This window comes from Bufo bufo, chromosome 1 (genome assembly GCF_905171765.1).
Source record: "Bufo bufo chromosome 1, aBufBuf1.1, whole genome shotgun sequence".
Lineage (NCBI taxonomy): Eukaryota > Metazoa > Chordata > Amphibia > Anura > Bufonidae > Bufo > Bufo bufo.
The window spans coordinates 199,466,488-199,538,576 of NC_053389.1; the positions used below are offsets into that span (position 1 = coordinate 199,466,488).

The window sequence follows — 72,089 nt, forward strand, 5'->3', positions numbered from 1 at the left end:
CATCATTGCGTTGCATAAAAATGGCTTCACAGGCAAGGATATCGTGGCTACTAAGATTGCACCTCAATCAACAATTTATAGGATCATCAAGAACTTCAAGGAAAGAGGTTCAATTCTTGTTAAGAAGGCTTCAGGGCGTCCAAGAAAGTCCAGCAAGCGCCAGGATCGTCTCCTAAAGAGGATTCAGCTGCGGGATCGGAGTGCCACCAGTGCAGAGCTTGCTCAGGAATGGCAGCAGGCAGGTGTGAGCGCATCTGCATGCACAGTGAGGCGAAGACTTTTGGAAGATGGCCTGGTGTCAAGAAGGGCATCAAAGAAGCCACTTCTCTCCAAAAAAAAACATCAGGGACAGATTGATCTTCTGCAAAAAGTATGGTGAATGGACTGCTGAGGACTGGGGCAAAGTCATATTCTCTGATAAAGCCACTTTCCTAATGTTTGGGGCATCTGGAAAAAGACTTGTCCGGAGAAGAAAAGGTGAGCGCTACCATCAGTCCTGTGGCATGCCAACAGTAAAGCATCCTGAGACCATTCATGTGTGGGGTTGCTTCTCATCCAAGGGAGTGGGCTCACTCACAATTTTGCCCAAAAACACAGCCATGAATAAAGAATGGTACCAAAACCCCCTCGAACAACAACTTCTTCCAACAATCCAACAACAGATTGGTGAAGAACAATGCATGTTCCAGCACGATGGAGCACCGTGCCATAAGGCAAAAGTGATAACTAAGTGGCTCGGGGACCAAAACATTGACATTTTGGGTCCATGGCCTGGAAACTCCCCAGATCTTAATCCCATTGAGAACTTGTGGTCAATCCTCAAGAGGCGGGTGGACAAACAAAAACCCACTAATTCTGACAAACTCCAAGAAGTGATTATAAAAGAATGGGTTGCTATCAGTCAGGAATTGGCCCAGAAGTTGATTGAGAGCATGCCCAGTCGAATTGCAGCGGTCCTAAAAAAGAAGGGCCAACACTGCAAATACTAACTTTGCATAAATGTCATGTAATTGTCGATAAAAGCCTTTGAAACGTATGAAGTGCGTGTAATTATATTTCACTACATCACAGAAACAACTGAAACAAAGATCTAAAAGCAGTTTAGCAGCAGACTTTGTGAAAACTAATATTTGTGTCATTCTCAAAACTTTTGGCCACGACTGTAGACAACAAAATCAGTATAATTATTAAAACACATACAGACCAGACTGCAGTCCAGGGTTGACATCCAATTTTTGTCTGGACAATTGAATCAAATTTCATGGATGGCCCAAAATGTTTACAGACTACACCCTGGCTTATTTTAGACCAAAACCCCACATCATACCCTCAACATTAAGTCCTTTAATCACAAAGACCCCAACATAAAGGGCTCATGCACACAAATGTCTTTTTTTCCACGTCCATATCGTTTTTTTTGCGGTCTGTATGCGGAACTATTCACTTCAATGGGTCCGCAAAAACAATGGAAATTACTCCATGTGCATTCTGTGTCCGCATGGCCGTGCTGCAAAAAATAGAACATGTTCTATTATTATCCGCATTACGGACAAGGATAGGACTGTTCTATTATGGGCCAGACGTTCCGTTCTGCAAAATGCAGAACGCACGTGGCCAGTATCCTTGTTTTGGAATCCACAATTTGCAGACCGTAAAAAAGGCAATCCTAAAAAGGCTGCTCAGTAGAAAAAAAAACTGGCAGCACCATCTGAAAAACTCGTGTTCAGTGCATTTAATTCAGAGCCTTTGTTGCAGATTAGGCTGAGCATCTGGTTTGCACTCTACACGTCATGTATTGGCACATGCATAGTGGAAATTGAAAAATAAATCAAGGACAGGGTGTTTTTTTCTTTTGTCAAATACTTCGGAGGATAGGAAAAAAACATCTGATTATGGACTGTAAATTTGCAAATGTTTTGCAACCACTCTGTGCCATGTCCATAAGTACAGAATAAGAGCAAATACTGAGAATTACACCCAGTATACAGGACAAGAGAAGTGGTACTGTGCAGTGTCCATATACAGTATACAGAATAAGAGCAGATACTGAGAATTACCCCCCAGTATACAGGACAAGAGAAGTGGTACTGTGCTGTGTCTATATATACAGAATAAGAGCAGATACTGAGAATTACACCCAGTATACAGGACAAGAGAAGTGGTACTGTGCAGTGTCCATATACAGTATACAGAATAAGAGCAGATACTGAGAATTACCCCCCAGTATACAGGACAAGAGAAGTGGTACTGTGCTGTGTCTATATATACAGAATAAGAGCAGATACTGAGAATTACACCCAGTATACAGGACAGGAGAAGTGGTGGGAGGAGTTGCTGTTCCTTCCTGTTCCTGTTTCCTGTTTCCTGTTGTTTGTGGGTGTGTGAGGTCCGGGAGGCTTACCAGCGCTTTGTTTGCTGGGGGAATTGCTACCCTTTCCCCAGGGGGTGGCAGTTTCTCCCGGTATGGATCCCCGGGCCTCCGGCTGCCGGCGTTCATCACCACGTGTCGGCAGCCGTGGCGGAGATGCGCGAGTGGAGAGGAGGGCCTCCAGGACTGGAGACCTGGGCTTAGATACCTCGACGCTACTGGAGGTGGACGACGACGCGGATGTGAAGATTCCGCAGCAAGCGGCCGCAAGGTCGCAGGTAATGGAGGGCAGCCCCGCAAGTGCCGCGGGCAGGAGGGGCCCTGCTACTAGGAGCGGCTGCGATCCCTGCAGTGAGCCCAATGGAGTGCCAGGTGAGGTCCGGAGGGGTCCCAGGAGAGCAGCCAGCTTGGGATCCTCTCTGGACATTTTGAGTCAGCACCCAAGAAAACAGGATGCTGTGGAAAGGCCCGCTGCTGCACAAGCAGCGGGTGGAAACATGAAAAGTGCAGTGGCTGGACAAGCTGCCGGACGGACCGTTGGACGGGATACAGGGAAGGCTGTGGAGAAGGTGACGAGGCCAGAGGCTGAGGTAGGTGATTCAGCATGTGGTGTGTCTGTGTCGGTGCCTCAGCCCGGCAACAAAGTTACTGTAAAGAAGCATGGTGTCGGGGGTTCTTCCTGCCCAGCGGTTGAGAGACTGCATAATTGGGGTACTTTGGGCCCTAAGGAGTCTCCAAAAACCTTTTCCTCCCGGGTAGCATATTTCCTGAACATGCATGAGGATGTCAAGAGGGAATTAAAAAGACTGAATGTGGAATTTAAAAATGTACAAATGCAACTTAAAATGGCGCCTAAGACAAAGAAGGCAATCCTCTCCTCCAGACTGGTGAGGTTGGAGGAGATAATCGCGGTTTTTGAGGAGAAGAGGGCCGCCATTGTGGAAAATGGCGGCCCATTCTTGGAGAAATTCAGGAATGACTGCAGGTTTCAGGGTATGTCTGGACTGTCTGGTACGCCTGGCCCCAGTTTGTCAGGGCAGCAGGCTGGAAGCCAGGGGAAGGTGGTACCAGGAACACAGGATTCGGAGGCGGACTCTCTGCCTTGTGGCCAGGGGGACCCCTCAGACCTGATTGCGGCCGCCTCCGGGGATGAAAGCGGGTCTGGGGGAAGGCTAATGCTGGAAGTCAGGCAGCTGGAGTCCCCGGTGGGCAGACTGTATTTTGGGGATGAGGAGGTCCCTGAGGATGAGCTGGTGAAAATCAGAAAGAAGAAAAATAAAACTGTAACGGAAGAAGTGCTTCGATTTGTGCCTTTTGAATCCGCTGCTGTGCCCAGCCCGGTTCCTGTAGTGGAATCGGGTCAAACAGTGCGGGAGATTAATTCTAAGATGGTGACGGGAGGTGCCCCCCCTTCCTGTAGTGGTAGGGTGGTCACAGGAAGCGCAGGGGGTAAAACCCCAAACAGTGTGGCGGACAAGGATGTGGTGATTGTGGACAAGGTTCAAGGTGGTGGTGCTGAGAAAGAGGATGTAAAGACTTTGGAACCTGGAGAGAACACTATGGTCGATTATCCCAGGACTGTGCGGGCCGTGGGGGGTGCGGGAGATGGGGAGTCCCCTGCGGGTTTTGCGGGGGGCTCCTCAGGGCCCGCCCCCAGTGATTCTCCGGTCTCTTTAGGGAACCCGACCAGTCCAGGGGGAGTGAAAGGTGATGCAAATGTGGTTGTTAATGGGATTGTGGGTAATAATGTGCAGGTGGCTGTGGGGGTGAATGAGAACGTAGACGAGGTTATAAATGAGGATACAAATGAATTGGTGAATGGGATTGTGGATGAGGAAGAAATTGAGATGGTGGATGAGGAAGCTTTGATTGAGGAGTATATTGCGGATACGGAAGTGGATGAAGAGGAGGAAGTTATGCGGAAGGAAGCAATGAGGAAGGATGTGAGAGAGAGGATGGCAAAAACAAAGACGTATGCGGGTGTTGTTTCGGGTGACTTTTTGCCCAAGGTTTCGGGCGGGGGTGACTTGCAACGGCGCCTCCTGGAGGCCCTAAAAAAAGGACCGGGGACTTCCATACAGGTAGAGGGAGGGTCGGTTGACCTGGCTTTCTGGACAGAAAGGCATGGTTTTAGGGCCTTCCGAGAACAAAGGAGGGGTGAGATCGTATGGACTCACCCCACACCGGGGAGGGACCGTAGGAATGTGGCCCGTCTCTATTGGAGGAGTAAGGAAGCAGCAGTTCCTTCTAGGAAGACTGTTGTGGAACTTCTCCTGGGGGCGGGGTTTGTCGCGAATGACATCTTTGCGCTCATACATCCCTACGGCACCGCTATGTTCGACGTCAGCTTTGTTAGGCCGGAGGGTTTGGAGCTTTTCTGGTCTAAATATGAGCTGATGAAGAACACCCCGGAGTGGCGGGGTTTTGCCGTCGAGGCCATCACCCGCCAATCGACTGTGAAGACAGTGACCGTTTTGACCTGTAATGAATCACTGTCTAGTGTAGACATCATGACTTGGCTCAGTCGATATGGTAGGGTGGGGCAGTTCCCCGCCAAGGTGCTCGATGAGCATGGCATCTGGTCAGGTGCCTGGACCTTCAGCGTGGAGCTGTTTGATCGGGGCAATTCTGTTGCTCATATTCCCTCCTCTGCCTTCATAGGAAGGGATAGGATTATGGTGTTCTATAGGGGCCAGCCAAAGGTCTGTCACAAGTGCGGCAGTCCCACCCACTTCAGCGCACAATGCGATGTTCGCATGTGTGCGAAGTGTGGGGACACTGGTCATCTTGCCGCATCTTGTAGGCGGATCCGGTGCAACCTCTGTGGGGACCTAGGTCACCCGTTTAGTCGCTGTCCGCTTGCCTTCGCCAACAGGGTTCAGGGCCGGGCTCAAGATCAGGCAGGCACTAGCCGCGAGGCTGGGTCTGTGGTTGGGGAGGAGCCTGCTGCCGGGACTGAATCAGTTGGTGAGGGGACAAGCGCTGGAACTACTAGCGCTGGAAGAAGCAGGCAGGATCCGAAGAAGCAAAGGCCGTCCAAGATCAGGCGGCTAGAACAACGCCGTAAGGATAGGGAACAGGTAGCAGCTGATCCTTCAGCTGGTCTTTTGGCTGGTCTGGCTGAGGATCCCGGTTGTAGTGACCCGGGGTACAGCGACGATGGGGAACCAGAGGCCCAACCTGTGGAGGCTAACCCATCCGCCAACCCTGTCTCCTCGTACGGCGAAAGCTTGGACGAGGGTGGCAGAGCGTGGTTGGAGGGTAGGAGGAACAAGCGGAGTAAGAAGAAGAAGAAAGGAGAGGGTCGTAAGCCCTCTCTGGAGTGGGACCCATCTGTCCCACTCATCCTTGACCAGAGGCCTAAGGAAGGATCAACTGGGTCCCCTCTGGTGGAAGTCTCTAATCGGTACCAGGCCCTTGACGAGGATCCCCCAACTGCTTCAGCTGGGGGGGAGGAGGGTGTGGTGCCAGAACGCGTGGGGGCCTCCTCGCAGGCTGCCGGGCCCTGTCCTTCGGGGGGTAAATTACCTTCTGGAGGGGGGGCCAAGCCTGGAACCTTGGGCAAAAAGGATGGTATGGATGTCTCTGTATGTTTGAAAAGACAGAAGGAGTGTGATGGTTCAGATGAAAATGCTGATGGTGGTGGGGTGGGGAAAAAGAAGGCTATCTAACTCGATCATCAATGATGGCGGAACTCACCCCGTTGACACTGGCAAGCATTAACGTTGCCAGTATTAAGTCAGACGCAGCTCGTTTCCTGGCCTTTGATTTTTTCAGCCGTATTGAAGCTGATATTTTGTTTTTGCAAGAGACCTGGTTAACAAGTACAACTCTGCTGGCAAAAGCCAAGCGAGAATGGCGGCTAGGTCCGTCTTTCTGGTCTCTTGCGGCCGAGCCACGTAGCGGGGTGGCGGTACTTTTTAAGACCGCCGAAAGAGTGGAATGCAGGAGGATAATCGAGTTAGAAATGGGAAGGTGCCTGATTTTAGATGTCCTCATGGGGAGACAAGAATTGAGACTAATAAACATCTACGGCCCACAGAGTAAGTGGGACCGCAAGTGTCTCCTCATGAGGATTAAGCCTTTTCTTTTTACCAGCCGGCAAGTGATCTTTGGAGGGGACTTCAACAATGTGACGAGGGCCTGTGATAGGGGAGGCTCCAAAGGTGGGCTGGATGCTGATAGCATTGTGTTGTCTAGGATAGTTGAGGATACTCGTCTGGTGGACGCCCATTTACGGCATAAGCCAGACCACGTGGATTTCACCTTTCATCAGGGAAATCGTAGGTCTAGAATAGATAGGTTTTATTTAAAGGAGGAGGCTGTTTTCTCGGCTTTAGAAGCCGTGGAAGTGGAATTCTCCGACCACTGTTTGATTATTTTTTCTTTGAATGTTGCAGAGACTCCCTGTATGGGCAGAGGTATGTGGAAGCTAAATTCATCTCTCCTGGAAGAAGTGACAATAAGACAGTCCTTTGAGGATTTCCTTCAGAGCCAGGAACCCTTGGTGGACCTCTGCAACAGTAAGTCGGAGTGGTGGGAGATATTCAAAAAAAGGACGGCAAGGTTTTTCCGTGAGCTTTCTAACCTCAGGAGCTGGGACAGATACTGTCTGTACCAGGAACTGAGGAAGAAACTTGAAAGACTGGTTTCGACGGGGGGTAGCCGTGAGGATATCTCTCGTGTGAAATCCTTGCTCAAGAGGTGTCAGTACGATAGATACGCCTCTTTGGTAGCTGAAAGGGATTTCGGGAAGTACCGCTCACCCGACCCCTTTGGAAACTGTAAGATGGCAGTAAAAAGTAAATTTGTGGTAGGCCTGGTCGACAGTACGGGTTCCCTGAATAGGTCCAAATCAGGGATCCTGGAGGTCGTCAGGTCTTTCTACTCTCACCTCTTGGGTAGGAAAGAACTAAATCGGGACAGTTTTTCAGCTTTCTTGGCTGAAGCTATTCCCAAGGCAGGAATAGACCCCTCTCTTGATGTTTTGGCAGAACCTATCAGGCAAGAGGAAGTGGGACTGGCCATTGATGGGCTTAGGCCCAAGAAATCGCCAGGTCCGGATGGCTTAACATCCGAGTGGTACAAGGCTTTCAAGGAACAATTAGTTCCTCTCTTGACCGAGGTGTTTAACGAGTGTCTTTCCTCGGGCACTCTGCCAAAGTCAATGGGTAAGTCAGCCCTGATTATTCTGTCAAAGGGTAAAGATCCATCCCGCATTGAGAACTGGAGACCCATATCGCTTCTCAATGTGGACAGGAAGATTCTGGCAAAAATACTTTTCTGCAGATTGGTGAAGTTTGCACCGAGACTTCTTTCTGGGGCTCAGCACTGCTCTGTTCCCGGTCGGAGCGCTTTTAGCGCCGTTCTCAGTGTCCGAGAAGCCGTGGTGCGGGGCAGGGCGGGTGTTTGGAAAGGGTTTCTGTTATCTTTGGACCAGGCAAAGGCTTTTGACCGGGTGAACCATGAGTACCTGTGGTCTGTTCTCTTGTGGTATGGTCTACCAGGGAGGTTTGTAGACTGGTTAAAAACTTTGTACAAAGGGGCGGAGAGTTTCCCGTTGATTAACGGTTGGTCGGGTCGACCTTTTGAGGTGGCTTCTGGTGTCCGCCAGGGATGTCCTTTAAGCCCTTTGCTGTATGTGTTTGCGATTGATCCCTTCATTAGAAGGGTAGATCGTGGACCGTTGGCGGGGGTGGGGATGGAACTGGTGGTGCGGGGGCCATCTCTGAAGGTGGTGGCATACGCCGATGATGTCTCCATTCTTGCCTCCTCGGAGGATGAGGTGAGCTGGGTGATGTCGGAGGTGGACTGCTATTCAGAGGTTTCTGGGTCTCAGATCAACTGGGACAAATGTGAGACTCTCTGGCTGGGGGAAGGGGATCCTGTTTTCGATCTCCAGGGCACTCTTCCAGAACCTCAGAAGTCCGTAAAGATCTTAGGCATCAATTTCGGCCAGGATGGAGATTATCATCAGCAAAATTGGGAGAGTAGACTAAAAGATGTCGCCCAAAAGGTGGACCGTTGGAAGGGATGGTCTTTATCCCTCAGGGAAAGGGTTCACCTGTGCAAAGCCTACCTGATTCCCGTGCTTTTGTATCTAAGCAGTGTTTGTGTTTTGCCAGGGTCTCTCTGGGGTACGGTCTACAGCCTCTTTTTCCAGATGTTGTGGGGAAACAGGCTGAACCTAATCAGGAGAGAGGTTACTTACCGCACAAGGAGACTAGGCGGGTTGGATATGGTCAACCCTGTGGTATTCTTAACAAATACCTTTTTGAAAATTAATATTGCAAACCTCTGGAAAGAGAGGGCTCCTTTGTGGGTAATTTCCTGTAGGGAGTGGTTTCGGCCTTTCTTCCAGGAATGGGAGACAGGAGGGCGAGTGAAAGACCTACGTGCGTCACATGGATATCTTCCGGCTTACGTTGCCCCGGTTCTGAGAATCCTGAGACGGTGGGGTCTGGGGAAGGGAGAGGTGGAGACCATGTCGAGGTTTTCCCTTGACAGGAAGGTTCTATCTTACCTTTTTCAGGCCCCACTGGCCTTGAGGGACTGCCCAAGTCAGGATCTGGAGGGTGGGCTGTCTTTGTTGAATTCAGAAAGGATCCCTAAGAAAGTTTGGGATGTGACTTGGCGCTGCTTCCACGGTAAGCTATATGTAAGGGACAATGTGAAGTGTAGAAACTCTGAGGAAAGGGGTTGTCCCCGGGAGGAGTGTGGTAACCTGCTGGAAACCATGGACCACTTCTTACTTCATTGTCTCTTTAATATAGAGGTATACAAAAGGGTGGGGGCTTCCATCGGTTGGCCTAGGCTGGCCGCCCTGTCCTATGCGGAGTGGGCCTATGGGGCTTTCAAAGACCTTGGTGGGAGGGACCGTCGCACTTTATTCGTAGTTAGTGCAGTGGTTAGGCACCACATCTGGTGTGCACGGTGTCTAGTGTCAACAAAGAGTCACAAAATCCTCCCGGTGGAGACGGTATATAGGAACATCATGGGTGACCTGGTGAAGGTACGCTCTCTTGAGTACGAAAGGTGGGGGGACCCCAAGGCCTCTCGTCTGTGGAGGGGCTTCTGTTTTGGGGTTCCTTAGCTGAGTAGTGCTCTTTTCCTGGTGGTGGGCTGATATAGCACACACATAGGTTTTTGTTTTGTTTTGTAGTAATGCAAGTATGGAAAGGCTTACGGGTACCGAACCATAGCTGGTTTAGGTGTAATAGTATTGGTTTATGGTGTCTATATTGTATTATATAGGTATGTTTTGTATTATGTTAGTGTATGATAATATTATATTATTATATTAGTATTGTTAAGTTTATAGTGGGGTTTAGTTAGGTTGGGAGGGGGCTGGGAGGGAGGAGGGAGTGTATATATTTTTGTTTTCTATTATATATTATATACATATATAAAAAAAAAAAAAAAATTATAAAAAGAAAAAAATAAAGGAAAAAATATATATATATAAAAAAAAAAAAAAAAAAGGTGTTTTTTTTGTTTGTTGCAAACTGACTGACCCCAGTCCGACTGGGGAAAGACTAGGACTTCTCAAAGCTCGGGGTTTATCCCCTTGGAACTTTGGGGGTTATCAGTTTGCATATTTGCTGTGGACTGGTGGTGGGTTAGTTAGATTTAGTTCTATAAGTTGTATATAATTTGTATATCATTTGTATATAGTTTGTGTATATAGTCGGTATATAGTTTGTATATAGTTTATGTATATTGTGTATATATTTTATTTTATGGATTTTATGTATACGTGTAAGATGTAAATATGTATAGTATGGGGTTACGAAAGTGTTTTAAGTGTGAATAGTATTGTAGGTTCTAGTGGGGTGGTGGACTGGTCGGGATGGGTTTAGTCATGTGTTTCGTTTCTGTGTATAGATATTGTTATGGCCTTTTGTTATTTATTTACAAATTAAAAGAGTCCATATACAGTATACAGAATAAGAGCAGATACTGAGAATTACCCCCCAGTATACAGGACAAGAGAAGTGGTACTGTGCTGTGTCTATATATACAGAATAAGAGCAGATACTGAGAATTACACCCAGTATACAGGACAAGAGAAGTGGTACTGTGCAATGTACATATATACAGAATAAGAGAAGATACTGAGAATTACACCCAGTATACATGACAAGAGAAGTGGTACTGTGCAGTGTCCATATACAGTATACAGAATAAGAGCAGATACTGAGAATTACCCCCCCCCCCCCCCCAGTATACAGGACAGGAGAAGTGGTACTGTGCTGTTTCTATATATGCAGAATAAGAGCAGATACTGAGAATTACACCCAGTATACAGGACAAGAGAAGTGGTACTGTACAGTGTCCATATATACAGAATAAGAGCAGATACTGAGAATTACACCCAGTATACAGGACAATAGAAGGAGTGCTGTGCTGTGTCCATATATACAGAATAAGAGCAGATACTGAGAATTACACCCAGTATACAGGACAAGAGAAGTGGTACTGTGCCGTGTCCATATATACAGAATAAGAGCAGATACTGAGAATCACACCCAGTGTACAGGACAAGAGAAGTGGTACTGTGCAGTGTCCATATATACAGAATAAGAGCAGATACTGAGAATTACACCCAGTATACAGGACAAGAGAAGTGGTACTGTGCAGTGTCCATATATACAGAATAAGAGCAGATACTGAGAATTACCCCCCCCCCCCCCCAGTATACAGGACAGGAGAAGTGGTACTGTGCTGTGTCCATATATGCAGAATAAGAGCAGATACTGAGAATTACACCCAGTATACAGGACAGGACATGGTACTATGCAGTGCAGTGTCCATATATACAGAATAAGAGCAGATACTGAAAATTACCCCCAGTATACAGGATAAGAGAAGTGGTACTGTGCAGTGTCCATATTTACAGAATAAGAGCAGATCCTGAGAATTACATCCAGTATACAGGACAAGAGAAGTAATACTGTGCAGTATTCATGTATACAGAATAACAGCAGATACTGAGAATTACACCCAGTACACAGGACAGGAGAAGTGGTACTATGCAATGTTCATATATACAGAATAAGAGCAGATACTGAGAATCACCCCCAGTATACAGGGCAAGAGACGTGATACTGTGCTGTGTTCATATATACAGAATAAGAGCAGATACTGAGAATCACCCCCAGTATACAGGGCAGGAGAAGTGATACTGTGCAGTGTCCATAAATACAGAATAAGAACAGATACTGAGAATTGCACCCAGTATACAGGACAGGGGAAGTGGTACTGTGCAGTGTCCATATATACAGAATAAGAACAGATATTGAGAATTACACCCAGTATACAGGACAAGAGAAGTGATACTGTGCAGTGTCCATGTGTTCAGAATAAGAGCAGATACTGAGAATTACACCCAGTATACAGTATAATAGAAGTGGTACTGTGCTGTGTCCATATATACAGAATAAGAACAGATACTGAGAATTGCACCCAGTATACAGGGCAGGAGAAGTGATACTGTGCAGTGTCCATATATACAGAATAAGAACAGATATTGAGAATTACACCTAGTACACAGGTCAAGAGAAGTGGTACTGTGGAGTATGGGGGTGCTCATTGTATGAGGGTGCAGTCGTCAGGCGGGGTACGGTAAGGGGTCCCTTAAAGTAATTGTTTTTGTGACGCCTGCTACAAAGCAACAATGGGACAGAGTCCCTTAAAGAAATGGTGTTGGTGGTACCCAGGTGTAGGAATGCCAGAGTGGTGTAGGGTGGCCTACAATGTCCCTTTAAGTGTACTTGTGCACGTGTTACGGTGCTCCTACCTTGATACGCTGGACCCCAGGTGTTGCCTTCCGAAAACAGAAAAAGGGGTAGTAGTAGGTAACAGCTTTACTTTCAAAAAACATTTCTCCCACAGTTTCAGGCTTTGTCTTGGTTCCCAGCAGGCTTTAGCATTAATTTTGGCAGTCAAACAAGCTCAACCCTGCTACATCAGTTGCTCTCTGGCTCTGCTGTACTGACAAGCTTTCTGTATAACTTTGCTTTTGCTGTATGCTGCAACTTCTCTCTGTAGTCTGATTCTAGATTTGTCCAGGGAACTTTTCATCTTGGCTTCAGAGGCTCCAAGATGTGGCCTCCACATCCAGCAGAGCTGAGGGTGCTCTGTCTGGCTTATGCAAGGCATGTCCAACAGGGATGTGCACCTGCTGCACATCGTCCCTTGGCAGGGGGTAAACTAGAACTAACCTCTAACTAACTAGTCCCTTCCCTCCTTAGAGGGAGAGTTAGAATGGAAAGAAGGGTTACATTCTCTATAAATGTAGCTCTGGTGAACCAGGTAAATTACATGAACAAGAACAGTTACAATAAATAAATATGCACTGTGTACAGGACCTGAAATAAATGCATAAGATTATACTATATTAGCCCATAGGAGACAGTAGCGGGGTGCCGAAGTCGTAATGCCACTATGGGGCGTTACAAGGAGAGATACTGTGGAAGATGGGGGTGTTTATTGTATGAGGGGAGATGCTGTGGAGGATGGGAGTGATCAATGTATGAGGGGAGATACTGTGGAGGATGGGGGTGCTCATTGTATGAGGGGAGATAGTGTGGAGGATAGGAGTGATCAATGTATGAGGGGAAATACTGTGGAGGATGGGGGTGCTCATTGTATGAGGGGGGATACTATGTAGGATGGGAGTGATATCTTCTATATCTTCTTTTAGGGCATGTGGACTATGTGGATATCCGGATAGGAATACCTTTTTTAACTGAATCCCTGCTCTCCATTAGTGGCAAAACTCCAAATGGTTCACCAATTGCTGTATACAGGCAGGAGCATCTTTGGCATTTATTTCTTTATCAAACATTTGTCTTCCCATCTCATCCACGTTTCATTCATGTTACTGTCCCTGCATGTATAATATAGCATTTACACAGTTATAGCAACTTTACCCCAAACACCAGAACTTTGCAATAGAAGAAATCTGTTTTCTCAGAGAATCATAACCATAGAAGACAGAGAAATGAACGGTTTGTGGACTTTGAGAAATATCAGGATTCCCTGATCACATAACTTTCTGTGGTCTATTAATGAAAGTATGAAAGTTTTTCTCAACATACTGTATAAATAATTCATGTCATTTTGACTGTGAGAATCTAGAACTGAACTCATGTACAGCATATAATGTATGGAAAGAGGGGAATTCTATAAAAGTGTTAAATAACTGAAAAGAGTGAGGGGATGTATGTGATATTCAGGTACGTGTCTTATTATGATTTATTTACTGCATGTGATGAGTGGTGTTTTTTAAAGTTTACTTGGGCTCATGCACACAACCATGTGCAATACTGTGCCCAATAGGGCATTTAGTATAGAAGCACATTCCATATTACATGATTGTTATGTGTGGTCCATATAGTTTGCCATATATCAAACATGGCATTCATTTAAGGTAAAGACTAGAGATGAGCGAGGTTTACAAAACTTCGATTCGGCTGCTTCGCCGAATTTCCCAAAGAAATTTACTTTGTGGTGAATACTTTGTCACGAATCACATTTCTTTGTAAGTAGCATGCGCAATGCAAACGGTGATAGCCCACCCTTTGTCATTGAACCCCTCAGATGGCGCATTCATCACTGATTGCTGCATCTGAGATAAAAAATTAGGGCTTTCAGGGGTTAATTGGTAAAAAAAGAAATAATACTCACCTTATCCATTTGAGCGCAATAAAGGCCGCTGTGGCCATCATAAATTAAGGTCCCCTGCATGATGATGTCATCACACAGGCTGGCGTGGTGACGTCATATGTCACTGCACACGAGATTTCGTGCGGGATCTTCAGTGAAGACGCTTGCGGCGGCCTCTTTGCGCACAAATGGATGAGGTGAGCATGATTTTTTTTACTGCCATTTCAGGCAAATTGATTCGTTACCATGAAGCACGAGGAAATTTGGCTCCGTGGCAAATCAAATTTTCCCTGAAATTCAGAACAAAGTCCACTTCGGATACTCCAATTCGCTCAACACTAGTAAAGACTGCATGAAATGATTGCCATATGAATATGAACATACTACACTACATAACAGAGCAACATGTGCACAAAGTTCAAAATATGCTTGTAAGGGGGTCAGGCCTTACAGAAAAGGATCTTTCTGGTCCTGAGTGGTACCCACACAGTTGTAATTTAAACAAGATGACTCCGATGTGGGTAACAAGTTTTACAGTTGCAGTGCCCTGGAGCAGGGATTACTTTGACATTTGGACATTTGTGGACATTTGCCTATATCCCCTATGCAAAGTTAAAGCTTCTTACTTTATTTCTCTTGAAAGGGTTAACTTATGCTGTTTATAACTGTGTTACTGCATTTTATATATATGTTGTGATATATATCCTGTTCATTATCACTGTATTTACATGGTTCTGTGGAAAGGGTTAATGAGTGCTGAGAGACTGTTGGGACTTTGATTAAGAAACTGGTAATCTTCCACAGCTGCCATCAGGTTTTTCAGACTTGTTTACCACCAAAAGCAGACAGTCTGACCTTTTGCATTTTTTTTAGCTATGTTGTTATGTTTGGAAACTTGTTTTTGTCTGGAAAAACTGATCTGTCATTGCCATTGAGTATCATTGAAACTCTAATGTAAGTCTATACCAGATAGAAGTATAAACAATGTATTTGTTTGTGCTGAGTTTCTCCACTCCACCCCTCCCACTAGAAGATTCTAGTCTAGCTAGAAACTGTATTTAAGGGTGCCAGCCTTCTGAGAGAGAGGGACAGCTAGCTCAGGCCTTTCCTCAGCATCAAACCCTTCTTCTGCCAGGGAGGAGACTGGAGAAGCCAGCACAATGTGTCGCCTGTATTGTTTTGTACCTGAATTCCTCCAGTAAAGAAGCACCCTGGTTTACTGCAGACCCTGACTCTCTGGACTTATTTCCCATTGGGGTGCCTTACCATCCCTTCCGGAGAGCAGAAACACGTGGTGACACCTCGACAGTGTCCGGGGGACCCAGCGTAGCGTCAGGGGCTACCCCAAACCCGGACACTTCACAGTTACAACAGTTTTTGCCAGGCAGCAGGCTTAGTGATTATAGTCTGTCAACGAGGACAAAGGTTTAGTTAGAGGTAATAGGATAATTCAGTACACTGTGTCATCCAAAAATTACCTATCGTTTAAATCAAGTTGTTATGTTAAGCATATTTTATTAGACATTTTGGTGTTTTTTTTTTTTTTTTTTCATGTCACTATATTGAAAAAAATCCTACAATCATGCAGTTTTTGCACCGGCCACTAGGCCTAAAATATGTCAAGACTTCCTGTTCTTTGAGAGTAGCTACCATGGCCATAGACACAGTGGACAGGAGGTGACCTTACTGATCATCCTGTGTTACCATCCTGTGTTATCTATATACAGTGTTGTCTGTCATTGTAATTCGGAAAGTGATAATAATGAGATGTCTAGTATAAAGTTACCTCTAGTGAACAGGAAGTCTTGACATATTTTAGGTCTAGTGGTTAGTGAATAAACTGCACAATTTTAGAATTTTTTTAAAATATAGTGATTAAAAATCTCTAAAAATAAAAAATTAAATGTGTAACAAAAAATAAGATTTAAAGAGGACCTTTCATGTTTTTTTTCTTTATTGAGATTTTTACTTTACTTTACTTGCAGGGTATCGCCCCGCTGATGCTGCCACCCTGCCTGATTTTTTAACCTCCTCAGGACCGCCGTACGCAGGATTGCGTCTTTGCGGCGGTCCTGTTTCTCTGGGTGGAACCGCCGGTGCGTCCTCTCGCGAGACGCGAGATTTCGTGCATTGCCGGCCCGCGCATGCGCATCGCGGGCCGGCAAAAGTTTAAGAAGTATTTCGTCACCAGCCTGCCAGCAACGATCATTGGCTGGCAGGCTGGCGATTTTCAAAAAATCAAATCAGAAGCCAGATAACAGATCATATTAGTAAATATGATCTGTTATATGGCTTCTCTGCTCCTCTGCTGGTCCTTTTCGTCGGTTGGATCCAGCAGAGGAGCAGAGATCACTGTGAGTACCCACCAACACTACACCTTAGCCCCAGATCACCCTCCATCACCCCCATCATCCAAATTAACCCCTTGATCGCCCCCTGTCAATCACTTAGTGAAAGACAAAAAGTGATCAGTGTAAACTGTCACTTTTTTTTTTTCACTAGTATTGGCTGTTAGGTTTTAGGGATAGTTTAGGCCCCTTGGTTAGGTAGTTAGCGTCAGTTAGCGCCCAGCCCACCGCACCGCAGTCACTTTTATTCGCTGATTAGCGTATCGCTAATCAGCATTTGTACTTTTATAGTATCTGTAAGTGATCAAAACTGATCACGGTCAGATCTATAATAGTATTAGTGTCACTTTAGTTCGCCCTCCACCCAAAACGCAGTGTTTGCCCGATCAGGCCTGATCGGTCGCCCACACGTGCGTTCACCCACGCCCGCCCCAACGCAGTGACAAAAAAAATTTTGTTTTTTGATCACTGCACATTCACTTTACACGCACTGCGGCGATAAAAAAATCAGTTTTGATATTTTTTATCAACCGCAGCGGCCTCCGGTACTTCGCTAGCCTCCCCTTTGTAAGACAGGTTTGCTTTTTTTCTTGGGTAGTCTCAGGGAATACCCCTAAATTTAGTAGTCCAAATGGCAAACAGGGGGTATTCTTCCGAAGAGGCCTACAGGATTCTGACCCAGTCGGATGAGGAATGGGAACCCTCATCTGACGAATCTAGCGGGTCATAATATGAACCTGTGGAAAGCAGTGGCTCTCTGACCCAAAGTTCGGACGAGGAGGTGGAGGTCCCTGATAGAACCAGGCGTACCCGGCCCCGTGTCGCTAGACCACAGGTTACGCAGGATCCGTTTCAAGAGCAGCAGAGTGGGGCTGTCGCTGCCGGATCACGTGGTGAGGCATACACCAGCAGCACAGCCCTTCCTGGACCTAGTACCAGCACTGCCGTACAACATGGTGACGTGGCGAGCACCAGAAGGGCAGTTGAAGCTGGTACGGTGGCACGTGCAGTAGTTACCCCGTCGCAGCCACCGCGCAGACAGGCCCGTAGAGCCCCTAGAGTCCCTGAGGTGCTGGCAAACCCTGATTGGCAGTCACCAACTTCAGCCGCACCAGTAGTTCCCCCTTTCACCGCCCAGTCTGGAGTTCGGGTTGAGACGGCTCATATCGGTTCGGCCCTGGGATTTTTTGAGCTGTTCTTGACTGCGGAACTCTTGGACTTAGTCGTGGCAGAAACAAATCGGTATGCCACACAATTTATATCCGCCAACCCGGGAAGCTCTTATGCCCAGTCTTTCCGGTGGAAACCAGTCCAAGTTTCCGAACTTAAAATTTTTCTGGGCCTTCTCCTCAACATGGGTCTAACTAAAAAGCATGAATTGCGGTCATATTGGTCCACAAACCCAATTCATCACATGCCCATGTTCTCTGCTGCTATGTCCAGGACACGATTTGAGACCATCCTGCGTTTTCTGCATTTTAGCGACAACACCACCTCCCGTCCCAGAGGCCACCCAGCTTTTGACCGGCTCCACAAAATTCGGCCCCTCATAGACCATTTCAACCAGAAATTTGCAGATTTGTATACCCCCGAGCAAAACATCTGCGTAGACGAGTCCCTAATACATTTTACCGGGCGCCTTGGCTTCAAACAATACATCCCAAGCAAGCGTGCCCAGTATGGGGTCAAATTGTATAAGCTCTGTGAAAGGGCCACAGGCTATACCCACAAATTTCGGATCTATGAGGGAAAAGATCAGACCCTGGAGCCGGTCGGTTGCCCTGACTACCTGGGGAGCAGTGTGAAGACAGTCTGGGACTTGGTGTCACCCTTATTCGGCAAGGGGTACCATCTTTATGTAGACAATTTTTACACAAGTGTGGCCCTCTTTAGGCATTTGTTTCTAGAACGGATTTCCGCCTGTGGCACCGCGCAAACTAGTCGCGTGGGCTTCCCCCAACGGCTCGTTACCACCCGTCTTGCAAGGGGGGAGAGGGCTGCCTTGTGTAATGAAGAACTGCTCGCGGTGAAATGGAGAGACAAGCGTGACGTTTACATGCTCTCCTCCATTCACGCAGACACGACAATCCAAATTGAGCGAGCAACCCGTGTCATTGAAAAGCCCCTCTCAGTCCACGACTATAATGCGCTCATGGGAGGGGTGGACTTCAATGACCAGATGTTGGCTCCCTATTTAGTTTCCCGCAGAACCAGACGCTGGTATAAGAAGATGTCTGTATATTTAATTCAATTGGCTGCATATAATAGTTTTGTTCTCTACAGTAAGGCTGGGAGAACAGGATCCTTCCTCAAATTCCAGGAAGAGATCATCGAGAACCTCCTGTATCCAGGAGGTTCCGTGGCCCCATCCACCAGTGTAGTTAGCCGTCTACACGAGCGACATTTCGCCAGTGTCGTTGCTGGTACCTCAACCCAACCGCCACCCCGAAAAAAATGTTGTGTCTGTAGCAGGAGTGGAATAAGGCGTGACACCCGCTATTTCTGTCCTGACTGTCCTGACCACCCTGCCCTATGCTTTGGTGAGTGTTTCCGGAAGTACCACACACAGGTACACCTAGCATAGGTATTGCATCTCACAGGACAGGCACACAGGGCTATTAGGGCCCTTTTACTTACAGCTGCTGCAAACCTCTCCTTTCACCTGGGATAAAGTGCATAACGTACTTCGCCACATCTTTGGGCGATTTGCGCTTTGCACATTGTCCCATGGGGAAGGAGAGGTTTGTTCTATAAAGGTAAAAAAAACTAAACAAAAAAAAAATTACCGGTAAGGGCTCTTTCACACTTGCGTTATTGTCTTCCGGCATAGAGTTCCGTCGTCGGGACTCTATGCCGGAAGAATACTGATCAGGATTATCCTAATGCATTCTGAATGGAGAGTAATCCGTTCAGGATGCATCAGGATGTCTTCAGTTCCGGTACGGAACGTTTTTTGGCCGGAGAAAATACCGCAGCATGCTGCGCTTTTTGCTCCGGCCAAAAATCCTGAAGACTTGCCGCAAGGCCGGATCCGGGATCAATGCCCATTGAAAGGCATTGATCCGGATCCGGCCTTAAGCTAAACGTCGTTTCGGCGCATTGCCGGACCCGACGTTTAGCTTTTTCTGAATAGTTACCATGGCTACCGGGACGCTAAAGTCCTGACAGCCATGGTAAGTGTAGCGGGGAGCAGGGGAGCGGTATACTTACCGTCCGTGCGGCTCCCCGGGCGCTCCAGAGTGACGTCAGGGCGCCCCAAGCGCATGGATCACGTGATCACATGGATCACGTCATCCATGCGCATGGGGCGCTCTGACGTCATTCTGGAGCGCCCGGGGAGCCGCACGGACTGTAAGTATACCGCTCCCCCGCTCCCCGCTCCTACTATGGCAACCAGGACTTTAATAGCGTCCTGGGTGCCATAGTAACACTGAAAGCATTTGGAAGACGGTTCCGTCTTCAAATGCTTTCAGTACACTTGCGTTGTTACGGATCCGGCAGGCACCTCCGGCAACGGAAGTGCATGCCGGATCCCAACAACGCAAGTGTGAAAGAGGCCTAAGTAAAAAAGTTAAACGTTCAGTTAAAAAAGTTTAAAAAAAGTTTCTATGTTCTGTTCAACAGTTAATAAATTTATTGCGTTGCGGCCTGGTTTTTTCTTTTTTGTTTTGTTTTTTTTACCTTCCAGGTGGACCAACCGATCGACTAGCTGCAGCACTGATGTGCATTCTGACAGAAGCATTGCGCTGCTGTCAGATTACACGCAAGTCGGTGTATGCGGCGCTGCAAGACGAGATTTCTCCTCTGCACTAAAAGATACGTTTGCCGAGGCATATGAGCTGAGGAGGTGGCGGTGTTCATATACTTTGGCAAACACTTTGTATATATAAAAAAAAAAAAATCCCGGCAATGATTTATTCATCCACATCGATTGATGTGAATGGAGAAATCGGGTTTGCCAGGGCATACGAGCTAAGTGGGTATGGATGTTGGGCGGAGCTCCTATGTCCTGGCAGACGCCTTTCCCCTCCTTTTTTTTTTTTTTTGGCAGAGATTTTTTCATCCACATTGATCGATGCGAATGAAGAAATCTGTGCCATTCATTTTTTTTCTTTCAGCCCAGAGGCTGAACGAAAAAAAAAATCTCATTACCCGTATGCTCAATATAAGGAGAATAGCAGAAACTCCTAATGCTGGCCATACATGTAATGATTGCGGAGACCCTCAAATGCCAGGGCAGTACAAACACCCCACAAATGACCCCATTTTGGAAAGAAGACACCCCAAGGTATTTGCTGAGGGGCTTATTGAGTCCATGAAAGATTGAAATTTTTGTCCCAAGTTAGCGGAAAGGGAGACTTTATGAGAAAAAAATCCAAAAAATAAATTTCCGCTAACTTGTGCCAAATTTTTTTTGTTTCTATGAACTCGCCATGCCCCTCATTGAATACCTTGGGGTGTCTTCTTTCCAAAATGGGGTCACATGTTGGGTATTTATACTGCCCTGGCATTTTAGGGGCCCCAAAGTGTGAGAAGAAGTCTGGTATCCAAATGTCTAAAAATGCCCTCCTAAAAGGAATTTGGGCCCCTTTGCCCACCTAGGCTGCAAAAAAGTGTCACACATGTGGTATCTCCGTATTCAGGAGAAGTTGGGGAATGTGTTTTGCGGTGTCATTTTACATATACCCATGCTGGGTGAGATAAATATCTTGGTCAAATGCCAACTTTGTATAAAAAAATGGGAAAAGTTGTCTTTTGCCAAGATATTTCTCTCACCCAGCATGGGTATATGTAAAATGACACCCCAAAACACATTCCCCAACTTTTCCTGAATACGGAGATACCAGATGTGTGACACTTTTTTGCAGCCTAGGTGGGCAAAGGGGCCCACATTCCAAAGAGCACCTTTTGGATTTCACAGGTCATTTACCTACTTACCACACATTTGGGCCCCTAGAATGCCAGGGCAGTATAACTACCCCACAAGTGACCCCATTTTGGAAAGAAGACACCCCAAGGTATTCCGTGAGGGGCATGGCGAGTTCCTAGAATTTTTTATTTTTTGTCACAAGTTAGTGGAAAATGATGTTTTTTTTCTTTTTGTTTTTTTTTCTTACAAAGTCTCATATTCCACTAACTTGTGACAAAAAATAAAAACTTCCATGAACTCACTATGCCCATCAGCGAATACCTTGGGGTGTCTTCTTTACAAAATTGGGTCACTTGTGGGGTAGTTATACTGCCCTGGCATTCTAGGGGCCCAAATGTGTGGTAAGGAGTTTGAAATCAAATTCTGTAAAAAATGACCAGTGAAATCCGAAAGGTGCTCTTTGGAATATGGGCCCCTTTGCCCACCTAGGCTGCAAAAAAGTGTCACACATCTGGTATCTCCGTATTCAGGAGAAGTTGGGGAATGTGTTTTGGGGTGTCATTTTACATATACCCATGCTGGGTGAGATAAATATCTTGGTCAAATGCCAACTTTGTAGAAAAAAATTGTAAAAGTTGTCTTTTGCCAAGATATTTCTCTCACCCAGCATGGGTATATGTAAAATGACACCCCAAAACACATTCCCCAACTTCTCCTGAATACGGAGATACCAGATGTGTGACACTTTTTTGCAGCATAGGTGGGCAAAGGGGCCCACATTCCAAAGAGCACCTTTCGGATTTCACTGTTCATTTTTTACAGAATTTGATTTCAAACTCCTTACCACACATTTGGGCCCCTAGAATGCCAGGGCAGTATAACTACCCCACAAGTGACCCCATTTTGGAAGGAAGACACCCCAAGGTATTCCGTGAGGGGCATGGCAAGTTCCTAGAATTTTTTATTTTTTGTCACAAGTTAGTGAAAAATGATGATTTTTTATTTTAATTTTTTTCATACAAAGTCTCATATTCCACTAACTTGTGACAAAAAATAAAAACTTCCATGAACTTACTATGCCCATCAGCGAATACCTTGGGGTGTCCTCTTTCCAAAATGGGGTCACTTGTGGGGTAGTTAGACTGCCCTGGCATTCTAGGGGCCCAAATGTGTGGTAAGGAGTTTGAAATCAAATTCTGTAAAAAATGACCAGTGAAATCCGAAAGGTGCTCTTTGGAATATGGGCACCTTTGCCCACCTAGGCTGCAAATAAGTGTCACACATCTGGTATCTCCGTATTCAGGAGAAGTTGGGGAATGTGTTTTGGGGTGTCATTTTACATATACCCATGCTGGGTGAGAGAAATATCTTGGCAAAAGACAACTTTTACCATTTTTTTATACAAAGTTGGCATTTGACCAAGATATTTATCTTAATTAATAAAAGAACATGAAAGGTCCTTTTTAAACACTAGGGGGAGATTTATCAAACTGGTGTGAAGTAGAACTGGCATAGTTGCCCATAACAACCAATCAGATTCCACCTTTCATTTTTGACAGCTTCTTTGGAAAATGAAAGGTGGAATCTGATTGGTTGCTATGTGCAACTAAGCCAGTTTGATAAATCTCCTCCTAGGTCATTTACTTATGACACGTGCCCCTTAAGTTGCAACAGACAAATGTAACAATGTGGATTTAAGAAGAACAATAACAAAGCATTCTTCCTCTGGCTTCTGTTGCACCCAGCTCCCTGGGCATTAACACTGTGTTTTTTTAGACTGGCAGCAAAGAGGATGGTTGTAAAGGCATCCATCACCACTGATACCTCTCCTCAATGCTCAGTAGTGCACAGTCTGCATAGTCTCCAATGTTGTGGTATTTCTGACTTTACAACCACCATGCACACTCTTATCAGTCATGGTGTGCCCTTCCACATAATGCGGAGTATTGCTCATGGGCAGCAGGTCTTTTTTACACGCCTCTTTCTTTTAAATCGCAGTGCGCCCAGGAGGGGCTCAGAAGTGAAAGAAGGGTTCACCCTGTCATCCGTGGGTGCACGTCCAGGGCCTCTTGGTGGTAGTTGGGGTGTCCTTGATGGTGACCAGTTGGCATGGTGCAAGGCAGAAGGACAGGTGCAGGACCAGTGGAAAGATGATTGAGTCAATGACCAAGCCCATTTGGTTACAATAAATAAAGACTTTCTTTCCTGAATGGATGATAGTAGTTGTAATACATATAGTAGCAATTGGCACAGTTCTGAGGTATTTTACAGGGTACAACTCATGCCAGCCTCCATAGCAGTGTAAAACCTCATTTGCACAGGACTCCACTCCAATTGCGCGTGAACAGTTCAACTGGAGTGGATTCCCCCCACAGTGCCCCAACCCTTAAAATTGGACCTCCATGGCAGCCCACCCCCTAAACTTTGACCCCGTCCCCTTTAAAAGTAACTTTCACAGCACACCACCCCCTTGACAGTGACCTCCACAGGGGCCCGCCCCCTTAACAGTGGCCTTTACAGCACCCCGCCCCTTATCACTGACCTCCAAAGCGGAACATCACCTTAACTGTGACCTCCACAGCAGCCTGCCCCTAGGGTAGTCAGAGGTCCAGTTTTAGGCCGGACAGTCCGGCTTTCAGACTCCCTGTCCTCCATCTGGCGTAGGGCCTGGATGGACATAAGGATGTCCTTTTGAACAGCTCACTCTCAGACAGAAGCAATGTGCTGTCTGAGTGTGAGCTGCAGGAAGAAAGTTACCGTCCCTCCCACCCCTGCAGCTGACAGAAATTAATTTTTAACCTCATTTTTTTAATCCCTGTCGGCTGAGTGGCATGGGGCGTCGCCTAACTGGATTGGGGGCATGTCCTTTTGAACAGCTCAGTCTAAGACAGCAGCACTGCGCTGTCTGAATGTGACCTGCAGGGAGAAAGTCACCGTCCCTCCCACCTCTGCAGCTGACAGAAGTTGATTTTTACCTTCATTTTTTCAATCTGTCAGCTCAGGAGTGGGATGTGACGTGGCCTAACCAGATCAGGGGCGTGGCTTAGCATGGCCTGGGGGAGGGGTTTTAAGTTAGTCTTTTGAGGGTGGACACATTGTGGCAGGGGGCGTGTCTGGGCTCCTTCCTGCAAGAGTGACGCCCCTCTTGACACCTTACTGGATCATTTGGATACCAAATAAACTGGATTTTTTAGAGGATAAAAACATCTATTGCTGGAACAAAGGCACATCTTGAAATAAGGTATTAAGTGCTATTAGGCCATGGCTTTACTTCAATCGCGATTATCCTGGTGACAGATTTCCTTTAAAGCTGACCTACAGCAGTGAAAATAAATGGCTGGGTTGTAATGGAAACCTGGAGTAAAACTGTGTATGTGGAGACTGGATGACCTGCGACCTTCTATTGGCTGATAAGTGTCATGTGACCAAGCTTCTATTGGCTAATGCATTTTTTGGGAATATCTCAGGAACGGTACGTCCTAGAGAGCTGAGACCTGGTCTAAAACCTTCCCAGACACCTGATGTACCTGTGTGCCAAATTTCGTGATTGTAAATGCGACGGTGCGGATTCCTTTAGCGGACATACACACACATATACACTCAGCTTTATATATTAGACATATTAAAAACATTCCAGGTCATACTGCTTTGCCATAATCCGTGAATGCTTTTCAACCTTAATTTCTCGCTTTAAATTGATGCCATGGGGTACGCAGGAGTGGCAGTGGAAGAAACCACCACCTGTCACCACTTCTGTTTTTTTTTTAAACCCTCTCTATGCCCATGACATTTAAATGTTCGAGAATGTGGGTTTTTAATTTTCTGGAGCTGGACCCTATGTAGCATTTCTGACAGTCCACATACATTTATTTATTTTATGCACTTATATAGCGCAGACATATTCAGCAGCGCTTTAGGCTGGGTTCACACGGGCGTCACGTTTTGGCTCAGGATGCGTCCCGGGTGCAATGCGGCAAACCCGCGCGAGTAGGTACGCAATTTCAGTCAGTTTGGACTGTAATTGCGTTCCGTTGTTCAGTTTTTTATCTCGCAGGTGCAATGCGTTTTACACGCACGTGATAAAAAACTGAATGTGGTACCCAGACCCGAACTTCTTCACTGAAGTTCAGGTGTGGGTTCAAAGTTGTGTAGATGTAATTATTTTCCCTTATAACATGGTTATTAGGGAAAATAATAGCATTCTTTAATACAGAATGCTTAGTAGAAGGTCAATTAAGGGTTAAAAAAAATATAATTAACTCACCTCCTCCAATTGATCGCGTAGCTGCCGATCTCCTGTTCTTTCTTCAGGACCTGTCAAAGGACCTGTGGTGACGTCACTGAGCTCATCACATGGTCCATCACATGTATCATGTGATGAGCACAGTGATGTCACCACAGGTCCTTTGACAGGTCCTGAAGAAAGAACAGGAGACCGGCAGCTACGCGATCAATTGGAGGAGGTGAGTTAATTTTTTATTTTTTTTAACCCTCAATTGACCTTCTACTAAGCATTCTGTATTAAAGAATGATATTATTTTCCCTTATAACCATGTTATAAGGGAAAATAATTACATCTACACAACCTTGAACGCACACCTGAACTTCAGTGAAGAAGTTTGGGTCTGGGTACCACATTCAGTTTTTTATCACGTGCGTGTAAAACGCATTGCACCTGCGCGATAAAACCCGAACAACGGAACGCAATTACAGTCTAAACTGTATGCAGATGTTGTCCTTGGTCAGATTCAAATATACATGATCATATATATTACATATTCAGAATTACACTTGATGTATGACTTTATAGGAACGGTAAATTTTCTTTCTGAATCATGAAAATCGCGACTGATGTGTATGAACTGACAGACTCTACATGGGTGTGGACCTCACCTAAAAAGACTTTCTGTTTCAACAAACAAGAAAGATCTGTTGCAAATTTTATTAGGAGGAATTAGGCTGGGTGAGAGAATATTACCAAGAGATGGTGGGCGTCTGTAGACCACCTGGCAGCACAAGATCATCATCCATTAATATGGAAAGGTATCTGTTCATATTGATTACTATATTGTAAAACTACCCTGGGTCTCATATCACTGATCTTCTTTGTTTTTTTCTTGTAATAATTCAGATCGTGGCTTGTTTTGTTCTCTGACAATTTTTTAGTCTCAGGAATAATTGGGGTCATTTATTAAACTGGTGTAAAGTAGAACTGGCTTAGTTTACCACATCAACCAATGAGATTCCACCTTTCATTTTCCAAAGGAGCTGTCAAAAATGAAAGGTGGAATCTCATTGGTTGCTATGGGCAACTAAGCCAGTTCTTCTTTACACCAGTTTGATAAATGACCCCAAATGTTTCCTGGATGAGGCTTCTCTCCTACTTGTCAGGAGATTACACATGGTATTGTCTATACACACACAAAGAGAAAAAGGGATGCTCAATATGTAGAGTCAGTGTCTCTTCACATTAGTGCAGTTTCAATATGTCTCTTCTTCTCTTAATGAAATATCTTAAGAAATATCATACACAAATACCTTTCCATATTAATGGATAATGATCTTGTGTTGCCAGGTGGTCTACAGACGCCCACCATCTCTTGGTAATATTCTGTCACCCAGCCTATTCCCTCCTAATAAAACTTGCAACAGATCTTTCTTGAGGTTGAAACAGAAAGTTTTTTTTTTAGATGAGGTCCACACCCATGTAGAGTCTGTCAGTTCATACACATCAGTCCCTATTTTCATGATTCAGAAGGAAAATTTACCGTTCCTATAAAGTCATACATCAATTGTAATTCTGAATATGTAATATATATGATCATGTAGGTTCGAATCTGACCAAGGACAACATCTTAATGATAAATGTCTGTAAGATGTAAGGTGCATATAAATCAATATGCAACTCTAATTTCACTGAAAAGTGCCACTATTTGATCATTCATTAGGTACAGAGCGGGAAATTAATTGTGATTGTGCACAAGCTCTTCTTACCCCTCTTAGGCCCCTTAGATAAGCTAGGACTTGCGGTGCTTCAGTGACGGGAGTTCAGTAGGAGATTGAGCGCTGATGTGCAGCAATTAGATCACGCATCTCCCCGCTCCACATTCGCTTCCTCGGTCGGCTGTGCCTCACCGTTCTCCTGTGTGGCAGCTCGGTTGTCTTGACGCATGCGCTTTTGAGTTCTGGAGACGCCGGACTTGTTTTAATGTGGCAGGTTCTGTATCTTTGGGATTGGGTGAAACCAAAAGACTCTGCACTAGCTGCAGCAGGGGATGCCTGCTCTGACTTCATAGGTATTGACTCTAGCTCTGCTATCCAGAGGAGGCTGGACCAGCCAGTCTACACAGCAACCGAACCAAAACTGCCAGTGTTAAAGCGGTTGTCCCATGAAAAATCTTCTACAGCTTTGAAACCAGCACCTGCATCTGAATACTTTTGTAATTGCGTGAAATATAGATAGACAAAAAACTTGCGTCACTCACCCTTTTTTCTTGCAGCATTTATTCAGAAACGTTAAAACATGGTTGCGGGTGTGGGCACTCACTCAGTCACAGGCGGCGACGGCCGTTTCGCGAGAGGTCTGCGCTTCGTCTGGCCACTCACATGGCCGCCAGTTTTTTGTCTATCTATATTTCACAAGATTGGATTACCCTTTACAAGTGCTGAGCACCGTCCACGATATCACACAATAATGCAAACAAACTCCAGTCTGCCCTAGAAGAGGTGCAGCGTCCCACTACATGTGTGTGGGCTCTGCTTAAAAGCACTTTTCACCCTAAAAATTGTATTATGCTGTATTATGTGACTTTGTACTAATTTATCTGCAAAATCCCTGTTACCAGGCAGATTAGGTGTAATATATACATCCCTCCACTAGATGGGGATAAAACTTAGGTTCTATATATACCCAGGTCAGGCCTAGTGGGAGGAGATAAGAGCAGATCAGAGTAGATCAGATTAGATTAGTGGGAGAGAATGCAGAGTGAAGACTCCACACCACAGATTAGTGAGTGGAGCCAACTTCGCTATGTGGTAGTACCAAGGTGTGAGGCGCAGAAGAGCGTTTTCCTTCTGTGGCCGGACTATACACTTGCATCCCTGACCAGTAGGAGAGAGTTTGCCTCCCTGGAATAGAAACAAGCATCAGAAAGAATCATCGGTGATAATAGCCATTATTTAGGGCCACAGACACCTTTGCGCATGGTGGAGGACTTATAGCTTCTGGCAGCCACACCATAATTCTGGGAAACAGAGTAGCTACCTGTCCCAATGTCCAGCTTGTAGGGAAAGGACAAGGTATAGGACTGAGCACATCAACAGAAACAAGGTACACATTAACCACAGCTCAAATCAAGCCTAAGAAAGCCTAGGAACAGTGGACTTGCAGATTAACTCTAATACCATCAAGAGACTGTATTCTGTACTGCTGCAACCAAAGTCAACATCAGTAAAAGTTGTGAGTTGCATCTTACCACTGTCTACCTCATTATTACTACTAATGGTTGTACCACCATTAACGGTACTGGCGTCACGACAAAAAACATCAAGGGACTCAGCCGCAACAAGCACCCTAAGCACCCCTAACATCAAGGGCACCTCAACCACCATCTTGGCTGATGCTTCCCTACCACAGAGCGTGCCCAGGAGGATTTCGTGCTGTCCACCTCAACACTGTGCTGCCAGCCCAGGGAGGCTTTCTGCTAACCGTGAGTAAACTGATGAACCGTGTGTTATTCTTTGGCCCCTCATCGGTCCACCGTGCACCTCACGTGTTGCCCCTGCGCTACTGGCTGGCTGCAGAGGCAGCAGTGCAGACATCGGGACTTGTTTTTTTCTTTTTGCTATATACTTTTGTAATTGCATATAATAAATAAATTTGCGGAGCCCCTGAGTTATTCAATAAAATCTATCTGTATAGCGCCACCTGCATTTTTTTTCTTATTTTTGACCTGCTCACTGAGATGGCCGCACATGCTCAGTTTCATCCTTTCTCTGCCTCCTGAGCTGTGATAGGGAGAGCATGGACACGCCCCCTGAGCTGCAGCAGAAAAGACACTCCCCTTTAGCTGACAGTTTGATATAAATCTAGCAGAGCAATGAATGGGGAGATCTCTGGATCCATCTGAGGTACAGTTCTGGTTCTAGCTTTGTTAGAAAGCGATTGTCAAGTACTATATGATGTCTGATTTTCTTTTTTTACATCGGATAACACTTTAACTATTTTTCGTCCATACACCACCATTTAGGATACATAGGGGACATTTATCAAATTAGATCCGTCTGGATTTAGGTGTAAAAATGTTGCATAACATGCCAATTGAGACCTTTTTTTTTTTTTGGGTGACATTTAGGAGCCACGCCACTTTTCAAAGTGCTCTATGTTTAAGGCCTCTTGCACACGAACATGTGCTGCCCGTTGCCGTATTGCGGACCGCATTTGCGGATCCGCAATACACGGGTGCCGTTCCATGGGCATTCCACATCACGGATGCGGACCCATTCACTTGAATGGGTCCGCAAATCCGGAGATGCGGAATGGTGCGGAACGGAAGCACGGAACCCTACGGGAGCAGTACTTCCGTTCCACAAAAAGATAGAACATGTCCTATCTTTTTGCGGAACGGCCGATCATGGACCCATTAAAGTAAATAAGCCCGCGACCCGCTGCGGCTGCCCCACGGACAGTGTTCGTGCATTGCGGCCTACATTTTGCGGGCCGCAGCACGACCACAGGGCGCAAATGTTCGTGTGCAAGAGGCCTAAGGCTGAAAAGTTAGATTAAACCTGGATGATGGCACATTTATTATCTGTGACACTTGGAAAATTGCATCCTATGCCAGGCATACATTTGGTGCAACTACACAATGCAAAACAAGACCTAAAAGTGATTTGAAAATGATCTCAAATGATAAATGTCCCCCATAGTGCATAGAGAAATAAATGCTTTTAGAATTATATCACAACATTTAACTCTTTACAAACAATTAACTTTTAGCAGTGATCCTCTAGTTCGTTGCAGATGGTCTTGGCTGCTTCTAGGATGCACTGACTAGGTGGCTTTTTTATATCCCTTAGCCCCGGCCTCAATGCCTCTGCAGTATTTGGCTTCAGTTTCCCTATCTAGTCCCTGAGGTGTTGTACCAATCATTTTATTATGAAGCTAGTTCTTGCAGTAAAAAAAATGTTGGCCTAATCTTCAGCAGCAGCCTCAGCTCTCACTTCAGTCTTCTGCCCCCTACTAACCATGAGGTCTGCAGAGCACTGCTATGTATGCTCTCTCTGCATGGGCTTCTCTTTACATACTTAAGGGCCTTTTGCTTTTACATGTTACACTTCGGTGCTGGGAGGTATAACAGCATGCATAAACAGAACATTATAGCAATGCATTAATCTGTCCCTCGACATCTGCCACTAGGTGGCACCCATTCATATTATATTATACAATCTTGACCATACTATTGTTGTAATATTTCCGGGATTCGCATTGATATTGATTAAGTTACTATATTTATGCATATATACAATTATATGCCCATATAGAATCAGAAATGTATACATTTATAAACATCTGGACCTCTAATAACAAGAACAAGACTGATCTGTATATAAAAAAACTTTATTTAATCATGATTAACTAGAAGGTATAATTTTATAACCAGATACACGATAAAAATGTTGCATTGAATGTTATAGAAGTTATCATTTTTGCTGGTCCATGCATCAAAGTTATATTTTAGAATATATTCACCAAAATCTACGGTCATAGGTAGCTCAGTTTCCATGCCACCAGTGGTAGGCCTGGTCAGATAGGATGTTGACATAGGTTGAGATTGCACTTGTACCCTTTTCATAATATTCCCTAGGGAAAATAAGGTATTCAATAAATATAAAGTATGAATAGTACAAATACTTTATGGTCAACAGTGCATAGCCACATCCATTTCAAATATTAAAGATAACTAGAGATATGCAAATTCCTTAAACCCTTAGTTACCACCAGTACACCTTTTTACAGAGGTCACTAAGGGGCCTTAGGCTGGGCCACTTAGATGCCATGGTCAATAGTAACTGCGGCATCTAAGCATCAACAGAGGGAGCAGGTTTCCTCAGTCTCCTATCGGCACCCCACAAATGACATTGTGGGTGCCACTGTCTGTGTATGGACCTAATAAAGGCCCAGGCCTGCCTTCAGTGTTTTGCTAGCAGGCTGCACCTCTCTGGTCCCATGTTCACATGTGCCCACATTGCAAAGTGCACTAGGATGCAGCAGTTTCAGAGAGACCTGAGCTTCTTGGTGTAACGGTGAGGCCCCAGTTGCTCCTAAAAGCTTGTTTGCATATATTTGATCATTCATTAGGTACAGAGCAGGAAATCAATTGATGTGATTGTGCACCAGCGCTTCTTACCCCTCTTAGGCCCCTTAGATAAGCTAGGACTTGCGGTGCTTCAGTGACGGGAGTTCAGTAGGAGATTGAGCGCTGATGTGCAGCAATTAGATCACGCATCTCCCCGCTCCACATTCGCTTCCTCGGTCGGCTGTGCCTCACCGTTCTCCTGTGTGGCAGCTCGGTTGTTTTGACGCATGCGCTTTTGAGTTTTGGAGACGCCGGACTTGTTTTAATGTGGCAGGTTCTGTATCTTTGGGATTGGGTGAAACCAAAAGACTCTGCACTAGCTGCAGCAGGGGATGCCTGCTCTGACCTCATAGGTATTGACTTTAGCTCTGCTATCTCAGAGGAGGTTGGACCAGCCGGTCTACACAGCAGCCGAACCAAAACTGCCAGTGTTAAAGCGGTTGTCCCATGAAAAATCTTCTACAGCTTTGAAACCAGCACCTGCATCTGAATACTTTTGTAATTGCGTGAAATATAGATAGACAAAAAACTTGCGTCACTCACCCTTTTTTCTTGCAGCATTTATTCAGAAACTTTAAAACATGGTTGCGGGTGTGGGCACTCACTCAGTCACAGGCGGCGACGGCCGTTTCGCGAGAGGTCTGCGCTTCGTTTGGCCACTCACATGGCCGCCAGTTTTTTGTCTATCTATATTTTACAAGATTGGATTACCCTTTATAAGTGCTGAGCACCGTCCACGATATCACACGATAATGCAAACAAACTCCAGTCTGCCCTAGAAGAGGTGCAGCGTCCCACTACATGTGTGTGGGCTCTGCTTAAAAGCACTTTTCACCCTAAAAATTGTATTATGCTGTATTATGTGACTTTGTACTAATTTATCTGCAAAATCCCTGTTACCAGGCAGATTAGGTGTAATATATACATCCCTCCACTAGATGGGGATAAAACTTAGGTTCTATATATACCCAGGTCAGGCCTAGTGGGAGGAGATAAGAGCAGATCAGAGTAGATCAGATTAGATTAGTGGGAGAGAATGCAGAGTGAAGACTCTACAACACAGATTAGTGAGTGGAGCCAACTTCGCTATGTGGTAGTACCAAGGTGTGAGGCGCAGAAGAGCGTTTTCCTTCTGTGGCCGGACTATACACTTGCATCCCTGACCAGTAGGAGAGAGTTTGCCTCCCTGGAATAGAAACAAGCATCAGAAAGATTCATCAGTGATAATAGCCATTATTTAGGGCCACAGACACCTTTGCGCATGGTGGAGGACTTATAGCTTCTGGCAGCCACACCATAATTCTGGGAAACAGAGTAGCTACCTGTCCCAATATTCAGCTTGGAGGGAAAGGACAAGGTATAGGACTGAGCACATCAACAGAAACAAGGTACACCTTAACCACAGCTCAAATCAAGCCTAAGAAAGCCTAGGAACAGTGGACTTGCAGATTAACTCTAATACCAACAAGAGACTGTATTCTGTACTGCTGCAACCAAAGTCAACATCAGTAAAAGTTGTGAGTTGTACCTTACCACTGTCTACCTCATTATTACTACTATTGGTTGTACCACCATTAACGGTACTGGCGTCACGACAAAAACCATCAAGGGACTCAGCCGCAACAAGCACCCTAAGCACCCCTAACATCAAGGGCACCTCAACCACCATCTTGGCTGATGCTTCCTACCACAGAGCGTGCCCCAGAGGATTTCGTGCTGTTCACCTCAACACTGTGCTGCCAGCCCAGGGAGGCTTTCTGCTAACCGTGAGTAAACTGATGAACCGTGTGTTATTCTTTGGCCCCTCATCGGTCCACCGTGCACCTCACGTGTTGCCCCTGCGCTACTGGCTGGCTGCAGAGGCAGCAGTGCAGACATCGGGACTTGTTTTTTTCTTTTTGTTATATACTTTTGTAATTGCATATAATTAAAAATTTTGCGGAGCCCCTGAGTTATTCAATAAAATGTATCTGTATAGCGCCACCTGCAGTTTTTTTTCTTATTTTTGACCTGCTCACTGAGAAGGCCGCACATGCTCAGTTTCATCCTTTCTCTGCCTCCTGAGCTGTGATAGGGAGAGCATGGACACGCCCCCTGAGCTGCAACAGAAAAGACACTCCCCTTTAGCTGTCAGTTTGATATAAATCTAGAAGAGCAATGAATGGGATGATTTCTGGATCCATGTGAGGTACAGGGCTGGTTCTAGCTTTGTTAGAAAGAGATTGTCAAGTACTATATGATGTCTGATTTTCATTTTTTACATCGGATAACCCTTTAACTATTTTTCGTCCATACACCACCATTTAGGATACATAGGGGACATTTATCTAATTAGATCCGTCTGGATTTAGGTGTAAAAATGTTGCATAAAATGCCAATTGAGACCTTTTTTTTTTTTCACTTGAATGGGTCCGCAAATCCGGAGATGCGGAATGGTGCGGAACGGAAGCACGGAACGGAACCCTACGGGAGCAGTACTTCCGTTCCGCAAAAACATAGAACATGTCCTATCTTTTTGCGGAACGGCCGATCATGGACCCATTAAAGTGAATAAGCCCGCGACCCGCTGCGGCTGCCCCACGGACAGTGTTCGTGCATTGCGGCCTGCATTTTGCGGGCCGCAGCACGACCACGGGGCGCAAATGTTCGTGTGCAAGAGGCCTAAGGCTGAAAAGTTAGATTAAACCTGGATGATGGCACATTTATTATCTGTGACACTTGGAAAATTGCATCCTATGCCTTTTTACAGAGGTCACTAAGGGGCCTTAGGCTGGGCCACTTAGATGCCATGGTCAATAGTAACTGCGGCATCTAAGCATCAACAGAGGGAGCAGGTTTCCTCAGTCTCCTATCGGCACCCCACAAATGACCTTGTCGGTGCCACTGTCTGTGTATGGACCTAATAAAGGCCCAGGCCTGCCTTCAGTGTTTTGCTAGCAGGCTGCACCTCTCTGGTCCCATGTTCACATGTGCCCACATTGCTAAGTGCACTAGGATGCAGCAGTTTCAGAGAGACCTGAGCTTCTTGGTGTAACGGTGAGGGCCCAGTTGCTCCTAAAAGCTTGTTTGCATATATTAAAACATATTTCTTAGCAATGTGGGCATATATGAACATGGGACCAACACAGATGCCTTCAGCTGCCAAGCGCACATGTAACAGGTCAGCCAGTTTCATGAGTACAAATCTGCTGACAGATGCCCTTTAAAGACTTGATGATCATGTTCTTGATTAATATACTTACTTCACTTTATCATCTACTCCTGTGGATCTTGCCTTCTCAATCAATTCTTGAGCTTTTCCACTGACTTGTTCCCATGCTGAACTCAACACGTTCTGTGCTTGAGCCAAAATTGTGGGGGCCTCCCGTTTCTGTATCCTGTAACTCTCAATTCCTGGTGAGACAACATTGAAGGATGTGATGTACACTTTCAAAATAGGAAAAATAAGTATTTCAGCTAAATAGTATATATAGATCCAGAAAAGTATAACATTGTCAGACTTTGTATTTTAGTACTTGATGTCTTCTGTAGCTAGGTAGTGGACCCAGGCACAGCTTGCACAGTGGACCATTAGATGTTCAAATTACTGCTCTATAACTTCTAACATGAATAAATGAAGTCTTCTTCCAATACAACAATAGACACATATAGGGGAATATCTATAGGGAATGTAAGTGTTGAGGTCACTTCCTGGCCTTTGAGCCTAAAGAGGCCGAATAAGTGCCTATGCTCCATATGAGGCACCCAGTACTATAAAGGACAGGTTATTATAGTTGGTAGGCCCTGTTACAGATTTTGCAGTTGAGCTAGGGAGATTCAAGTTACATCTCTGGTCAAATAATCTTCATACTTGATCTAAACTCTTCTTGAATTTATCCTGAAATTCTTACTTCTGCAACCATGCTTTTGCTTTGTTTTGTGTGGTGAAGGTGTGAAGTGAAAAACCATTATCCTTTTTCATCCATCGCATCATGTATAGGGGGCATATTATAGTACTAAATACATGGTCACCCCATAACATTAGGGTGGATTCACATCACATTTTTGCCATCTGTTTGATATATACACTGGGAAAAAAGGATACAAAAGCGTAGCAAAACACGTTTTTCCATCCTGCAGAGCCTGGTAAAAAAAATGTTATATGTTAACGTATACACTTTTTTTTTTTTTGTACAATAGAACTCTATGGGGAACAGATGCCACTGTATGGCATCAGTTTAAAGCATCCGTAAATGTATATGTTTTTTGTATACGTTAAACAGATGGCAAAAACATCATGTGAACCCACCCTTATCGTCAAGTTTTTCTCATACAGTTGTTTATTAAAAGAATTATGTGACCAATTGATCATACTGACCTGTAGCGATGAGAAGCAGAATGAGGGAAGTGGCTAAAACTTGTGTTCGATTCATGATGTTGTAAAATGCTTACTGGTTACCTACAAAAAGGTTTTATACAGGTTAGATTTGTTTAGCTGTTGTTGACTAGAATAGAAAATTCACATTTACATTAATATTCACACTTTTGTCCCAAATACAAACCTAGGACCCATAAACGTTTAGCAGGGTCTTACTTAGTGGAATTGTGCAGTTTCCATCATGCTAAAAAAAATGTGTATAACATATAAAACGGTACATCCAAAAAACACATTACAAACCATAGTAACTGTGGTTTAAATCTTTCTATACCGGTACAGTTTTCACCTTACTGCCCAGGCCATTTTTTTGCAAATCTGAGATGTATCATTTTATGCGATAATAACTTTAAGGTTACTTATCCAAGCCATTCTGAGATTGTTTTATCGTGACACATTGTACTTCATGACAGTGGTATATTTGAGTCAATACATTTCACCTTTATTTATAAAAAAAAAATCCAAAATTTACCAAAAAATTTTGAAAAATGTACAATCTTCTAAATTTGAATTTCTCTATTTTTAAGACAGATAGTGATACCTCGTGTCATAGGTGAGGTATGGGAGGGAACACCACACCGACAACAGGAGGGAAGGGAAAATCAACTAGGCCTCAATGCTAGGGAAAAGGGGAAGGGTCACCTCCTAAATAACCCTACTCCTTGCCCTGTCTCCTATCTGTATGGGCACAACCCGAATGTAGGAATGCCCATACACCGTAACCTGAGACCCTAGAGACCCTAAGGATTCCTATAGATAAAGGCTGGACTTGAGGCGACCCGCTCCTTCCCAGTTGAAGGAATCAGCATCTCACTGAGGCCTAGTAGCAACAAACACAGGGAAGGACAACAAGACACAAAGGAGCAAGACACAACTTCTGAAAAGATGGACGAGCACGGACTCCAGAGTGGACAACACACCAGCTCTTCCAAAATCCAAAAGAAGCTATCAACCGCATAGCCAGAAGGGTGAGGTCAGACTATATAGGGGAGGTGTGATGACAACTAAGCTGCACCAGAAACAAGGGGTGTGGTCATGAGCAATAACAACAACTCAAGCAAGTAACCAAAGAGGCTGTTAGATTCCTTCACGTGTAGCCAGTCTCTTTGATCTCATGACATCTGTCACAGGAGGGACCTTGACAATACAATAGTTATCAATCAACATTCCTCATATGTCTACTTTATGTTGGCATCATTTTGTAAATGTCTTCTTTTTTTTTTAGGATGTTGGAAGGCTTAGAATTTTAGAAGCAATATTTCAAATTATCAAGAAAATTTCCAAAACCATTTTTTTAACCACCAATTTAGTTATAAAGTGATTTAGAGGAGCTTACATAATGGAAACCATCCTAAATGACCCTATTTTAAAAACTACACTCCTCAAATTATGCAACTGATGTTACAAACTTTGTTAACCCTTAAGGTGTTCCACAAGAATTAAAGGAAAATGGAGGTGAAATTTCTAAATTTCATTTTGTTTGCAGATTTATGTTAATCAATTTTCTGCTTGCAACACAGCAAGAGTTAACAGGAAAATAAACCACAATATGCATTACTCTGATTCTGAAGTTTACAGAAATGCCCCATATGTGGTAGTAGGGGCACATATGGCAGTGGTCAGAAGGAAGGAAGCGTCATATGGTTTTTGGAGGCAGATTTTGCTACAATGGTATTTGGGCACCATTTTGAATTTGAACAGACCCTGATGTACCCCTACAGTGAAAACCTCTCAAAAAGTGACCCCATTTTGGAAACTACACCCTTAAAGAATTTATTAAGGGGTGTACTGAGCACTTTGACCCCATATGCATTTTACGGAATTTAGAAACACATGGCTATGAAAATGAAAAGTTTAATTTCTTCCAATAAAACAATGCTTTAGCCCCAAATTTTTCATTTTCACAAGGGGTAACAGGAGAAAAAGCACCCCATAATTGGTTACCCATTTTCTACTGAATACGGCAACACCCTATATATGGTGGCAAATTGCTGTAGGGGCACATAGCAGGACTCAGAAGGGAAGGAGTGCCATATGGCTTTTCAGCGCAGATTTTGATGGATTGTTTTAAGGGCGTCATTGGTTTTTATTTTTTGGAGCTATTGTCTTATGTGGGGGTTCATTTTTTGAGGGATGAGGTGACATTTTCATTGGTACCATTTTGGGGTACATATGACTTTTTGACCACTCGATATTATGCATTTTTTAAGGTGAGGTGACAAAAAAAGTCTGCTCTGGCACAGTTTTTATTTATTTATTTTTACAGCATTCATCTGACAGGGTAGACCATGTGATATTTTTATAGAGCAGGTTGTTACAGACGCGGTGATACCTAATGTGTCTATTATTTTTATTTTTGTTATGTTTTACACAGTAAAAGCATTTTTGTGTTGCCATTTTTTGAGACAAATATTTTTTATATTTGTTGAGCGATTGTCTTATGTAGGTTCTTATTTTTTGTGGGATGAGATGACGGTTTGATTGGTACCATTTTTGGGTACATACGACTTTTTGATTGGCAAGGTGACAAAAAATGGCACTGCTTTTATTTTTTACGGCATTCACCTGATGGGGTGGACCATGTGATATTTTTATATAGCGGGTTGTTATGTACCCGGCGATACCTAATATGTCTATTTTTTATTTTTGGAAAGTTTTAAAACTTTACAAAAATAAAAGATCAAGCATATGAAGCATAGCGCCTGACTGAAATTCAGACTCTTGGGATTGTAGCAGGCATAACTATGCCCAAGTGTACCAGTTGAGCTCCAGCAGTGTATGGGTGAGCGCTCTCCCATCATGTATTGCGTCATTGTCAGGCTGTACATAGCACCCATGTGTTTACTGTGAACTTGGAGTTTAAAATTGCAATAGCTGGTGGAGCTCCACCTGTAGTAGTGACACCTGGTTTATTTACCTGCCATACTGATACCTGGTCTATTTACCTCTAATAGTGACACTGGGTATATAGTGTATATCCTCCTCCTGTCTTCCCTGTTTATAATTGTATACTGTCCTCCCTCTATATACATTATATACCCTCCAGTCCTTCCTCTATCGGGGTGCACCACCAATGAGGCCAGGTGAGGCGATCACCTCAGGCAGCACCAGGTAGGGGCAAGAGAGGGGCAGCCAAAGGGCCATGGGCTGAAGGGAAGGGGTTAGGTTAAGAAATTGGCATTGGGGAGGGAGGGGCACCATTTCAGTTTTGCCTCAGGCAGCAGAAAAGCTACAGGCACTCCTGTCCTCCAGTGGCAGATCCAGAGCCTGGTCTGGGGGGGGGGGGGGGGGGGGGAGCACAGTCTGTCAGCTCCTCTGTTCCGGACTTCCAGTTCCCGGGCCCAATACTTGGTGGGCAGGCCTAATTAGAATGGCGCCGGCTTGTACCAGCTTGATTCTGGCTGTAAGATGCACAAGGGGGGTGGAAGGGACAGGGCGGGCCACCAATGTCCCCGCCACCATCGCCATGCCAGTGTATGTTAAGGGACCCTGAAAAACTTATTAAAGAGGACCTTTCATGGGTCCAAACATTGTAAGATAACTATCTGTATATTTAGGTCGGCACCCAGGGATCTCACTGCACTTACTATTATCCCTGGGCGCCGCTCTGTTCGCCTGCTGTGGTATCATTATCTTCTCCCGCGCTGTATGGTAACAGGGCCACAGCGGGTGAACGGAGCTGCGCCCACTGTCTCAATATATTCTGGGGGGAGGGCAATTGACCCCTTGCCCCCCCCCTGGATCTGCCAGTGCTGTTCTCTATATTCATTATATACCCTCCAGTCCTTCCTCTTTATACATTATATATCCTCCAATCCTCCCTCTATATACATTATATACCCTCCAGTCCTTCCTCTATATATAGTATATACCCTCCAGTCCTTCCTCTATATACATTATATACCCTCCAGTTCTTTCTCTGTATTCATTATATACCCTCCAGTCCTTTCTCTGTATTCATTATATACCCTCCAGTCCTTCCTCCATATACATTATATACCAGTGGCGTAGCTAGAATTGACTGGGCCCCACAGCAAATTTTTTAATGGGGCCGCCTCCCCCAGTATTTTTTTCACAACCCCTTCCTTTCATGCCGCCGCCCCCATTCCTGTGGCTAGTAAAGATCACTCTCTCAGACCAGGCCCGACAGCTGTTCCATCCGTTTCCTACACTGTCTATACTGTCACTGTATATCATTTCATTGTGTAATATTTTTGAGGGGGCCCTGACCAAATCTTTTAGTCCTCCTCCGCCTCCTGGATGGGCCCCTTTTGGGTCAGGGCCCCAAAGCAGTCGCTTCCCCTGCTTCCCCTATAGCTACGCCCCTGTTATATACCCTCCAGTCCTTCCTCTATATACATTATATACCCTCCAGTCCTTCCTCTGTATTCATTATATACCTTCCAGTCCTTCCTCTCTATACATTATATATCCTCCAGTCCTCCCTCTATATACATTATATATCCTCCAGTCCTCCCTCTATATAAATTATATATCCTCCAGTCCTCCCTCTATATACATTATATATCCTCCAGTCCTCCCTCTATATACATTATATATCCTCCAGTCCTCCCTCTATATACATTATATATCCTCCAGTCCTCCCTCTATATACATTATATACCCTCCAGTCCTTCCTCTATATACATTATATACCCTCCACTTCTCTATGTATATACATTTTATACCCTCCAGTCCTTCCTCTACATACAGTATATACCCACCATTCCTTCCTCTATATACATTATATACCCTCCAGTCCTTCCTCTATGTACATTATATACCCTCCACCGCTCTTTCTATATACATTATATACCCTCCAGTCCTTCCTCTATATACATTATATACCATCCACCGCTCTATCTATATACATTATATACCATCCACCGCTCAATCTATATACATTATATACCCTCCAGTCATTCCTCTATGTACATTATATACCCTCCACCGCTCTTTCTATATATATTATATACCCTCCAGTCCTTCCTCTATATACATTATATACCATCCACCGCTCTATCTATATACATTATATACCCTCCAGTCCTTCCTCTATATACATTATACACCCTCCAGTCCTTCCTCTATATACATTCATACCCTCCAGTCCTTCCTCTATATACATTATATACCCTCCAGTCCTCCCTCTATATACATCATATACCCTCCAGTACTCCCTATATATACATTAGATAACCTCCATTGCTTCTTCTATATACATTATATATCCTCCAGTCCTCCCTCTATATACATTATATACCCTCGAGTCCTTCCTCTATATACATTAAATACCCTCCATTCCTTCCTCTATATACATTATATACCCTCCACTCCTCTATGTTTATACATTATATACCTTCCAGTCCTTCCTCTATATACATTATATACCCTCCATTCCATTCTCTATATACATTATATACCCTCCAGTTCTCCCTCTATATACATTATATACCCTTAAGTCCTTCCTTTATATACATTATATACCCTCCAGTCCTCCCTCTATATACATCATATACCCTCCAGTCCTCCCTCTATATACATTATATACCCTCCACTCCTTCCTCTATATACATTATATACCCTCCACTCCTCTATGTTTATACATTATATACCTTCCAGTCATTCCTCTATATACATTATATACCATCCATTCTGTTCTCTACAGGGAGTGCAGAATTATTAGGCAAGTTGTATTTTTGATGATTAATTTTATTATTGAACAACAACCATGTTCTCAATGAACCCAAAAAACTCATTAATATCAAAGCTGAATATTTTTGGAAGTAGTTTTTAGTTTGTTTTTAGTTTTAGCTATTTTAGGGGGATATCTGTGTGTGCAGGTGACTATTACTGTGCATAATTATTAGGCAACTTAACAAAAAACAAATATATACCCATTTCAATTACTTCTTTTTACCAGTGAAACCAATATAACATCTCAACATTCACAAATATACATTTCTGACATTCAAAAACAAACCAAAAACAAATCAGTGACCAATATAGCCACCTTTCTTTGCAAGGACACTCAAAAGCCTGCCATCCATGGATTCTGTCAGTGTTTTGATCTGTTCACCATCAACATTGCGTGCAGCAGCAACCACAGCCTCCCAGACACTGTTCAGAGAGGTGTACTGTTTTCCCTCCTTGTAAATCTCACATTTGATGATGGACCACAGGTTCTCAATGGGGTTCAGATCAGGTGAACAAGGAGGCCATGTCATTAGATTTTCTTCTTTTATACCCTTTCTTGCCAGCCACGCTGTGGAGTACTTGGACGCGTGTGATGGAGCATTGTCCTGCATGAAAATCATGTTTTTCTTGAAGGATGCAGACTTCTTCCTGTACCACTGCTTGAAGAAGGTGTCTTCCAGAAACTGGCAGTAGGACTGTGAGTTGAGCTTGACTCCATCCTCAACCCGAAAAGGCCCCACAAGCTCATCTTTGATGATACCAGCCCAAACCAGTACTCCACCTCCACCTTGCTGGCATCTGAGTCGGACTGGAGCTCTCTGCCCTTTACCAATCCAGCCACGGGCCCATCCATCTGGCCCATCAAGACTCACTCTCATTTCATCAGTCCATAAAACCTTAGAAAAATCAGTCTTGAGATATTTCTTGGCCCAGTCTTGACGTTTCAGCTTGTGTGTCTTGTTCAGTGGTGGTCGTCTTTCAGCCTTTCTTACCTTGGCCATGTCTCTGAGTATTGCACAACTTGTGCTTTTGGGCACTCCAGTGATGTTGCAGCTCTGAAATATGGCCAAACTGGTGGCAAGTGGCATCTTGACAGCTGCACGCTTGACTTTTCTCAGTTCATGGGCAGTTATTTTGCGCCTTGGTTTTTCCACACGCTTCTTGCGACCCTGTTGACTATTTTGAATGAAACGCTTGATTGTTCGATGATCACGCTTCAGAAGCTTTGCAATTTTAAGAGTGCTGCATCCCTCTGCAAGATATCTCACTATTTTTGACTTTTCTGAGCCTGTCAAGTCCTTCTTTTGACCCATTTTGCCAAAGGAAAGAAAGTTGCCTAATAATTATGCACACCTAATATAGGGTGTTGATGTCATTAGACCACACCCCTTCTCATTACAGAGATGCACATCACCTAATATGCTTAATTGGTAGTAGGCTTTCGAGCCTATACAGCTTGGAGTAAGACAACATGCATAAAGAGGATGATGTGGTCAAAATACTAATTTGCCTAATAATTCTGCACGCAGTGTATATACATTATATACCCTCCAGTCCTCTCTCTATATACATTATATACCCTTGAGTCCTTCCTCTATATATATATTATATACCCTTGAGTCCTTTCTCTATATACATTATATATCCTTGAGTCCTTCCTCTATATACATTATATACCCTCGACTCCTCTATCTATATACATTATATAGCCTCCTCCAGTCCTCCTTCTATATACATATGCCATTTATAATATTAGTGTCTTCTTATGAGAAAGAGGGACCTTTGGGTGTCCTTTGGCACTTGGGACTTGGGACACGGTGAGACATCTGCCTCTGAACAATGTACCCATCTATGGACAAATGATGTGTGAGCATACAGGTACATCGATTAGAGATGAGCGATTCAATTCTAAACGAATCAGATTGAATTATTCAGAATTTCACAAAACTTTGGCAAATAGATAAAAACAACGGCCAGCGACATTTTACTGTGAAAATTGGTGCGAAAAACAACAGGAAGGAAGAGGATGGAGGATCGATTGGCCCTGAAAGGGTGTGAAGGGGGGCTTACTCTGATTGGCTCAGAGACTGACAGACAGCCTAATCAGCTTATCAGGTGGAGGTATTCAGCTAGGTCCTTCCTCACCGAAAGAAGAAACACCATTCTGCATGCAGCTTGGGTTGTTATAGGATGTATCTGCCAAAAAGAAATTGTAGACACAAGCCACTGCTCTAACTTTACTAGGGACACTATAGGGACATTATAGGGGCACTATAGGGAGAGAACTGGAGATACACTGTAATTAGGTAGATTTTAGACTTTTATTAGTGAAAGCTTTGTAGAATGAGTTAAAAAGACTGGTCACTGTCTCAGTTGCTTTATACAGCTTGTGGACAAGTTCTGCATTACAGATTTCTGCAAGAATTTAATATTTTTCTGTACAGGCTAACAGTTCATAATCTTATTGCCAGCGCCCTAAAAACCATATGTATAAAGTTGAGCGTTAACATGCAGTGTTATAGCTGATCAGCCTAGGCGAGAGTAGCCAGAACCGGCATAGTTTTCTCTCTGTATTGTCTTGTCCAGCCCCCAGTGTCATCTCAGAGAGGGTGTTTAGCGCTACAGGTGGTGTCATCACATAAAAACTTGTCTGTCGCCAGTGTACAAAACATCACTTTTCTCAAAATGATTTAAGCATGGATCTGTAAGGATTTTCACACACCTCCAGCTGAGGCGAAGAATAAATCTGCCATTGCTGACAGTGACCAATCATGCCACTTCCGTTGTATACCTGCCTATCATTATGTTCTGTACACCATGGCTTCTGCTGCCACCACTGCTTAAGCTTCTGCCTCATGCTGCAAATCCCTCTACTGCCACTACCATTATCACTACACATCCGCCATTACTACAACTACTACCCCAACAGAGCCGCACATGCATCTAATGCCTTGTCTGTTCCATGTTATGCTGCTACTACTGGTGCTTCTATTGCTGCCACTATTACCCCTACACAACTTTCCCTTCCACACTATACTGCTGCTGCTCCCAAATAAGAGGCAGAATTTTTCCAGGCTCTTTCAGGACAAGCCACTGTTTCTTCTGATAATGAACACGTGTGTGTATAAACATGGGCAGGCATTCTGCCCCCATTAACACATAATTTTTGAACGCTTGTGCAGAAAAATCTATTGTTTCTTTTTACATTAACATGTATGTGTATAAACAGCAGCAGGGATTTACCCCTATTAAAGGGGTTGTCTCATCATGGACAATGGGGGCATATCGTATGCCCCCATTGTCTGATAGGTGTGGGTCCCACCGCTGGGACACGCACCTATATCGAGAATGGAGCCCCGCAAGTTGGTGGCTGGAGGACTCCGGTCTGGCCACCACCAAGCTGGCTCCCCATAGAAGTGAATGGGAGCGTACCGCGCAGGCCGACGGAACTAGCCGGTCCCATAGAAAATGAATAAAGGATGGCTGCTCATGTGCAGTGTGCCCTCCTTCACTTGCGGGGCTCCGTTCTCAATATAGGTGTGGGTCCCAGTGGTGGGACCCGCACCTATAAGATAATGGGGGCATATCCTAGCGATATGCCCCCATTGTCCATGATGAGGCAACCGCTTTAAGGCATAGTTTTTGGAGGCTTGGTTCCAACAAGCCACAGTTTTTTTCCCGATAATACCATGTGTATGTGTGTTCAAGATCTATCTTTCCCCAAAAAGGAAACATTTTTAGAAGGTTTCTAAGGGTATGACCACATGGTACGGTCATGATTTGGTTGGATTGTGGCTGTGCTGCTGCCCAATTAGCCTGCACTTGCCTTTCATTTAATTAATGAAGACCACATTGTTTAGTCAGTCTTCATTATTAATGCCCGTGCGGCAACTTCAATACCACGCAGCCATTAACAATGAAGACCGTACTGTATGGCCGTAGTTAAATGAAAGGCAGCTGCGGGCTAATTAATTGGCCATGCAGTTCTTGACCACGGCACGGTCGGGTTGTGGTCTTCAGTAGTTGTACCCTAATATGAAAAAGTATGGCGATGGCGCAGTATGTTTTTAAATACGCTGTTTGCTAACGTCATTAACTATGCGTTTACCCATAGCTATATACACTCACCTAAAGAATTATTAGGAACACCTGTTCTATTTTTCATTAATGCAATTATCTAGTCAACCAATCACATGGCAGTTGCTTCAATGCATTTAGGGGTGTGGTCCTGGTCAAGACAATCTCCTGAACTCCAAACTGAATGTCAGAATGGGAAAGAAAGGTGATTTAAGCAATTTTGAGCGTGGCATGGTTGTTGGTGCCAGACGGGCCGGTCTGAGTATTTCACAATCTGCTCAGTTACTGGGATTTTCACGCACAACCATTTCTAGGGTTTACAAAGAATGGTGTGAAAAGGGAAAAACATCCAGTATGCGGCAGTCCTGTGGGCAAAAATGCCTTGTGGATGCTAGAGGTCAGAGGAGAATGGGTCGACTGATTCAAGCTGATAGAAGGGCAACGTTGACTGAAATAACCACTCGTTACAACCGAGGTATGCAGCAAAGCATTTGTGAAGCACCAAAATGCACAACCTTGAGGCGGATGGGCTACAACAGCAGAAGACCCCACCGGGTACCACTCATCTCCACTACAAATAGGAAAAAGAAGCTACAATTTGCACGAGCTCACCAAAATTGGAATGTTGAAGACTGGAAAAATGTTGCCTGGTCTGATGAGTCTCGATTTCTGTTGAGACATTCAAATGGTAGAGTCCGAATTTGGCGTAAACAGAATGAGAACATGTATCCATCCTCTGATGGCTACTTCCAGCAGGATAATGCACCATGTCACAAAGCTCGAATCATTTCAAATTGGTTTCTTGAACATGACAATGAGTTCACTGTACTAAAATGGCCCCCACAGTCACCAGATCTCAACCCAATAGAGCATCTTTGGGATGTGGTGGAACGGGAGCTTCATACCCTGGATGTGCATCCCTCAAATCTCCATCAACTGCAAGATGCTATCCTATCAATATGGGCCAACATTTCTAAAGAATGCTATCAGCACCTTGTTGAATCAATGCCATGTAGAATTAAGGCAGTTCTGAAGGCAAAAGGGGGTCCAACACCGTATTAGTATGGTGTTCCTAATAATTCTTTAGATGAGTGTATGTCAGTGTCACTCTGACATTATTTGCTATTGCTATCATTGTGTTAAAGAGCTTACAAAAAGGTGGTGGGGAAGGAGAGAAAGAGCAACAGAGTGTCATATATACATTTTCAGGCCAGTTGGAACATATTAGATTGGTGTAGAATTGATTCAAACACAATTCAAATAAAAAATAAAAAATTGATGAATCAGACACAAATTTTAAGATCTATACATCAATATACCTAATATCTCAGCTTTAAATGCAACATATTTCTACATAACTTCACTGTAATGAACTCTAAATATTAGAAACGTTTTAACTTCTATAAAAAAGGGTTGATTGTTTGTAAAGCTCATGGTGAATACTAAACTAAGAAAGCAGAGAGAAAGCTTTGTGCGACTGTATGCAGACTGTAGCAGGAGGAACAGAAGGTGTAGCCAACTCTATGCAATGAGGCGCAAAAGATTATAGTGTAAAACAGATTTAATGTTGTACGATCTGCCTGCTTGTAAACATTATCTCAAAGCATGAGGCACACATTGCATGCATTCAGACTCAGGTTCCTCTCATACACATTTCAATAGTAACTTACCTTAGAAATAAACTGGAGATAAACAGTCTGTAGAAAACAAATAATTGCAAAACAGATTTAACGGAACATAACAGAATAAGTAATAATTATATAGCTCATGGGAAAAGAATGCAATAAACACAGATGTAGCAGTGCCGAATTAGCAACCCATGTATATTCTAGTTCATTTCATCAAAACCTGACCACAAAATTCTCCCATCATCCTTGTGTTACCCCGGCCTCTTTCCCACCATCCTTACCTCCTGTGTAGTATCACTAGGCTCATGGGTCACTTTGTTATATACCTTTTTGCTGTGTTGTCAGAGCTGAGGTTCTAAGTCCAAGCAAACAGCGAGCTCAGTGTTCAGAGGTCAGGCTTGTATTCAGAGCAGTAGGCGTATGTCCGTCAGCATTTTCCATGCTAATATAGATATAACACTTCCTATGTTCTATCCTAGACTATCGCTTATGGATCGTCATAATAGTGCACATAGTAACCCAGGGATCAGCAACCTCTGGCACGCCAGCTGTGGTGAAACTACAACTCCCAGCATGCACACTTGCTTGGTTGTTTTCAGAACTCCTATTGAAGCTAATGGAGGATGCTGGGAGCTGTAGTTTCACCACAGCTGGAGTGCCAGAGGTTGCTGATATCTGTAGAACAGGAATGCTCAACCTGCGGCCCTCCAGCTGTTGTAAAACTACAACTCTCACCATGCCCTGCTGTAGGCTGATAGCTGTGCTGGTAGTTGTAGTTTTGCAACAGCTGGGGGTGCCTGTATGCTTTCATCACAATGATATATCTTTAAGACAGGTATAATTTCGGTCCTGTTCACATTGGCACCACTTATTTCCATTGCTCTGCACTGCTATAGGAGAAGAACAATGGAAATAACAGAAAGCGTTTCCGTCAAATGACAAAGTGAATGGTGCTAGATGGACTCCTCTTACAATAATGGGGTCCATTGGGTTTCCAACAGGGGTCCCAGCATTTTAAAGTACAAAATAGTGAACCAAAATCTGTGGCAGTGGCCCTGAACAGAGAGTTCAGCGCAAATGCGGACATAGCCTTACTGGAATGCCATGAACTGAGAAGACTTATGTCCCATGCTCTAGTCCTCTACCCAGGGCAGTAGCATGCTGAAAACATTTATAATGAGTAAACCCACCTGTTTTTTTTTTTCTATAACTGGTACCTTCTTCAGTAGTCCTCCTCCAGCAGATGCCATCGCGAGTACTATGTTCGCTTACATAGCCTGTTCTTGTGAGATCTACCAAATTTCATGTGTACTTCTAATTTTTCTACGCCCATTGAGGAGAGCTGAGGTCTCCTCCTCCCAGTACCTTAGCAGTTTAGGCACCAGAACAGAACTGGGGACAAAGCGGCACAATGAAATGGCCAAGCAGACATCACGCGGACGGTATCCGTATTTTACGGATCTGCGGTTTGTGGACCACAAAATACATATGGTTGTGTGAATGTAATCTTATAGGGAGAATCTACTGGAGGGCTATAAAAGTATTAGATTTGGTTAGTCTTTGATAAATGTCCATTCAGGTTATTAGGCAGGAGTGTATAGCTGGTGCACAGGTAGGTGGGGAGTCCTGATACAGATTGAGGCTGGAAACCTTCAACTTAGGCCTCCTGCACACGAACGTGTGCGCCCTGTGGTCGTGCTGCGGCCCGCAAAATGCAGGCTGCAATGCACGAACACCGTCCGTGGGGCAGCCACAGCAGATCGTGGACCCATTCACTTTAATGGGTCTGCGATCCGGCCGTTCCGCAAAAAGATAGGACATGTTCTATCTTTTTGAAGAACAGAAGTACGGGACGAAACCCCACAGAAGCACTCCGTAGTGCTCCCGTAGGTTTCCTTTCCGTGCTTCCGTTTCGCACCATTCTGCATCTCCATGATGCGGAATGCACATGGAACGGTGCTCATGTATTGCGGATCCGCCGATGCGGTCCACAATACTGCAACGGGAAGCACACGTTCGTGTGCAGGAGGCCTTAAACTGCAATGCACAGCATTAACATGTTTGGGTACAACGAGCATGCTGAAGATTTTCAAATATGCAGCGTGTTTATTATGTTTTGGAAAAGCTGCAGATTTTCACAGTGGTTTCCACCTTTTTATGTTTAGGTTGAAATCTACTGTGAATTCTCAACATAATTCACACAAAAATGACCATGTTGGGCTGTGTTCACATTAGGTTTTTGTCCCATATTTAACATATACTGTACATTGTAGAAAAAGGATGCAGTAGGCTAGTACACTTTTCCATCCTGCAGAGCCCAGCAAATAAAGGGATCCATTAAATTATGCAAGAAGTTGGAACAGACTATAAAAATATTGCTGAACTTTTATTATTCTTCCTTAGAGTTGACATTCTGTTAAGATCACAAGAGCAAAATTGTCAATCCTGAAGGAAGTGAGAAATAACCTAAGGGTAACATCAGAACACTCTAACTGCAAAAACCTTTGTTCTAGTGTCACTATTGAAAAAATACTGAACAAGAATAGTAACCATGGAAGGAAGCCACTGCTGTCCAAAATAAAACATCACGGCTTGCCTCAAGTTATCCCCAACACCAGTTCCATTATGCTTCTGGGTAAACGTTCTATGGACAAATAAGGCAAAAGTGGAATTTTAACACAAATGCATAACTCTGTTTTTTGAGAAAGTAAACTGCCCACAAATACCAAAACCTCATTCCAACTGTGAAACATGGTGGAAGGGCCTCCATGACCTCAAGCTGAATAGATGTTCAGTGATACAGAAAAACATTGAACCAAGGTGACAAGCAAATCAACTAAATAATGGTTGTGCTACAGCGCCTGTAGGGCACGCAGCGCACTCTCCATCTGGCTCTTAAACAGCCAGCATATATTCCCAATTCTTCACCAGTCAATGGCTGGCAACCGGGAGTATCTTTTCTATGGATGGTGCCTAAGCCTGACCTGACTTGTGCATGAACTCCATATTGACCATTTACCTGCCTGCCCTGACCTCAGTCCATTTACGGTATTGCAGGTATTCTGCCTGCCCTGATCTTGGCCTGTTCGTAACTACACTTTTGCCTTACCTCTCGGTGCACGACACAGTTGTCTCTGACCTCAGTGGATCAGCTATCAATCACAGGGAGACTACTCCAGGAGGTAGCAGTCTGGTGGTACCCTACAGCAAAGTCCAGGGGTTAAAGAGTGAAAACCAGGGGACTACCCAAAGTTTAGCCTAAAGTCAAATCTGTTGGTTAACACAGTGGTCCTGCACCCACTCCTGTAACAGACTGAAAAAAAAGCTTTGTGTTTTAGAATAGCCAAGTCCTGATTCCTGACCTTAAAGGGGTTATCCAATCCTAAAAAAAGCCCCCCCCCATATGCCGGGCCCCCATGCTGAATATACCCAGGTCCCTGCTCCCTGCGCCGCTCCTGGTCCCCACACCGCCACTGCTGCTGCTCCCAGCATGCGGGGACCCAGAATATGGGGGGTGTAACGGATCTCCTGGCACCCCGACCGGGTACCTCCGTTGATGGATGCTCCTAGTGCTTCCTGAGGACTCCAAGGACTCCACTTGACATCGTAAGCACCACAGACCCCACGAACCGCCGAAGCTTGGTTGAGGTCTCGCCGTCTCCTACCCACCCTGGACCTACGACAAGGCTCCAGGCTCCAGTGGGTGAACCTCTCCTAAATCCAGAGAGCAGGAACAGCTCTTACAAGAGCTAGTAGTTATAGCCAGGGGAGTATAGCAAATCTTCAGCGTATAGCAATCCCCAGTGTCGATCAGTTACCCAAACATCAGCCTCAACATGATGAAGGGTAAAACAGGAACTCTTTATTGAACACACAAGCATTGACTTATACACATTTTCCAACAAGGTTACCACCCACAGGGTTTTGTAAAAACAACCAATAAACACGTACAATACAGTAAAACACTCCCACACAAAATCCTCCCCTCTGCCTGTGATACAATTACCTTACATGGGTTAATGTAATCATCACAGGCAGGAGAATACACAATGTCTTCTGTCCTGGAGACAACCGAGGAGTAATTCAATTATCTCTCAGGACAAAGGGAAATCGCCAATACACACGTGGAGACAATAGGACAGACATCACTACTCAAATATACAATGTCCCACCCTTTACAGTACACATAGACATTTAACATATCCCAAAATGGCACGAATTAGACCAGGGGTTCAAAAGTTTAGCATGGGCTGATGAGAGGACCCATAATCCTGGGGCAAGAGGCTGGCAAACAGGCCCCTCCAAAACCCAGTGGCGAGGTTGGTTTCGCCACGGGGGGGGGGGGGGGTGTTTAGGATTAGATAACCCCTTTAACCCTATTGGGATGATGTGGCATTATATGAAGAGGGCTTTGCACGCAAGTCATCCCAAAGATATAGATGAATTGAAACATATTTTCAGGGGGCATTGGTCCAAAATTACTGCCTACCAACCTCCTGGGGCTGCTCAGAATTGAAAAGCAGGATCCAGAGGAGGCATTTGGAGATACTTTTAAAACTACAAGATTTGCTATCCTTCACAGCAATTTTCCATACACATGGTCATAAACTGTCACACCAAAGGTTCTCACCCGACTCCCCCTTAAATAATGAGTACCAGAAACCATTTGTGCCTTTTATCTTTGCACTTTATTCATCTTTTAACATCATCTTTTTATTATTTATTTATATTGGATTTATTCATGGAGTGTTGTTCACCCCATTGCACTTTATTTACATATTGACGGTATATTTGCATGTCATTAATGTTTGCTCTTTTTATCTTCTTCTTAACACTCTCTTTTTATTATGTATCATCTAGGTCTTCACACTTCCAGTATGCCTCCTAACTCTGGTATACTTACCTTGGGACAATGAACTTCTTTCCTCTTCTGCACGCCGCACCATCCTCTGATTGTATGCTGCATCATACTCTTGGTTACTTGATTGCTGCCTGTTAGAAATTACTGTTCTTCTTCCACTTTGGTTTCTTGGGATCTTTCCCTGGATATTCTATATGCACACATTAATGTTTACCTGTTACTAGGTAACAGTTGTGATGTAATTTCCGATCGTTCGAAATCCATATATTTCACCTCAGTTTGTTTTAATTAATTATTTTTTGCATATCCATCTTAATGCTGGTATAATTTTCAATCTCTTGCATATACTGTTATATTTACATTATGTATTTATCTGTTTCATAACTAGAGTTGAGCGAACACCTGGATGTTCGGGTTCGAGAAGTTCGGCCGAACTTCCCGGAAATGTTCGGGTTCGGAATCCGAACTCGACCCGAACTTCGCCCCGAACACGAACCCCATTGAAGTCAATGGGGACCCGAACTTTTCGGCACTAAAAAGGCTGTAAAATAGCCCAGGAAAGGGCTAGAGGGCTGCAAAAGGCAGCAAAATGTAGGTAAATCCCCTGCAAACAAATGTGGATAGGGAAATGAATTAAAATAAAAATAAATAAATTAAAATTAACCAATATCAATTGGAGAGAGGTCTCATGGCAGAGAATCAGGCTTCATGTCATAGCAGAGAATCAGGCTTCACGTCACACACCACTGGAACAGGCCATTGTCAGATATTTAGACCCCGGCACCCAGACAGAGGAGAGAGGTCCCATAGCAGAGAATTAGGCTTCATGGCATAGCAGAGAATCAGGCTTCACGTCACCCACCACTGGAACAGGCCACTGTCAGATATTTTTAGGCCCCAGCACCCAGACAGAGGAGAGAGGTCCCATAGCAGAGAATAAGGCTTCATGTCATAGCAGAGAATCAGGCTTCAAGTCATAGCAGAGAATCAGGCTTCATGTCATAGCAGAGAATCAGGCTTCACGTCACCCACCACTGGAACAGGCCACTGTCAGATATTTTTAGGCCCTGGCACCCAGACAGAGGAGAGAGGTCTCATAGCAGAGAATCAGGCTTCATGTCATAGCAGAGAATCAGGCTTCAAGTCATAGCAGAGAATCAGGCTTCATGTCACCCAACACTGGAACAGGCCATTGTCAGATATTTTTAGGCCCCGGCACCCAGACAGAGGAGAGAGGTCCCATAGCAGAGAATCAGGCTTCATGTCATAGCAGAAAATCATGCTTCATGTCACCCAACACTGGAACAGGCCACTGTCAGATATTTTTAGGCCCCGGCACCCAGACAGAGGAGAGAGGTCCCATAGCAGAGATTCAGGCTTCATGTCATAGCAGAGAATAAGGCTTCATGTCACCCAACACTGGAACAGGCCACTGTCAGATATTTTTAGGCCCCGGCACCCAGACAGAGGAGAGGTTCATTCAACTTTGGGTTGCCTCGCAATATAATGGTAAAATGAAAATAAAAAAAGGATTGAATGAGGAAGTGCACTGGAGTACAATAATATATGGTTAAGGGGGGGTAGTTATAAATGTCTAATCTGCACAAGGGATGGACAGGTCCTGTGGGATCCATGCTTGGTTCATTTTTATGAACGTCAGCTTGTCCACATTGGCTGTAGACAGGCGGCTGCGTTTGTCTGTAATGACGCCCCCTGCAGTGCTGAATACACGTTCAGACAAAACGCTGGCCGCCGGGCAGGCCAGCACCTCCAAGGCATAAAAGGCTAGCTCTGGCCACGTGGACAATTTGGAGACCCAGAAGTTGAATGGGGACGAACCATCAGTCAGTACGTGGAGGGGTGTGCACACGTACTGTTCCACCATGTTAGTGAAATGTTGCCTCCTGCTAACACGTTCCGTATCAGGTGGTGGTGCAGTTAGCTGTGGCGTGGTGACAAAACTTTTCCACATCCCTGCCATGCTAACCCTGCCCTCAGAGGAGCTGGCCGTGACACAGCTGCGTTGGCGACCTCTTGCTCCTCCTCTGCCTTCGCCTTGGGCTTCCACTTGTTCCCCTGTGACATTTGGGAATGCTCTCAGTAGCGCGTCTACCAACGTGCGCTTGTACTCTCGCATCTTCCTATCACGCTTCAGTGCAGGAAGTAAGGTGGGCACATTGTCTTTGTACCGGGGATCCAGCAGGGTGGCAACCCAGTAGTCCGCACACGTTAAAATGTGGGCAACTCTGCTGTCATTGCGCAGGCACTGCAGCATGTAGTCGCTCATGTGTGCCAGGCTGCCCAGAGGCAAGGACAAGCTGTCCTCTGTGGGAGGCGTATCGTCATCGTCCTGCGTTTCCCCCCAGCCACGCACCAGTGATGGGCCCGAGCTGCGTTGGGTGCCACCCCGCTGTGAACATGCTTCATCCTCATCCTCCTCCACCTCCTCTTCATCCTCGTCCTCCTCGTCCTCCAGTAGTGAACCCTGGCTGGCCACATTTGTACCTGGCCTCTGCTGTTGCAAAAAACCTCCCTCTGAGTCACTTCGAAGAGACTGGCCTGAAAGTGCTAAAAATTACCCCTCTTCCTCCTCCTCCTCCTCCTGGGCCACCTCCTCTTCCATCATCGCCCTAAGTGTTTTCTCAAGGAGACATAGAAGTGGTATTGTAATGCTGATAACGGCGTCATCGCCACTGGCCATGTTGGTGGAGTACTCGAAACAGCGCAACAGGGCACACAGGTCTCGCATGGAGGCCCAGTCATTGGTGGTGAAGTGGTGCTGTTCCGCAGTGCGACTGACCCGTGCGTGCTGCAGCTGAAACTCCACTATGGCCTGCTGCTGCTCGCACAGTCCGTCCAGCATGTGCAAGGTGGAGTTCCACCTGGTGGGCACGTCGCATATGAGGTGGTGAGCGGGAAGGCCGAAGTTACGCTCTAGGGCAGACAGGCGAGCAGCGGCAGGATGTGAACGCCGGAAGCGCGCACAGACGGCCTGCACTTTATGCAGCAGCTCTGACATGCCGGGGTAGTTGTGAATGAACTTCTGCACCACCAAATTCAGCACATGCGCCAGGCAAGGGATGTGCGTCAAACCGGCTAGTCCCAGAGCTGCAACGAGATTTCGCCCATTATCGCACACCACCAGGCCGGGCTTGAGGCTCACCGGCAGCAACCACTTGTCGGTCTGTTGTTCTATACCCCGCCACAACTCCTGTGCGGTGTGGGGCCTGTCCCCCAAACATATGAGTTTCAGAATGGCCTGCTGACGTTTACCCCGAGCTGTGCTAAAGTTGGTGGTGAAGGTGTGTGGCTGACTGGATGAGCAGGTGGAAGAAGAGGAGGAGGAAGCTGAGTAGGAGGAGGAGGCAACAGGAGGCCAAGAATGTTGCCCTGCGATCCTTGGCGGCGGAAGGACGTGCGCCAAACAGCTCTCCGCCTGGGGCCCAGCCGCCACTACACTTACCCAGTGTGCAGTTAGGGAGATATAGCGTCCCTGGCCGTGCTTACTGGTCCACGTATCTGTGGTTAGGTGGACCTTGCCACAGATGGCGTTGCGCAGTGCACACTTGATTTTATCGGATACTTGGTTGTGCAGGGAAGGCACGGCTCTCTTGGAGAAGTAGTGGCAGCTGGGAACAACATACTGTGGGACAGCAAGCGACATGAGCTGTTTGAAGCTGTCTGTGTCCACCAGCCTGAATGACAGCATTTCATAGGCCAGTAGTTTAGAAATGCTGGCATTCAGGGCCAGGGATCGAGGGTGGCTAGGTGGGAATTTACGCTTTCTCTCAAATGTTTGTGAGATGGAGAGCTGAACGCTGCCGTGTGACATGGTTAAGATGCTTGGTGACGGAGGTGGTGGTGTTGGTGGTACATCCTCTGTTTGCTGGGTGGCAGGTGCCAACGTTCCTCCAGAGGCGGAGGAAGAGGCCGAGGCAGCAGCAGAAGAGGTAGCAGGGGGAGACTGAGTGAGTTCCTTGTTTTTAAGGTGTTTACTCCACTGCAGTTCATGCTTTGCATGCAGGTGCCTGGTCATGCAGGTTGTGCTAAGGTTCAGAACGTTAATGCCTCGCTTTAGGCTCTGATGGCACAGCGTGCAAACCACTCGGGTCTTGTCGTCAGCACATTGTTTGAAGAACTGCCACGCCAGGGAACTCCTTGAAGCTGCCTTTGGGGTGCTTGGTCCCAGATGGCGGTGGCCAGTAGCAGACTGACTCTCTTGGTGGCGGGTGTTCTGCTTTTGCCCACTGCTCCCTCTTTTGCTACGCTGTTGGCTCGGTCTCACCACTGCCTCTTCCTCCGAATTCTGAAAGTCAGTGGCACGACCTTCATTCCATGTGGGGTCTAGGACCTCATCATCCCCTGCATCATCTTCCACCCAGTCTTCCTCCCTGACCTCCTGTTCAGTCTGCACACTGCAGAAAGACGCAGCAGTTGGCACCTGTGTTTCGTCATCATCAGAGACGTGCTGAGATGGTATTCCCATGTCCTCATCATCAGGAAACATAAGTGGTTGTGCGTCAGTGTATTCTGTGTCTTCCACCGCTGGGGAAGGGCTAGGTGGATGCCCTTGGGAAACCCTGCCAGCAGAGTCTTCAAACAGCATAAGAGACTGCTGCATAACTTGAGGCTCAGACAGTTTCCCTGATATGCATGGGGGTGATGTGACAGACTGATGGGCTTGGTTTTCAGGCGCCATCTGTGCGCTTTCTGCAGAAGACTGGGTGGGAGATAATGTGAACGTGCTGGATCCACTGTCGGCCACTCAATTGACTAATGCCTGTACCTGCTCAGGCCTTACCATCCTTAGAACGGCATTGGGCCCCACCAAATATTGCTGTAAATTCTGGCGGCTACTGGGACCTGAGGTAGTTGGTTCACTAGGACATGTGGCTGTGGCAGAACGGCCACGTCCTCTCCCAGCACCAGAGGGTCCACTAACACCACCACGACCATGTCCGCGTCCGCTACTAGATGTTTTCCTCATTGTTACCGTTCACCACAATAAGAAAAAAATTATTTGGCCCAATGTATTGAATTCAAATTCAGGCCTTTTTTTACAGGCACCTAACACTATCTGGCTATCTATTTAGGTACTGTATTACACTAATACAGGCACAGCAGTAACGACAGATTTAGCTGAATATAAATTGTAGGCCTAGTATTTAGGCCCTGGATGACAGGTATACGTTTACCGACAGAATTAGACTTGGAAATGCACGGTAGCGTGTGAAGTTATTGAGGATGACCCTATCAGCACCTTCAATCTAATATAGAAACATAGAATGTGTCGGCAGATAAGAACCATTTGGCCCATCTAGTCTGCCCAATATATCTGAATCCTATGAATAGTCCCTGGCCCTATCTTATATGAAGGATAGCCTTATGCCTATCCCATGCATGCTTAAACCCCTTCACTGTATTTGCAGCTACCACTTCTGCAGGAAGGCTATTCCATGCATCCACTACTCTCTCAGTAAAGTAATACTTCCTTATATTACTTTTAAACCTTTGCCCCTCTAATTTAAAACTGTGTCCTCTTGTGGTAGTTTTTCTTCTTTTAAATATGCTCTCCTCCTTTACCGAGTTGATTCCCTTTATGTATTTAAAAGTTTCTATCATATCCCCTCTGTCTCTTCTTTCTTCCAAGCTATACATATTAAGGTCCTTTAACCTTTCCTGGTAAGTTTTATCCTGCAATCCATGTACTAGTTTAGTAGCTCTTCTCTGAACTCTCTCTAGAGTATCTATATCCTTCTGGAGATATGGCCTCCAGTACTGCGCACAATACTCCAAGTGAGGTCTCACCAGTGTTCTGTACAGCGGCATAAGCACTTCACTCTTTCTACTGCTTATACCTCTCCCTATACATCCAAGCATTCTGCTGGCATTTCGTGCTGCTCTATTACATTGTCTTCCCACCTTTAAGTCTTCTGAAATAATTACTCCTAAATCCCTTTCCTCAGATACTGAGGTCAGGACTGTGTCAAATATTCTATATTCTGCCCTTGGGTTTTTACGCCCCAGGTGCATTATCTTGCACTTATCCACATTAAATTTCCGTTGCCAGAGTTCTGACCATTCTTCTAGTTTTCCTAAATCCTTTTCCATATACCCTTTTATGGATAGATTTGAACTTGGCCTGATACAGCAGAAAACAATTATTTAGGGAATTGCTAAGTTGGGAATTGTATTCAACCCAGAACAAAAACTGTGCTTCGGCAGACAGCAGACAGTATTACAATTGGCTAGCCACAGCTGAAACATCAGATTTAGGGTACTGCTATTTTGGCAATTGTATTTTACCCCTCAATAAAATAGCAAGCACAGCCAAGCCCCTGATGTAGGATATAGCAAAAAAAAAAAAACACTATTGATGGTTAAAAATGGACTTGGTGGCAGCTTGGGCTGGCGCACCGCAAGACACAAAATGGCCGCCGATCACCCCAGAAAAAAGTGACTGCTCTGGGCAGCCTTAAAACAGTGAGCAATTGAATAGCAGAGGTTGTATGATACACAGCTGTATATCGATCACTTCAGTAAGTAAATCACTGCCTAATCTCGCCCTAACAGCAGCAGCTGCATCCTATCCCTACACTGATCAGAGCAGAGTGACGTGCGGCGCTATGTGACTCCAGCTTAAATAGAGGCTGGGTCACATGCTGCACTGGCCAATCACAGCCATGCCAATAGTAGTCATGGCTGTGATGGCCTCTTGGGGCAAGTAGTATGACGCTTGTTGATTGGCTGCTTTGCAGCCATTCAAAAAGCGCCAAGAAAGCGCTGAACACCGAATCCGAACCCGGACTTTTACGAAAATGTACTATACAGTTCGGGTTCGCTCATCCCTAATCATAACCAATTATGTAACATTTGCTTTTGGGTCATTATTGTGTATAGTACCTTGATCACATAGCCTGATGAAGACGACAGACCACCGTTGAAATGTGTAGCATGTCTATTTTTTATTTATTGATTTCAATAAACACTATTTTATCAGAAGCTCCTGGCGCAGTGAGCGAATCTTCCTGGTTGTTTCCATCTGGTAACTCCTCTGTCATACATTTCTAGCCTGCCAATGAATGTGTCAGATGTTGAGTGCAGCAGCCCGGGTATCCTGGTATGCACAACACTCTCCGGTAAGGAGATTATATTGCAGGGCAGGGCCGGGACAAAGGGTAGGCAAGGGTAGCCGCCTTTCTAGGGCACCACCTTGCTACCCATAATGGATGCCATCACCACTCAGCCTCATAGACCGCTAGGTCTGAAGCCTATGAAGCAGTAGACTGACATAAGAGGTCATGATGACATCGTCGTGACTTCCTGTGCCAGGTCTCGCATGATCATGTCATCGCCCAAGACCTGGCTCAGTAGCGGTGATTACATCGGGTCAGCCTGCGCTGGAACGCGACAACACAGGCTACAGCTCAGGCTGTGACCTCCATCCTAGATGGCGGCAGAGGAATCGGAGGGAAGAAAGTGTATTTTTTTTTTGTTTCTTTTTTTTTTTTCTAATGGGGCGAAGGAGAGAAGGGAAGCATTATATAAACAAGGCACTACGGATCGGGGCACCAAGGTGGGGGGGACATTATATATAACTGAAAATAAAAAGGGGTGGTAATCATCTACTGAGGAGCTCATCATCTACTGGGGGCACCAAGGGGGGAAGCATTATTTATACAAGGCACTAATTATCTACTGGCATTACAGGGGGAGCATTACAGACGCAGACCTATTCACTTGAATGGGGTCCGTGATCCGCATTCGATGGTCCACACTGCAAAAAAGTAGTGCATGCACTACTTTTTTGCGGTGCAGAGGCACAGACAGAAAGCCCATGGAGGCACTCTCTAGTGCTTCCATGGGGTTCCGTGCCTCTGTTTAACACCAAACCTTCTGGATTGCGGACCCATTCACTTTTGAATGGGTCTGCATCTGTAATGCGGTGCAAAAATGGCCGGGCCCATATATTGCTGACCCGCTGTTTGCGGGCCACAATATGGCGTGGCCGGCACACGGTTGTGTGCATGAGCCCTGAGTGATCTCCAAAAAAGAACTAAACACAGTGTACTTTGGGTAGTATTGTATATATAGGGTGTGGAATGACACAAATGTAGGGGAGTAGGTGCTCACCTTTGGTTGTTGTGCTAATGATAGTCACAACCCTAGAGTAGACAAATAATCAAAATCCCAGATGCTGCATAACCCTCTGGATAAAAATTCACATGAACAAAAAGAGATAAGTAAGAACTTGACCAGCGATCTGTAGCATCATTCAGGGGAAAATGTACTTGTAATCCATATGCAAATAAGTAGAAGAAGGGGTTGGCCTATCTCATGCATTAGGAGGCATCTCTTTAGGAGCCACAGCTATCTCTAGAAAAGACCCAGCAACGTTAATGGGAGCAGACCTTGCATGAGTGGCCCTCTCCATTTTTTTCTATGAGAGTAGCGAAAATAGCCAAGCAGTGCGCTCCTAGAAATACCTCTGCCACAAACATAAAGGCTTGTGCAGATGCAATAATATCTCAGATTAGTGATTTAATGAATGTATAGATACAGTGGGGGAAATAATTATTTGACCCCTCACTGATTTTGTAAGTTTGTCCAATGACAAAGAAATGAAAAGTCTCAGAACAGTATCATTTCAATGGTAGGTTTATTGTAACAGTGGCAGATAGCACATCAAAAGGAAAATCGAAAAAATAACTTTAAATAAAAGATAGCAACTGATTTGCATTTCATTGAGTGAAATAAGTATTTGAACCCTCTAACAAAAAAAGACTTAATACTTGGTGGAAAAACCCTTGTTTGCAAGCACAGAGGTCAAACGTTTCTTGTAATTGATGACCAAGTTTGCGCACATTTTAGGAGGAATGTTGGTCCACTCCTCTTTGCAGATCATCTCTAAATCCCTAAGGTTTCGAGGCTGTCTCTGTGCAACTCTGAGCTTGAGCTCCCTCCATAGGTTTTCGATTGGATTAAGGTCCGGAGACTGACTAGGCCACTCCATGACCTTAATGTGCTTCTTCTTGAGCCACTCCTTTGTTGCCTTTGCTGTATGTTTTGGGTCATTGTCGTGCTGGAACACCCATCCACGACCCATTTTCAGTTTCCTGGCAGAGGGAAGGAGGTTGTCGCTCAGGATTTCACGATACATGGCTCCGTCCATTTTCCCGTTTATGCGAATAAGTTGTCCTGTGCCCTTAGCAGAAAAACACCCCCAAAGCAAAATGTTTCCACCCCCATGCTTGACGGTGGGGACGGTGTTTTGGGGGTCATAGGCAGCATTTTTCTTCCTCCAAACACAGCGAGTTGAGTTAATGCCAAAGAGCTCTATTTTGGTCTCATCAGACCACAGCACCTTCTCCCAGTCACTCTCTGAATCATTCAGGTGTTCATTGGCAAACTTCAGACGGGCCTGCACATGTGCCTTCCTGAGCAGGGGGACCTTGCGAGCCCTGCAGGATTTTAATCCATTGCGGTGTAATGTGTTTCCAATGGTTTTCTTGGTGACTGTGGTCCCTGCTAATTTGAGGTCATTAACTAACTCCTCCCGTGTAGTTCTATGATGCTTTTTCACCTTTCTCAGAACCATTGACACCCCACGAGGTGAGATCTTGCGTGGAGCCCCAGAGCGAGGTCGATTGATGGTCATTTTGTGCTCCTTCCATTTTCGAACAATCGCACCAACAGTTGTCACCTTCTCTCCCAGCTTCTTGCTAATGGTTTTGTAGCCCATTCCAGCCTTGTGCAGGTCTACAATTTTGTCTCTGACATCCTTGGACAGCTCTTTGGTCTTTCCCATGTTGGAGAGTTTGGAGTCTGCTTTATTGATTGATTCTGTGGACAGGTGTCTTTTATACAGGTGACTAGTTAAGACAGGTGTCCTTAATGAGGGTGACTAATTGAGTAGAAGTGTCTAACCACTCTGTGGGAGCCAGAACTCTTAATGGTTGGTAGGGGTTCAAATACTTATTTCACTCAATGAAATGCAAATCAGTTGCTATCTTTTATTTAAAGTTATTTTTTCGATTTTCCTTTTGATGTGCTATCTGCCACTGTTACAATAAACCTACCATTGAAATGATACTGTTCTGAGACTTTTCATTTCTTTGTCATTGGACAAACTTACAAAATCAGTGAGGGGTCAAATAATTATTTCCCCCACTGTATTTAAATCCCCAATATATTTTCCATGAAGCCATTCTTACTGTGGATCAGCAAAGGTGGGGCACTATTGTATCTCCACACTTGTGTGAAGAACCAATCTTGTCATTGTCATGGAAGACATATACCAGTAGTTTGTTCTGATATGTTCTACCAATAATCCCTGCAACAGCTGGCAAAGAGAACATGATCTACTGAGCGCACCCAAGCTGGGCTGCAGCTCTCTTAAGCTGCTCCACATCTTGTCTCAGAATTTTAATCATTTAAATACATTTTAGCGCAGACAGGACCCAAAATACAGAGGAATCCTATTCACCATCTCTCTAGCAACAACTACAGTCCATCAGAAATTGTGGATCACTTTGGATGGCTGAGATTTAAACTGGATTTAAATTGGACATGGACTGATCATCCCTAGTCTGCTAGGAGCTGACCTCAGACCTTGAAATTCTTCAACTTTCCTCAACCTTCAGCTCCTAGTCGTTTCTGTAAGTAGCTGAAACAGAAAAAACATCTTGTGTGCCTTTCGTGTTACATGACTGTCTCTCTTTCTACATCTATTCTTTAGTTTTTAAATTTAAAAACAAGGAACTGTTTTAAACAACTTTGGAGCATCTCCCTGTTCCTGAGAATTTCAGCTTGCAAAGACCCCTTTGATCTCAGCAGGACGCCTATCAGCTGTCCAAATGTCAGCACTCAAATACACATCCGAAATGCTTATCAGTATTGGAACTTTTTTGACAAAGGAACTTCTACAAATTGACCCTGCTTTAATTATCCCATTAAAATCCCTTGGGATTCTAAAGAAAACAAGACCAGGAAAGAGAGGAAAACGAGCAGGCACTCATAATGGTGTTACAAAGGTAAAGCAATCTTCATATATCACCAAAACAACATCAATTACAGCTACATCAGTAAAGGACCCAGACCTCTCTAACACTCCAGAATGCAGGCCCCAGCCGGCTAGGAACACAGGCTTTAAAGTTAAGGCACACTACATTAAAGCAGTACTCTGAATTGTCAGATCTATTAACAACAAAACAGCAGTTACTCACGACCTAATAGAAACCTCAGATCTAGCTTTAATTATGGAGATGTGGCTGGATCAGAACTCGGGACTAACTCTGGAAGCTGCTGTGCTAGCCAACTACTCAGTGTTACACTGCGAGAGGCAAGACCGCAAGGGAGGAGTAGCTCTGTGCGTCAAATCCAGTTTGAACATTAAACCCCTCACAGTAACCCCCACCCACTCTTTTGAATGTCTGGCAGCCCAACTTTCAGCTGAGAAAAACATAAACATACTGCTTGTCTACCCTCCCCTGGTGATGACTCAGTCTTTCTTAAGGAATTAGCAGAACTTGTATCTTGCATAACACTGAAACACCCTAGGTGGATAATTCTAGGAGACTTTAATGCATGGGTGGATACACATTCCTCTCAGTTAGGAAGAGAGCTACTTCTTTCTATGAATGAACTGGACTTCTCTCAAGCCATCAACCTCCGCACCCACAAAAAATGCCACACTTTGGACCTCATATTCCATTCAGAACTTTTAATATCCAATGTGGAAATTGATCCAGTAGTTTGGTTAGACCACCATACGATCCACTTTTCCCTTACAGCACCAGCCAAAAAACACCAATTAAAAGAACTAATAAAATACCGTTCCTTGAAAGGTCTGTCACCCCACCACCTTCAGAACACTCTCAATCCTGATGAACTGACAGATCACAACTTAGGCCTTGAATCCATGGTCCTCAAATATAACCACTATGTCTCGGCTGCTTTTGACTGCATAGCTCCCTTCCGCATTAAATGTTCCGCACCATTACATCACGCTCGCTGGTTTGACAACTCTGTAAAGGAACGGAAGAAAGAGGGGCGCAGACTGGAACGAAAATGGCGCAAACATCAGTCCTCCGAAGACAAACATTCCCTAATTGCACACCTGAAAAAATATCAAACACTGATCAACGAGAAAAAGTCCTTATTCGTGTCCCAGGAGATTGCAAATGCAGCCAACAGACCTGCCTAGCTTTTCCGCACAGTCAACAACCTCTGCAACCCATCGTGCCGGAAATCCAGCATCAGACCTTCACAAGACCTGTGTGAGAAATTTGCCCACTTCTTCTCAGACAAAGTCTCCTCCATACGATCTGTTATTCAGCACCAAAGCAGAGACATATAATGGATGCAAAAATAGCCTACCACCATGGTCTGATTTCAAGGTAATTACTGAAGAAGATATCCTAGATATCCTATTAAACCTTCGCCAAACTACCTGCAAACTAGACCCTGGCCCAACTAAGTTTATATTGAAATGTCTTGAGCTATTTAGACCAGCATTCCACAAAATAATCAACTGTTCCTTACAAGTAGGCAGGTTTCCCACCTGTCTGAAAGAAGCAATTGTCAGACCGCTACTCAAGAAACCATCCTTAGACCCAGATGCTCTAAACAGCTACAGACCTGTCTCCAACATCCCTTTTCTGGGGAAAGTTATTGAAAAGGCTGTCTATCTCCAACTTGAAGCCAGGCTCTCAAGGAACAGCATCCTTGACCGCCTTCAATCTGGATTCAGAAAACACCACAGCTGTGAAACAGCCCTCACCCAGATCTGCAATGATCTGCTCATGACAAGAGACAGAGGTCAATGTTCCATGCTGATTTTGCTCCACCTCTAAGCGGCTTTTTTACACAATTGATCACAAAATTTTGCTTAACAGGCTACAAGAGTACTGTGGCATAGATGGCTTAGTTCTCCAGTGGTTTAACTCCTCCCTGGCTGGCAGAACTCAAAGGGTATCCTTGGGGCCCTTCCTCTCCAACCCTATAACACTAAAATACGGTGTACCCCAGGGCACTATACCTATCCCCTTTACTGTTCACCATATACATGCTGCCACATGGTAACATCGTACAGAAACATGGCCTGACCTATCACTGCTATGCGGATGACACCCAGCTATATTTATCTTTCAAACCTGGCGTCACAGACCCTACCCAACAAATAAATGCGTGCTTAGCTGAGCTTCAGGAGTGGATGAATGATAACTGGATAAAACTAAATGCTGACAAACTGAGGTTCTTGTTATAGGAGGTCAGCGCTCGACAGCAAAGCGGCTCCAGTCTCAGCCAGCACCACTAAAGATAGGGGGCCCAGACCTGAACAAATCAGACTTTGTGCGCAGCTTGGGCATCTTGATTGATGGGGAATTAAGCTTCAGGAATTAAATCTAAGCTGTTGTGAAATTTTCCTTCTTTCACCTAAGGAACATTGCAAATATTAAACACCTCATACCTCCAGCTGATATTCAAAACCTCATTCATGCCTTCATCACATCACGGTTGGACTACTGCAATGTTCTCTATACAGGCTCTCCAAACAAAGACCTGCATCGCCTGCAATTAGTACAGAATGCCGCTGCAAGGCTGTTAACAAGCCAACCCCGCCATTGCCACATAACACCAACCCTTCGCTCACTTCACTGGCTACCGATAAAATTGAGAATTCTGTTTAAGATTGGCTTATTGACATTCAAATCCTTGCACAATCAAGGCCCTGGATACCTGAAGGACTTGTTGCAACTGCATCACACCCCCACAATCTTAGATCAAAAGGATCTAATAACTTGATCACCCCCAGAGTCCACCTCAAAACCTTTAGAGACAGAGCCTTCTGTCATGCCGCCAGGGCCGCTGATAGAAATCATGGGGCCCCGTACAGCATACATGACGGGGCCCCCTTCAGCTCCACCCCCTGATCCCTCCTTCAGCCACACCCCTGGCCCCGCCCTTGGCCCCTCCCCAGACGCCGCCTTGAAACAACATGCAGATTTGTCTACAAGTGATATTTATGGCGCTGGGGGGTCGTCTGTGAATGGCGCTGTTATGGAGGGGATCTGTGAATGGCACTGTTATGGAGGGGATCTGTGAATGGCACTTTTATGGAGGGGATCTGTGGATGGCACTGTTATGGAGGGGATCTGTGGATGGCACTGTTATGGAGGGGATCTGTGGATGGCACTGTTATGGAGGGGATCTGTGGATGGCACTGTTATGGAGGGGATCTGTGGATGGCACTGTTATGGAGGGGATCTGTGGATGGCACTGTTATGGAGAGGATCTGTGGATGGCACTGTTATGGAGGGGATCTGTGGATGGCACTGTTATGGGGGGATCTGTGGATGGCACTGTTATGGGGGGATCTGTGGATGGCACTGTTATAGAGGGGGATCTGTGGATGACACATACCGTATATAGCATCTTATGCTATGTGTCATCCACAGATACCCCTCCATAACAGTGCCATTCACAGATACCCTCCATAACAGTGCCATCCACAGATCCCCCCCATAACAGTCATCCACAGATCCCCCCATAACAGTGTCATCCACAGATCCCCCCCATAACAGTGTCATCCACAGATCCCCCTCCATAATGGTGCCATCCACAGATCCCCCCCATAAGTGTCATCCACAGACCCCCCGGCCCCCCCCCCATAAGTGTCATCCACATGACAGCCCCCCCCCCCATAACAGTGCCATCCACGGATCCCCCGCCCTCCCTATAACAGTGCCGTCATGACGTCATCCATATAGATCCCCCCCCCGCCACTCACAGTAGTATACATTAATAAATCGGTGCAGCCGTGCAGGCTGCAGACAGTAACTTTAATTTTAGCACAGGCACAGCGCTCATCTCTTTACTAAAATACTACCTTACATTCAGCTCCTGCCTCCTCCCTCCACCCTCCAGCCTCCAGTAACAAGTGCGGGCGGCAGCGCTCACTCACTGACGTCACGCGCCTGCGCCGCCTAGTGGGAGGAGCAGGCGTGTGACGTCAGTGAGTGAGCGCCGCCCCCACACTGCCTGCTGTTACTGGAGCCAGCCCACTGACAGCAAAAAAATTAAAATGGCTCGGGAGTCGGCAGCCCGGGCCCCCCTGCCAGCCGGGCCCGGTACAACTGGGCCAGCTGTACTGGCCTATCAGCGGCCCTGCATGCCGCCCCTACACTTTGGAACCCCTTTCCACAACCAATTAGGACATCCCCATCCCTGGAAGTATTTGAGTCCAAACTGAAAAGCCACCTGTTTAGTCTGGCATTTATGAGCACCTGACTATTTCCTCTGTAACACAGTCCAGCCTGCAACCCTGTATTGATCTGAGACATATCTATGCACTTTGAGTCCTATGGGAGAAAAGCACTTTACAAATGTTATTGTTATTGTTATTATTGTTATTGATAGAAGGAAACATCAAGTAAAGAAATAATGTACAAACTAATTTGTTCTAGCTAAGTGATAATCACCCCAAACAAGAGATTCTCCGCCTAACTTTGACTGCCATAGTCTATAAGATTTTCATGTTTTTTTTTATTAACATGAACTTCCATGCACCAAAAGGGCCAAATCTAATTATCAACAGTCTCTATATACATGATAGCAGATAATGAGGAACATTTGCTTTTAGCAAGCAGCTGCAATTGTACATTTAGTCCATGATTCATAATCCTGAGAGCTTTCGTTGGGGCCTTGTAGTCTTTTGCTGCTGGAAGTTCTGACTTAGAAACTTGCACTGACAGTTTAATGCATTATAACATCAATCTATTGTTTGTTTCTTTGAAAGCGTTCCCGTGCTCGTTCTATGACAGGCATGGTCTTATTCTCAATCCACTGCAAGGTGTTCTCGGTTGGTGCTTTCAGGTGATCTTCATAGTATGCATGCAGGTAGCCACCAGTCCAATTGATAGCTCCTTGTACCCCATTTATAGTTCTCCTAAAATTGAGTAAAGGCAAAGGGTTGGATCATTTAGGAACTGATAGAAAAGGACCATCACAATTATAAAAAGCATAATTTAGAACAGTTAAAGAGAGAAAAAAAGCAGTCTGGTTTGAGAGCTGCACTTATACAAGCAAACAAACAATGCGAGTTTGTGAGCGTTCGTGTGTTTGAGTTCAATTGTGTGACTTTAGATTATGTGACTTGAGATTGAGGGACTTTAGGAAAGGACTACAGTAAGTTAGATTTTTATCACTGCACTATATTGTATATTTTCTCTTTTTTTGTGTGATCCTCATTTAGTATGTGTTCCATTATTGACAGAGCAGTCCACTGCACATCTTGTCTAATGTATGCAGTCCTGGAACAGCCGTTTGAGGGTGCATATAAGGACTATGACATAGTGGGAATAACTGAGACATGGCAGGATGATAGCTATGACTGGGCAGTTAATGTACAGAGTTATAGTCTGTTTAAAAATAATCGCCAAAACTGGAGAGGGGGAGGGGTCTGCCTTTATGAAAAGTCCTGTCTAAAGCCCACAGTCCGAGAAGATATAAGTGACATGAACATGTCGAGTCACTGTGGGTAGAAATACATGGAGGCAAAAACAATAATAAAATACTAATAGGAGTTTATTATAGACCACCTAATATAGGCCACTGAAAATCTGCTACTAAATGAGATAGATGAAGCGGCAGATCATAATGAGGTCGTTATTATGGGGGACTTCAACTACCCAGATATAGACTGGGAAACTGAAACCTGTATATCTCATAAAGGAAACAGGTTCTTGGCAATAACCAAAGACAATAACCTTTCCCAACTGGTTCAGGACTCGACTAGAGGGACAGACAAACTGGACTTAGTATTAACCAATAGACCTGACAGAACAACAGATGTGCAGGTTGGGGGACACCTGGGAAATAGTGACCATAAAGTAATAACCTTCCAATTGTCATTCAAACGAGTGTTTCTTCAGGGAGAAACAAAAATACCAAACTTCAAAAAAGCTAAATTTAGCCAACTAAGAGAGGCCATAGGCCTAACTAACTAGAAAAAAGTACTCAAAAATAAAAATATAGCCACAAAATGGGATATTTTTAAAAGCATCCTAAAATCTAATTGTGAGAGGTACATACCTTATGGGAATAACAGGTTAAATAATAATAAAAAAAACAATGTGGATAAATAGAAATGTAAAGAAAGCAATAAATGACAGAAAGAAAGCATTTAAATCACTAAAACAGGGGGGTAGCGAGGAAGCACTGAAAAAAATTGAATATGTAAAAAACAAATAAAAGCAGCCAAACTACAGACCGAGAGATTAATTGCCAAAGAGAGTAAAACTAATCCTAAAATGTTCTTCAATTATATAAATGGTAAAAAGTATAAATCTGAAGATGTCGGCCCTCTACAGAGTAATGAGAGGGGAGGAGAAAAAAAGTATTAAATATTTTTTTCTCCACTGTATTCACTGATGAAATAAAGAATGTAAAAGTAAATTCCCCATTAAAAGTGCCCTGTCTGACCCAGGAAGAAGTACAGCGGTGTCTTAAAAAGATTAAAATAGACAAATTGCCGTGACCAGATGGCATACACCCCCGTGTCCCAAGAGAATTAAGTAATGTCATAGCCAGACCCTTATTTCTGATATTTAAGGACTCTATACTGACAGGGAGTATTCCACAGGGTTGGTGCATAGCAAGTGTTGTGCCAATATTCAAAAAGGGTCTAAAAACAGAGCCCGGATACTATAGGCCGGTAAGTTTAACATCTATCATGGGTAAACTGTTTAAAGGTTTTCTAAGAGATCCTATCTTGCAGTACCTCAATGAAAATAAGCAAATAACGCCATATCAGCATGGCTTCATGAGGGATCGGTCATGTCAATCTAATTTAATCAGTTTCTATGAGGAGGTAAGTTCTAGACTTGACAGAGGCGAATCAATGGATGTCGTATATCTGGACTTCTCCAAAGCATTTGACACTGTACCGCATGAAAGGTTAGTATATAAAATGAGAATGCTTGGACTGGGAAAAAATGTCTTTATGTGGGTAAGTGACTGGCTCAGTGATAGAAAACAGAGGGTGGTTATTAATGGTACACACTCAGATTGGGTCACTGTCACTAGTGGTACACAGGGGTCAGCATTGGGCCCTATTCTCTTCAATATATTTATTAATGACCTTTTAGAAGGCTTGCACAGTAAAATATCAATTTTTGCAGATGACGCTAAACTGTGTAAAGTAATTAACACGGAAGAGGACAGTATACTGCTACAGATGGATCTGGATAGATTGGAGGCTTGGGCAGATAAGTGGCAGATGAGGATTAACACTGACAAATGTAAGGTTATGCACATGGGAAGGAATAATGCAAGTCACCCGTACATACTAAATGGTAAAACACTGGGTAACACTGACATGGAAAAGGACCTAGGAATTTTAGTGAGCAGCAAACTAAGCTGTAGAAACCAGTGTCAGGCAGTTGCTGCCAAGGGCAATAAGATATAGGGTAACATCAAAAGGGCATAGATGCCCGTGATGAGAACATAGTCTTGCCACTTTACAAATCACTAGTCAGACCACATATGGAGTACTGTGTACAGTTCTGGACTATCTGGGCTATGTGAACAAGGCAGACATAGCAGAGCTGGACAGGGTTCAGAGGAGGGCAACTAAAGTAATAACTGGAATGGGTGGACTACAGTACCCTGAAAGATTATCAAAATTAGGGTTATTCACTTTAGAATAAAGACGACTGAGGGGAGATCTAATAACTATGTATAAATATATCAGGGGCCAGTACAGAGATCTCTACCATCATCTATTTATCCCCAGTACTGTGACTGTGACAAGGGGACATGCTCTGCGTCTGGAGGAAAGAAGGTCTGTAAACAAACATAGAAGAGGATTCTTTACGGTAAGAGCAGTGAGACTATGGAACTCTCTGCCTGAGGAGATGGTGATGGTGAATTCACTAAAAGAGTTCAAGAGGTGCCTGGATGTATTTCTGGAATGTAATAATTTTTACAGGCTATAGCTACTAGAGAGGGGTTGTTGATCCAGGGAGTTATTCTTATTGCCTGATTGGAGACAGGAAGGAATTTTTTTCCCCTTAAGTGGGGAAAATTGGATTCTACCTCACATTTTTTTTTTTTGCCTTCCTCTGGATCAACTTGCGGGATAGCAGGCCAAACTGGATGGACAGATGTCTTTTTTCGACCTTATAAACTATGTTACTATGTAATGGAAATGTCACTAGTAGTCAACATAATCAAAATTAATTATGAATTCTGATTATTCTCTATTTCGGGTCGCCATTGGTAGAATGATAGCACCTACAGGCAGCATTATAGCTCAGTGATTAGCTCTATTGCCTTAACGCATTTCAGCCCTTGGTTTGAAATCCAACCAAAAGCAACATCTACATGAAGTTTGTATGGTAGTCTAGTGTTTTATGAGATTTCTCCCAGAAATCTATTAATTCTTCTAAAATTACTGGCCCAGTTTCCTAATCCTATAAATTGCGTAAACTTAGGCTGCGTAGACAAGATTTATTGCAGTGGCTCTGGCTGGAAAATAAATCTGGTGCAGGGTTGGACACTTCTCTGTAGCTCTATACTAACTATTGGTTCACTTACTTTGAGAATTGTGGTGCAAATATGGCACAACAAGTGCATCTTAGGCTACAATGCCCCTTTTATAATAATCTCTACCCCCTTTCTGATAAAATCTACCACCTGTATGAGCAAATAGGAAAAAGTGTAGAAACCCTAGTTGCACCAAATTGCCACCAAATTGTACTAATTTGCACTCCTTTTTAGACAGATTTTAGGCACA

The 72,089-nt window shown here is 44.7% G+C and overlaps 1 protein-coding gene across 1 annotated transcript; it reads right to left on the reverse strand.

Moving 5' to 3' along the window:
* Nucleotides 1–30,857: 30,857 nt before the first annotated feature.
* Nucleotides 30,858–47,730, reverse strand: APOC2 (apolipoprotein C2). The gene is made up of 5 exons (XM_040434141.1): nucleotides 47,712–47,730; nucleotides 47,473–47,499; nucleotides 35,972–36,052; nucleotides 34,857–35,007; nucleotides 30,858–31,118 (listed from the first exon to the last, which is right to left on the reverse strand). Exons 3-5 carry the CDS (start codon nucleotides 36,024–36,026, stop codon nucleotides 31,031–31,033), a joined length of 294 nt encoding a protein of 97 aa, XP_040290075.1. The 5' UTR covers nucleotides 36,027–36,052; nucleotides 47,473–47,499; nucleotides 47,712–47,730; the 3' UTR covers nucleotides 30,858–31,030.
* Between the last annotated feature and the right edge of the window lie 24,359 nt (nucleotides 47,731–72,089).

Bases quoted from the DNA above. Each gene is read 5' to 3' on its own strand.
- APOC2 (XM_040434141.1), bottom strand. From the start codon at position 36,026: ATGAATCGAACACAAGTTTTAGCCACTTCCCTCATTCTGCTTCTCATC. The intron at 35,008-35,971 runs GTCAGTATGATC...TTGTCTCACCAG, and splicing joins TCTGCTTCTCATCGCTACAG to GAATTGAGAGTTACAGGATA. The intron at 31,119-34,856 runs GTAAGTATATTA...TATTTTCCCTAG, and splicing joins GGAGTAGATGATAAAGTGAA to GGAATATTATGAAAAGGGTA.